Raw genomic sequence first — 72,089 nt, 5'->3', positions numbered from 1 at the left:
GCTTGTATGACAACAATAGTTCCTCTTTGGATTTGGTTTGCAAGATACTTTATATGATTTCGTGTGTTGAAGCATATTCCTCTTTTTTCTTATTTTTATTTTCCTAAAATTTTCGTTGCGTCTTGCAACCTTTTCAAGAGTCAAGACTCTTGAAAAGGTTGCAAGACACAACGAAAATTTTAGGAAAATGAAAATAAGAAAAAAGTGGAATATGCTTACACGAAATCATATAAAGTATCTTGCAAGACACAACGAAAATTTTAGGAAAATGAAAATAAGCAAAAAGTGGAAATTTTTCCGGTGAGTGTGAAAATGATCACACACACAGTGATTGATACAGATGTATACATGTGCCTGTGTGTGTGTGTGTGTATGGTTTGACATGATACAATGGGCCCAAGGACAGCACTGCTCCAGTGCCTGCTTTGGCATGGTTTCTACAGCTGGGTGTTCTTGCTAACATCAACCACTTTAGAGTGAGTCCTAGGTGTTTGTTTTTCATGCCTCCAGCACAACAACAATAGTTGTTTTACAACTATTGTGTGAATCCAAGACAAGGAGATATAAAAAAACACACCTTCACACATTCTGACACACACATTTCTATATATGATAAGCTTGTTTCAGTTAATGACTTCCAAATTCACTCAAAGATTTGGTTGTCACAGACCTTTAATAAAAGATATTTATCCAAGTAGAACTGAACCCCAAACCATAAGGTTGGGAAGCAAACTTCTTAACCAGATGCCATATCTATCTATCTGTCTGTCTGTCTGTGTATGTATACACACACAGTGATTGATACAGATGTATACATGTGTCTGTATGTGTGTGTATATATGGTTTGACATGATCCAATGGGTCCAAGGACAGCACTGTGCTCCAGTGCCTGCTTTGGCATGGTTTCTACAGCTGGGTGTTCTTCCTAACACCAACCACTTTAGAGTGAGTCCTGGGTGTTTGTTTTTCATGCCTCCAGCATTATTGAGGTTGCCAAGCAGCTCACAAGACTATGAACCTTAAGGGAAGAAGGATCGGCTTTATGCTAGGGCATGAGAGGTTAAAGTATGAAAGAAGGAAGGAGCAGAGCAGGTTCTTGTAGAGGAATTGCATAGCTGCTCGTATTTATCAGGTGAGGGAGAGAAATGGTCTGCAGGTACTGCAATGAGATAGATTATGGTGATGAAGTACCTGGATGGCTCCTCAAGACACAAGGTGAGTAGATGGGGAGGGTGGGGACTTGCAAGATTGTATGGGGTGTAGGAGTTGAGGTGATGGCAAAGCAAACTAATTATAAAAATTGGGTGAGGCTGAAGGGTGGATAACTGATAAGTCATAGGTTGAGGAAGATAGAGGGATGCAGAAGGGAGCAGAGTGGCAGAATAGTAATGATGCTATAGTTGACAGGGGAAGGACAAGAAAGATGACATGGTTGGGTAGGCTGCAGGAATGTTAAGGAAAGAGGCAAGCATTGGTTCAGTTGGGTGGTCGATGGAATGAATCACTGTAGTGTATGGGTGGAGAGAACAATATATCTAATGCTTCTAGAACTCAGTTTCCCTGAAATGGTTGGGTCTACTCAAGAACCTCATACTGCCAGATATTTTAGTTCTTTGTCATCTCAACGAGGCACAGGATCCTGAGATTAGCCTTCACCACTTCATCTCATGTCTTCCTGGGTCTCCCTCCCCCATGAGATCCAACCACATTAAATGATCAGCACTTTTTTTATACAGTTATCCTCATCCATGCACATCACATGTAGTAGTAGTAGTAGTAGTAGTAGTAGTAGTAGTAGTAGTAGTAGCAGCAGCAGTAGTAGCAGCAGCAGTAGTAGTATGGGAGCATGCTCTGCAACAGCACATTGCTGCATCCACCATTTGTTGGTGATTCCCTACTATTTCTGGTGGATGATGCCTCTGCATCACTCGGGTGACAACCCTCTAACTCATGGGTTTGTTTGGTTAGTTGTTGCTAGTCAGAGTGCAAATCCTACCTTGACCTTTTTTAGTTCCCTCTATGACATGCAGAGGAAATGGGTCTATTCTTTGACATGCTGGACCTCACACAGCACAACTAGAGACCAATGATAAAATAAATACTAGGCTTAGTGTGATTGACTAAACACCATTAGATGGTGCTCCAGCAAGGGTGCAGTCCAATAGAAAAAGGTTTGTGTGTGTGTGTATATCATCATCATCATTGTCGTTGTTTAGCATCCGTTGTCTATGCTGGCATGGGCTGGACGGTTTGGCCAGGGCTGGCAAGCTGGAAGACTGCACCAGATCCCAGTCTGATTTGGCATGGTTTCTACAGCTTGATGCCCTTCCTAATGCCAACCACTTGTAATGGGTGCTTTTACATGCCACTGGCTCAGGTGCCATTTGCATAACACTGGTATCTGCCACAACTCTGCTTTTACTTGGCTTGATTGGTCTTCTCAAGCATGACATAAAGCCAAAGGTCTTGGTCATTGCTCCATGAGGCCCAACACTCGAATGGAGCTTTTCACATGTCACTGGCATCGGCCACTATGTCTCCATCAAAAAGTGCTTTTTACATTCCACCAACATGGATGCTAGTTATGTGACATCAGCAGCAGCCATGACTCCAATTTCATGGGTTTTGATGGGTTTTCTCAAGCACAGCATATCACCAAAGGTCTCAGTCACTAGTCATTGCCTCTGCAAGGCCCAAAGTTCAAAGTTCATGCTTCACTTTAATCTTTATTATAGGCATGTAGCCTGAACAAAGAATGGACATAACAAGGACGGACAACACAAAACATGGGGCACATGTAATGAAGAATAAATATAAAATGAAATATTTATAATGAATAGAATGGAATGGTTTACGAGCCCCGCTAAGCTCGCAGTTTCATTTTACTGTTCTTTTATACAGTTTATAATCTTTTTTTTTTTAAATTTCACGTCTTTTATAAACTCCATCAATTCTTCCTGTTCAACAACATTCGGCAGACTCTCATAACGGACGTTTATTCCTGATCCCATTATACTTCTAGGAAACAAATCTTCCATTCTTTCCATTCGGTCTCTGTCCAATAACACAGCTTTCTGATCACTATAAAACATGTTTGGATCCAATTTAACTCGTATTAATCCCTTCATTTTTGCCAACCTCTTTTCTTATTCCATCTCCTTCATGTAAAACACCAACAATCTTAAATTCTTTCCTTTTGGTCTCCCTTCTCGTTCTACATATTCAAGTTGTATTGTCAGTCTGTCCTTCCACTGCTTAAGTCTGACCTCCATTTCCTCTACATCTACACTAGTCACTGATTGTTCCGATTCTCGGGTTCAATGTTCTGTTGTTTTCATTTCCTCCATTATTTTCTTTTTACCTTTCTTTGTTTTCGGACTTTTTAGTGGTGATTCAAGACATGTTCTCTTTCTATCTGCAGTTAATTCTTTTTTTCCTTCCTCTTTTTCATCCTTTTTTCCTTCTTCCTCTCTCTCTGCGTCATTGCAAACCTCTATCTCTTCAACCAGTGATTCTTTTAGGGGACACTCTGTTTGCATATGTCCCCTACATTTACATTTGTAACATATTGGTGGTCTCCCTTTTCCTTCCTCTCTTTCATCCTTTTTTCCTTTTTCTTCTTCTATCTCTTCAACCAGTAATTCTCTTAGGGACACTTTGCTTGCATATGGCCCCTACTTTTACATTTGTCACATATTGGAGGTCTCTCTTCCACCACCAATCTCAGTCGGGTTTTGTTGGGGAGCATCAATTCTTCCGATATGTTATGCAGGACTGGCAGGGTTATATGGACTAATACTTCCATGCCAAAACCCCACCAGTTGATCTCTCATGATTTCTCGACTTTTAAGATCTCCACCTCATCCTTGCAGTTGTGAATAATGGCTGCAACCTGTCACTCTAGGTCAATTTCCGGAAGTACTCTACCGATTCTTACTCTAGCAGCTCTTCTTCCACAGTATGTAGGCAAAAGTGCCCATCTAGCCACTCTCAAGAGTACAGTGGTGTGCCTTTTTGCCTCCTCCTCACTCGTAAAGCACACCTTCACCGTACCATATTTTCTACCTCTTGCACAGAACGTGGTTAATTGCTTAATCTCACTTAAGCACTCCTCCATCTCTTCAATTTCTGCTACTTCAGTTTTCTTCATCTCGACATTAAGTGTTCTGTATACAATGATTTTCTTTTCTGCTCGTTCAACTGCTTCTTTTGGTGGTGTTACTTTTAGACAGTCTCCTTCCTTCTTGAATAAATCTTTGAATTTTTCTAAATTCTTTCTGTCAATTTGTATTCCTTTCATTTGCATCGCGTCTGCAGACAGGCTTGCAGGCTCAATACCCACATATGGGTAGGAAAACAATCTTGAATAGTTTAACAATAAATATTAACAATAATATTTTAACACAAATTCTTCAACAATTTTCAAAAAATCAAAACAATGCTTCACTACCTTGCCTCATGTCTTCCTGGGTCTACTTCTACCACAGATTCCCTCTACAGTTAGAAACCAGCACTTCTTTACACAGCTGTTCTCGTCCATATGCATCACATGTCCATACCAGTGCAATCATCCTTGCACACCACCTATAATGCTCCTTATGCCCAACTTTTCTCTCAAGATGCTTACACTCTATGTAACATACTGGTTTCATTTCCTTCAAGCCTATGCATATCCTCGGCTGTCACAGGCCATGGTTCACTGCAGCGTAGTATAGCTGTTCACACACTGGCTTCATGCAATCTGCTTTTCACTCTGGGGGAGAGGCCCTTTGTTGCCAGCAGACTTAGGAGCTCTCTGAACTTTGTCCAGCCAATACTTATTCTCACAGCTATGCTCTTGGAGCATCCACCTCTGCTAGTAACTTGGTCACCTAGATAATAGAAGCTATCTACTACTTCCAACTTACCCACCTGGCAGTTAATGGTGTCTATTTTCTGGACATTTTTGGTGTTTATTGTACCTGTGCATCTCCCACACACGAAAGCTATTTTCCCTGTTAACCTACCTATGATATTGCTGCACCTCTTATGAGTCCAAAGCTTACACCCAGTACATCTTATGGAGTTTATACCTACGTCTTTTCTACAGATCAAGTAGGGCCATCTGCCTGAAGAGATTTGTGATTTGTCTGCCTTCCTACTTACTAAAGACTTTGGTTTTTACTAGGTTAACTCTAAGGACCTTTGATTCTAGACCTTGCTTACATACCTGGAACTTTTCTAGTTTTAGTAGTGATTCAACTATAAGAACATGGTCATCAGCTTGGAGGAGCTCCTCTGTTATTGCCTGGAGGACTATGATGAACAAGAGGGGGCTGAAGACTGATCCTTCGTGAAACCCAACTTGTTCCCTGAATTCTGTACTCATTGCCAACCCTCACCTTACTGGTAGTGTCTCTGTACATGACTTGTACAGCTATCACCAACCATTCGTCTATCCCTAGTTTCTGCATTGACCACCAGATAAGGGATCAGGGAACCTTGTCAAAGGCTTTCTACAAGTCAATAAAAGCCAAGTACAAAGGTTTATCTTTAGCTACGTATTTCTCCTGCAGCAGCCTTACCAGAAATATATGTATGTATATATATATATATATATATCAACATCAAAATAAATATCAAATGGAAATTGTAGTTGTGATACCTGTGTCGGTGGCACATAAAAAAACCATCTGAACGTGGCCGATGCCAGTGCCACCTTGGCTGGCTTCTGTGCCGGTGGCACGTAAAAAGCACCATCTTAACATGGCCGATGCCAGCGCCGCCTTGACTGGCTTCTGTGCCTGTGGCATGTAAAAAGCACCAACTGATCGTGGCCACTGCCAGCCTCCCCTGGCACGTAAAAAATACCCACTACACTCACGGAGTGGTTGGCGTTAGGAAGGGCATCCGGCTGTAGAAACACTGCCAGATCAGATTGGAGCCTGGTGCTAGCACGGAAATCGGACGTTAAACGATGATGATGATATATATATGCCAAGGACCTATAATCCTTTAAAGGGATTCTAGATTCCTAGTTCTCCAGTTTATACCAGTATTCAGTGAAAACTAAATATATTAGTTTTGCATAGGTGTTTAAAATATTTATAAATGAGAAAAGGAAGAAAATGGAGAAACTGACATCCAGACATCAGTTTATTCAAAGATATTAAAATTCCTGTCCTACAGCTGTTTCCATATCCAATTGGATATGGAAACAACTGTGGGACAGGAATTTTCATATGAAATTAAAGTTATCTGTATAAAAATACAGTTTACATTGACAGATATATCTGTCAATGTAAATTGTATATTTTTACAGATAACCTTAATTTTTGTTCTATTCTCAATCAAAAAAGTCTGATGAATGGGAACGTGAAACTCTGAGTAGCACTTTATTGTGATATTTTTGCATCTTTAACAATAAAGCACACACGCATGCACACATATTTATTCATTTATTGACTGGACATACTCAGTGTATGTGTTTTTCTTGTTCATGTTTTTTTTTGGAGAAAAGCAAACTTTAGATAAAGTAGTTCTAGATACACAATGTATAAATAAAAGATGGGAGGGTCAGAGCTAAACAAAACCCAAAACAGTGGTAAGTGTATACACTATATTTTTACTACCTGAAAGTGCAATAGAAATGTTTCACTCAGAATATTGAACATTTCCCTTAATACTGAAGGTAATCAGCTCTTGTGGTCATCTTCACTATGGAACACATTAGAAATAAATAGCAAAGATATTGTTGCCTAGGTCTGCAATTTCCAAGCACCACAAGATACATATTTTACAATACATCTGCCACCCTAGTTTTGATTTCAAATTTTGGCACAAGGCCAGCAGTTTCAGGGGAGTGGGTAAGTCCATTACAGTGACCCTGGTGTTCAACTGGTACTAATTTCATCAACCCTGAAAGGATGAAAGGCAAAGTTGACCTCAGTGGAATTTAAACTCAGAATGTAAAGATTTGTTTTCTAAAATATAAATTAGTGATTGTATAAAATATATATTTAACAAAGGCAGGAGTGTTTTATGCACTATAGTTGTGACTCTATGAAATTGTTGTAGTAACAACAAAACCCAGAAGAAATATTGCATGAAACTCTCACCAACAATCTGCTAGAGACACTATAATATTGAATCAAACAATATATTAATTATATATTTTACGCAACTACATAGTTTATATTAAAAAAAAAAGAAAGTACATAAAGAATAGATTATATAATTGATTCTTTCTTTGGAAAAATTCCCTCATATTTTGTATATATTTGTGTTTATAACTATAATATTGAAGATTGCTGACAAAGTCAAGTCATTGTCATCATCATCGTTTAACGTTCACTTTCCATGCTAGCATGGGTTGGACGATTTTGACTGAGGGCTGGCAAACCAGATGGCTGCACCAGGCTCCAATCTTGATTTGGCAGAGGTTCTACAGCTGGATGCCCTTCCTAATGCCAACCATTCCGAGAGTGTAGTGGGTGCATTTTACATGCCACCGGCACAGGGGCCAGTCAGGCGGTACTGGCAACGATCTCGCTCGAATCTTTTTACACATGCCACCAGCACAGGTACCAGTGTTGGAGGACCACATCTCACTAATATATTTTGTTTTGGCATGATTTCTATGGCTTTTCACAATGCTAAGTGTTGGTCCAGTGAATAGGAGAGATGGCAATTAGAGATAAGAAAGTACCATGCTCGGTTGGTGCTCTTGGCACCCTACTAGCACGGACACAAGTGCCAGTAAGGCGATGCTGGTAACGATCACACTCGAAGTCAAATTCATAAATGATTATTCAATGATAAATAGTGCTACAGAGCAAGATTAGCTGCACATCACCACCATCATCATTTTAAACCATTCCAAACATAACCACTTTTCCCAATCCTGCATGAGTTGGATGGAATTTGTTGAGGATTTTCTAAATGAAATTGAAACACTGGTGTTTAAGCAAGATGTGGTTTTAAAACAAAGTCTCTTAGAGATGGCATTTGTAGCTGTACTGCAAATTATCAACTAACATAATTCTTGTGAATTTCTCTGGAATGAAAAGTCTTTTACTTGCTCACAAAAATCCTGACTCAAATACCTCACACTAAAAGCTAGTATGGGAAAACAGACATTAAATGAACAAACAGAAACCAGAAGCTGATTAAAAATATTTTATTGTGTAGCTGGGGTTGCTTCAGTTTACTTACAGAAACCCCTTGGGAGAATATAAACAAACATCACATCTTCCCATTTGTCATCACCATAAACTCTCAGACTTCATGTCAGAAAGCAACATATACAAAGTGAGATAATATAGTAAAAACATTAAGTCTGAGTGAAACCAATTTTTTTACTTTGAAAACCCTTTTCTCTATCCAAGAGTTTTTTCTGCCTCATTCAGAATATATTTACAAATAAGTGCTGCTATTGCTTAGTTTCTTCAATTATTTCTTTGTTGTAGTATGTAGACACCAAGATAGATTTTAGCTGAACCTGTCATATAACATCGCAAAATGGAGACATCAATCATTGTCAGCATCCTCTTCATCACCTTTAGCTAAAGAATCAGTTGCATTCATAGCAGTTACTAGATCTTGACTATTTCCTTTCAGACGATCCCCTGAAAATACAAACATTGAAAAAATTCAATAAAATCTCAAAAGAAAATATACAAAATAAACAGTGAAGATACTTGATTATTAATTTCATCTTATATAGATGCAGCTTGTACCAATGTGACTAGTTGATAGCAGATCTTACTTTAGTGTCTAAGAGTTCAAAATCTAGTTGGGTATCAAAAGTATACAAAGCAAACACTTACGTATTAAGAGAGCAATAGCCCTTTGAGTGCGACGCTCCAGTTTTGCCAATCTTTTGGATATATCTCTTTTTAGATCCCAATCAGGTTTGCGAGGAGCAAGATTAAATAGATCCTGTGATTAAAAAGGTAAGATTGGTCTGTGAGAGAATATGTAATAATTGATGTTAACTGAAGAGATATAATATCTAGGTGTCAAAGATAATAATATAAAACAAGTCATTAAATTAATAAAATTACACTGGTGAAATGAGATTACAAATGAGATTAAGAAACAGGTAAAGATCATGTATTTCAGACCTATTTAATGCTAGCACAAAGAATAATCAGTAAATATGTTACTCATTTAGCAAATAAGGAGGTATAAACTTACCACATCTTCAACAGATGCCTTCAAATTTGCAGCAGCTAATTGCTCTTTAATATTATCTTCAACTGGAGGGGAAAAAAACAGGAAGGATAAAACATGTTCGTTATTTCAAGATTATATATTAAACGATTTTCATTTTCATTTCTATGTTGAAAATAAGCTGTTCCCTCAAATTTAGAGAAGCATTTGATATATTTTCCAAGAAATAACCTGAAAATTGACGATGGGTTATTAATTTTAAAGAAAGGAAATTTGCTATTATATAACCATTTGTATCACATCTCTGAGCCAAATACTTTTGCTTTTGGTTCCCATCAGTAACTCAACATAGTCATGTAATTCTTATTCATCATTTCTCTTCCTCTGTCGCATCCACTGTAAACATTATAACAATATCAATTCACTTCACTGCTAACCCCAATCAGCTCTGATCCTACAGAATTTGGATAAAAAACTGTTCCAGCTGTGAGCTTTTATTTTCTTGAGATGTAGTGATGAATTATCTTTTCAATTCTAGCAAGTCAAACAACTTTATAGAAATTCTTTCTGTGCCAACAAAGTCTTCTGTTGCCACTCTCATCCACTTGGTACTTTCTTATCTCTAATTGCCATCTCTCCTATTCACTGGACCAACAGTTAGCATTGTGAAAAGCCATAGAAATCATACCAAAACAAAACATATTAGTGAGATGTGGTCCTCCAACACATCTCAAAGGGAAATAATTCCAAGTGGGAATCAACTCAGATTGTAACAATATATCCAAGCTATGGCAGAATGGCAAGCAGAAGTAAAACAATGAGTGAATGCATGTATGTATGTGCTTGTCTTTTGCTGATGTATGTCAGTAAAAGATGTAAACATTAGGAGGGAACTAAAGGAACTAATGCTCTTTAAGTGAAATCCTTTGCAATATTTGCTCTGCACTGATATTACATACACTCCCATACTCTTGCTCTCAAAAATGCAATAAACCAAGTAATTGGCTCATTAGAAATATGTAACCATCAAATCATTAACTTGTTATTTATCAATTGTTAGATAAATCAAATAAAGTATACATTCCCTGACAGTTAAATAAAATAAAAAATGTTTCCTCACAGTCATAACAAAGAACTAAAAGAAATTTCAATGTTAAAAATAAATGATTTCTAACCTTTTCCTGGTTTGGCCTTAGGCAACTGGTTTTCCAGTAATGCTTCATCAATTGGTTGATAACTTCGAAATAAAGGTCTGAAATGAAATTAGTTTGAAGTTGAATCATATTTAAAAAGTTTGTTACTACTTGTATTTCATTTTGAAATTAAGGTTTTTTTTTTAATGAAAACCCATAATGTAAAGGGGTGCTGTCAGTAAGGTGAGAGTTAGCCATGAGTACAATGGCCAATTTAGTGTACAGGTAGGAGTTTACAAGGGCTTGGTACTCAGTCCCCTACTTTTCATTATACTTCCCCAGATCATAACAGAAATTTAAGACTAGTTGCTCTTGGGAACTGATGATCTTGTTCCTATAGAGGAATGTGGAATAGAATTAGAAAAAAAATCCAGGTATGAAAGCAAAACCTAGAATCAAAAGGCCTTAAAGTTCACTTAGCAAAGTACAAAGTTCTAGTAAGCAAGAAAACAGTTAGGACTCTCTTCCTATCAGGTAAATGTCCCCACTTGATATGTAGGAATTTCATAGTGTCCCAGTGCAATCACAGGTAGATTAACAGAAAAAAGTATTCTTTGTGTGGAAGATGTGCAGGAGCAATGAACACAAAGGATACAAGAGAAAATAGATTTTATCAAATGCCCAGAAAGTTCCTTAGAGACAGTAGATAGTTTCTGTTACTTAGATGGCCTAGTAGCAGTGGAGGATGTTCTAAAGGTATAGTTGCTACAATAGGAATAGGATGGAGAAAGTTCAGAGAGCTATTACCTCAGTAGGCAACAAAAGTTTTCTCTTGAAATTCAGACTATGATGCATGTGCTCAAACAGCAATGTTGCATGGTAGTGAGACATGGACCTTGAATGCAAAGGCATGTGAAGACTAAGAGGATATGAAGCTAGAATGCTCCATTGGATGTGCAATGTCAGTGTGCATGCTTAATGGAGTACAAAGGAGTTGAAAGAAAAACTGGGTATGAGAGAAATCAGATGTAATGTCTAAGAAAGACTGCACTGGTTTGGGCATGTTATGTGTTTGGATGATGATATCTATAAAAAGTGTTGAATGTGCACAGTAGATGGAATCTGCAGAAGAGGAAGATACAAAAGATGGGATGAGCTGGTAAAGGCTGATCTCAGGACTTTGAGATTCGTGGAACAGATGACAAGGAAGCAAGATGTTTGGTGATATGCAATGATCGAGAAGACCCACCCAGCTATGCTAGCAAGAGTGATTGAGGTTCTCCAAGTATAATATATATGCACAAAACTGTGTCTTTTGTATCTTCCCCACTTCCTACTAATAAGACAACTGGGTCACTCCCCATCTCCCGGCCATTTCCTATTGACAGCTATTCTTTATTCATTTTCAGTCCCCTCACTGCCACACATAATTGTAATCTAAACCATCTAAAATGTATCCCCGGGAAATTTCATTAAAAGGCATGTCTTGCAATGAAAGTTATGAAGAAACAAAGTCGGAGGTGGGGGAATTATCGCAAAATACTAAAAAATCTAACATGTATCTTTGGTAAATTTAATTAAAAAAATATACATTTTAAAGAAACTTATAGGGGTAACAAAAGTGAAGCTAAGTAGTTATGCCATTTCACCACAGGAATACAAACTGATTAACAACTGCGAGAGACCTGAGACGATTGAAGACGTCTCTTCTCATCAAACTAAATATTTATATATTTTTTGTAACACAAAGACGGACCGACGATTAGAACGACGGAGGTCGTTCTAATCGTCTAATAACGAAAAAGTAAAGGAACTCGGAATACAAAAAGGACGTAATTAAGTACACCCAGGTGTTTTGTCCACAGTTCTACCGATTCCGTAAAATATAAAAAATTTTTTTTTGATATCATTGTAAATTGAGGGGGAATTCGTTTGAAAATAATAAAATATCGTAGTATATAAGCACGAATTTGTACGCTTCAATGAACACACGTTGTTACTATACTATAATTTGGAGAGAAGTTATTATAATAAAAATGGTAGATAATTTTACTTAGGAAGTTTTTCGTCTGTTTTGCTATCTTTCGTTTGCTGGTTCTCTGATGAATCTTCTGTTTGACAAAGTCTTTTCGCTTTCATCTCCTGCAAGCGAGCTTTTCTCTTCAAAGCTGCTTGTTGTAACTCTCCCACTTCAGACATGCTGAATATTGTGTATTTCTTCCCCTGTCTAGTCACACTGATTCATAAAACTGACAACATGTCATCATTTGCCATAAGTTATAGTTTATTATTAATTAAACACAACTAATTTATTTTTTCAAGATTGTCGCCATTAGTTCAGTCTTATTTACCTTTTATCAAGTAATCTCCCTTTTATAACCGCATTTCGTATCAAAGGGACATTAGTTTGGACTAAACGCCGGCAAATACAATAACTTGACACGCGCGCACACCGGCCTACTTACATGCATACGTTCTGCCATCCATACATACAGTATTACATCGTGTGACAAAGACGATTAAAAAGAAACTACTTTTCCGTACACACACACACGTACACTTACACATCCGTAATATATCAAAACAGGAAGTTAAAAAGATTTTTTGGTATTATTTATTCATCATTACATACGTTTCATAAGAATGGCAAAATTATACATGTTGGATAAACATGTAAAAAATTTCCTACTAGAAATTTTTCGGATAGAAAAATAAAATAATGCGAAATTTATACTTGGATGAAGCGTTTATAGTTAGTAATGAAGAATTGTATAGATAGTTGGGAGAGAGAATAAAGAGCAAATCTTGTAGTTCAAGAAGGCGAGGGAGAGTTGGGAATTGGAATAATAATTGTATGTACATTTATGCACATATAACAATGGGCTTCAACTACAGAAGACTTGCGAAGGCTTGAAAGAAATGAAGCTAGCATGCTCCACTGGATGGGTGATGTCAATGTGCATACACGACAGAGTGTAAATGATTCAAGGGGAAAACTGGGTATAAGAGGCACCAGATGCTGTGTGCAAGAGAGGGGAGTGTGCTGGTTTGGTCATGTGATGCGTATGGTTGAGGACAGCTGTGTAAAGAAGTGTCAAACTCTAATTGTGGAAAGTACCTGCGGAAGGGGTAGACCCAGGAAAACGTGGGATGAAGTGGTGAGAAAGGATCTTTGGATGCTGGGCCTCACTGAGGAAATGACAAGGACTGGGGGATGCAGTGATTTGCTGTATTTGATAAGACTGGTCAAGCTAACTAAAATCGCTGTCTTTCACGCATACAGGCTTGCCCTTTCAGGTGCTGGTGCCACATAAAAAGCAACCGTGCTAGTGCTGTGTAAACACACCTGTGCTGATGCTGCATAAACACACCTGTGCTGGTGGCACATAAAAAGCATCTAGCACACTCTGTTAAGTAGTTGGCATTACACACACATGCACATATATGGACACACATACATACCCATACACACATACTTATATATACATACATGTACATATTCTTTTATTGTTTTACATGTTTTAGTCATTTGACTGTGGCCATGCCGGAACACCACCTTTAGTCAAGCAAATCAACTCCAGGACTTATTCTTAGTAAGCTTAGTACTTATTCTATCAGTCTCTTTCACTGAACTGCTATGTTACAGGGACATAAACACACCAGCATCGGTTATCAAGCGATGTTGAGGGACAAACACACACACACATATACGACAAGCTTCTTTCAGGTTCCATCAACCAAATCCACTCACAAGGCTTTGGTTGGCCTGAGGCTATAGTAGAAGACACTTACCAAGATGCCATATAGTGGGACTGAACCCGGATCCATGTAGTTGGTAAGCAAGCTACTTACCACACTACCACTCCTGTGCCTACATATATAAAAATTTATATATATAAATTTTAAACACCGATATACCACTCATCTCAATTCTTTTAGATACGAGAAATACAGTAAATCCACAACACTTGTAAGTCATATACATCATCTCAAAAATAGGAATATTCCCTACACTCTGTCATGGTCCATAATAAATTCAGGGCTTCCATACCAAGGTCAATGCTTACCCTGTAAGTTATGCTTTAAAGAGGCATTCCACATATTAAAAACACAACTCCTCAACATGACTAAACAAATATAATGAGGTCCTAAGCATATGCAACCACCACTTTTTTCATACTTTCAAATTTTACCATAAATCTAAATGCAACCAAAATAACCATGCAGTATATATCCACAACATCCTGTAGGTAATTCCCAACAACCTTACCTATCTACATTTTAAATTTTAATCTTTAACTAACTCCCCCATCTTTAAGGATCACAATAATTTAATAATACATATTTGAACGTACAAGCGAGTACATGTGGTTGTGTATAAAAATGTGTGTACAGATATTTTATGTATGTATTTGTATGTGTGTATATGTATTTACTCATATATGTGCGTGCATGCATATGTATTTGTGCGTGCATTTATAAAAAGAAATATATATGAATGAGTGTGTATATGTGTATACATGTATGCATAAGTACCTGTATGTGCGCATGCATGTGACTGTAAATGTGTGTGCAACTGCGTGCATGTTCATGTATATATATATACATGTATGCATGCGCATATGCGGGTACAAATACATCTATGGGTGCACGTGAGCATGCATGTGTATATATGCACATGTGTATGTATAGGCATATGTATATGTCTATTTATATGTGTGTGTATATGCATACATATTTGCAAATATACATTCTTTCCTCCTTTTCCTAGCTATCACTAACCTATCACCTATAGTAATTTGACATCCTTGTATTCTTCCCTCCACCTCAAATTTTACTACCAAAACTACTACTCACTTTGGTATCACCCCATCCTTACCTTTTCTCCATCCATCCCTTAATGCAGCTCTGTCATATCACCTCTACTCACATATCTCACTTTCTTTTACTCCTTACCTTCTCATCTCTTCCTCTCCTGTCCTTCCATTACATTATCTTGACCACTAACACTCCCTCTCTCCATTTCTTCACTTTTTTTTCCACTCTTTACTTTTGTCTCTCTCCCTTTTTCTTTTATTCTTTTTCTCGCTTTCTTCCTCTCATTTCCTCTTCTTGTTTTAGATTCGACCTTTCTTCTCTTTCTAATCATACACATCTCTCCTCCCTCCATCTATCCATAAATACTACCAATGCATTCTCAAATTTTTCATTCACACCACAAAACCTTCTTGAATGAGCAACACTGATTCCATGGCTCGATGCTTTGAAATGACTAAATATGAACTACTATTGGAACTTACACACCATGTACAGGAAACTTTTTTTTACCACTTCTATACACCATTTTTCTCGAATAATGGAACTGCAACTACAATATCTTTATATAACTTATTTCTGCTTTTATTCTCTTATTTCCTTCTATATTCCTTATCTTTTCCACAATAATTCAAACTCAAATATTTTCTCACACCATCTCTGATGAAGGGATATCCATAATATCCCAGAAACAGCTGTAAGACTATTTCATTATAAATGTCCTGAAAACTCCTCACAGCCTTGGATTTGTTATCTCATTCAGTCTAATATATATATATATATATATATATATATATATATATATATATATATAGATAGATAGATAGATAGCGATTGATAGATAGATAGATAGATAGATAGGTAGGTAGGTAGGTAGGTAGGTAGGTAGGTAGGCAGACAGATAGACAGACAGACAGATAGATAGACAGATAGATAGATAGATAGATAGATAGATAGATAGATAGATAGATAGATAGATAGATAGATAGATAGATAGATATTGTCAGTGGATCATATATCTGGAAAAGAAGCACACTCTGCCCACAGCCACTGGAATCTGATGAGTTGTCTATGAAGTTAAGTGTCTATGACCAGGCATATATTCAATTTAAAGCACTTGATAGATTTGCAAATTATATAGTACAAGACATCTTGATGATTGCAGAAGAAACCAATAACAACTTGAGCCAAGCCTAGTCACAGATATTTTTTCCTTGAACATTAACAATTTGGTTGGGAAGCAAACTTCTCACCACACCTATACAGGCATAGGCATGGCAGTGTAGTAAGAAGTTTGCTCCACAAACACATCCACAGACAGAATTTCCCACATATATTGTAGATTTTGGAATCAGGCCAACTCTGTGAATAAATTAAAAGCATTCCAGGCCGAATCTGGACCCGTAATCCTGAAATTTTGGATTCCCAAGTTTCCATTACTGTGATTGTTTTTAGCGGTTTTTTTATGTGGATTTTTGTGATGAAATTTTGTGATGAATTTTTTTGTATGATAACATTTTTTATAACTTGGAAATAAACTTTGGGAATAAAGAAAATTTGTTGTGAAATCCAACAATTATTTTTGTCAAATTTTTTACATAATCTTTTGCGATGAATATGATCATCATTGGGGTATGACTCTGGAGGAAGCAATTGCAATAAATTCAACAAAATCTAATATAATAAATGCGAATGTCAGTGTATCAGTATGTCACACTTTTTCAACTTTACTCCTAGAGGTGGTATCCCAACATATCACACCACTTTGAAATCAGGCCAACTCCATGAGTAAATTAAAAACATTGTGGGCTGCATCCAGACCCACAATTCTGAAATTTTGGATTCTTAATTTTCATTACTGTGGTTGGTTTTGGTGATTTTTTTACATAATTTTTTGCAACGAATATGATCCTAATTGGGATATGACTCTGGAGGAGGCAACTTCAACAAATTCACCAAAACATGTCAGAGATCTGTTTGCAGATCTTCCCATTTGAGGTCAGTAGCTTAAAAGCTATGTCCTAGCTTAAAAGCCACAATATAGGGCAGCTTTTAAGCTAATATATATATATATATATATATATGTGTGTGTGTGTTTATATACATTTGCATACACACACAATAATGATGATGATAATAATAATAATAAAGGGTGAATAAACTCTGAGGCCATCCAAATAACATTTCTGTTTTAGTAATGCTGATGGAGCCAGTACTGCTCAAAACAGCAGAAATAATAATAATAATGAATATCCTGAGAACAACAATGGCAGAGAACATCTTCATTGGGATAAATCTACAAAGAGGTAAGAGGGTTTCTGTTAGCATTGGCTGGCAATGTCCTAGAGATCGTGTCTTAATAAAAATATTGGCAGTTATGATACCTCACCAACACAGCCCTCTTTATGAGTATAATGCCAAATAAAAATCATCACAACTGCGTTCATGTCACCCAAACCCTGAGTGAAAGAGGAAAACTATGTAAAGTAGTGAGAAAGATGAATGAACTGTTAACAAAAATCTACATTAAAAACATAACAGATCTAAACAGTCTTAGATTCTGTGTAGCCTCTGTCATGCAAACTCTTAGGATTAAAAGTGAGAGAAAAACAAAAGCCAAAACACCATGGTGGAAATGAAGGCTTGAGAACCAAATTGAACAGCTCGAGTGAGATCTTGGATGGATGCATTCATAGAAAAGAAGAGTGTGAGGGAAAGACAGGAACAAACTGCAAAGAAAGTACAACATAAGACACAAAGGACTGTGAATAGTTAAAGAGGAACTAAGAGAAAGAATCAAAGCAGTGTCAGGTAAAAATAACAGATACCGACAGAAAGCAAATCAGGACCAGCAGAATAGACACTTTAAGAACAACAAAGGAAAATTCTATAAACAGCCAAACAATGAAGAAGAGCATCAGGAAAATGATATGCCAAATGCTGAAGCAGCAAAGAAATTCCAGACAGAAACCTGGAGCAAAAAAGTCCAACATAATGTAAAAGCAGGCTTGTTACAGGAATTTAAAAGTGAAATAGAGGCTGGAGTGACACAAGAAAACATGACAATCACAGATAAGAAAGTAAAAGAGATGATTAAGAAAATACCAAATGAAAGCCTCAGATCAAATGGTGTCCAGGGTTTCTAGCTCAAGAATCTCCCAATTATATACAGTTATATATGACCATTTTTTGCTGACTGCAGAAAAAATGGAACACTGACATGGATGATAAAAAGAAGGATAGTGCTGATACAGAAAGACAAAGAAAAGAGAACGGGAGCTCAGCAATTATAGACCTATTACTTGCTTACAATTACTCTGGAAACTATTAACTGGCCTCATAGCAGATAACATTTATAATTTCCTGGAAAAGAACCTATTACCAGAGGAACAAAAAGGATATAGGAAGAAATCAAGGACTACTGATCTGCTATATATAGACAGAAGAATATTGAATGAAGAACAAGTAAGAAAAACGAATTTTGCTGCTGGATGGCTAGATTACAGGAAGGCTTATGACAGTGTCCCACACAGCTGGCTCTTGGAGTGTCCGAGGATGCTTGGAGTCAATGAGAGGATAAACAACTTTTTGAAGAAAGCATTGAGGGTTTGGGAAGTACAACTGAAATGTACAAATGACTTGCTAGGCAATGTGAAAATACACAAGTGTATTTTCCAAGGAGAATTACTCTTTCCATTACTCTTTGTCAGTGCATTAAACTCTCTGACAAGTATACTAAAAAAATCCAGGCCTACCCATGAGTTTACCAAATCCAAGATGTGAATAAATCACCTACTATATGGATGGCTTTAAGTTGTATACAAAAAATGAGGCAGACCAGATTCCATGATCCAAACTGTGAGAGTATTCAGTAAAGATATTGAAATGTAGTTTGGGGTAAATTAGTGTACAGTACTAATTATGAAGAGAGGCTGGAATGTAAACTCTGATGGCATAAAATTACCACAAAACAGCAACATTAGACCACTGTAGTATAATGAGGGGTACAAATATTTTGGATTTTAGTAATGGTATAATTTTTTATTATGTCTTGTTCCAGTTATTTTTTACCAACACTGAGCCAACAAGGGTCTATATATACCTCCAGCACAAAAGAGTCTATGCACTTTCAACTACAATGTTTGAAGAGTTTTCTATATTAAGTGCAGTAGTTGGAGCAAAACTGATCATAACATTTTGAGCAATTATATGGCTTAACCAGTAATATACCACTTGACAATATAAAACTGTGTACACACACACACTTTGGAGATATTACACTCTCTCTACTGTCTAGTCTATTTCTGGTGATGGTCACATCACTGGCCAGTAAATGACAGCTGCTATTCTTCTTCACTTATTGTTGGTGGTGTACATCCCAGTTCAGTGTTTAGGACCTATGAGGTTATTGATGTAGATATTTCTATTTCTGTGTGTTTGCATCTTTTATGCATGTCTGGAATGAGTGCAAGAGTACTTTTAGGATGTTGTTTTCAGGTCTTCTATACATATATGTCTAGGTTTTGGGAAGTGGTTTTTCATGTATTTGCAGGAACTATGAGAGCTGAAGTTTGCTCTGGTAGTAGACTGTGCAACATATATGTCTAGATGGCCTTTTGTTTACCCCAAACTGCATGCCAGTATCCTAGCTAAATATTCTTACTGCTTGTATCAGAGAATCTAGGTCATTTTTTCATTTACGATGTATAGTTTGAGGGTATCCATTTATAACAGGGGATTTATTTTCACCCTAATTTCAGCAAGCTCATACAAAGGCTTGTATTTCCTTAGTATGCTTATCTGAGGGATTAATGTAACAATATTTTCTACTATAGGTACAAGGCTTGAAATTTTGGGGAACAGAGATAGTCGATTATATTGATCCCAGTGTTCAACTGGTACTTATTTTGTCGACCCTAAAAAGATGAAAGGCAAAGTAGACCTTGGTGGAATTTGAACTCAGAACGTAAAGTTGGATGGAATGCTGCTAAGCATTTTGCCTGGCATGCTAATGATTCTGCCAGCTCACTGTCTTATTGAAATAATGAAAAGTAATGGAGAGAGTGGGTCTGTCTGAAATATTCCCATGTGTATTTTCACATTTTCTAATGATTCACTTCATTTATTATTAAGGTGGCAAGCTGACAAAATTGTTAGTCTGCTGGAGATGAAAAACTTAATGGCATTTCTTCCAGTTCTTTATAGGATCAATAAAATAATTACCAGTTGAGCACTTGGATTGCAGTAATTGACTTACTCCTTCACCAAAATTGCTGACCTTGTGTCAAAATTTGTAAGCATTATTATTATTACTATGATTTTCTCCTGTTTTGATGTTTTTCAAGATTTTCTAAACCATGTTCCAGCTCCTTCCCACAGCTTACATTCACATTTTCCTCAACATGTGGTTCCAATTATGACCACCAGCTGCCTATTTCCAAAGATACCTGGTATTAGACACAATATTGAGGCTCTATAAATACACTCTTGATACCTTTCAGCTTTCACATCCTCTATCTTCACAATGTTATGATCAGCAGGTACTGTTACATCAATTAAAATCCATTCTTTCATCACTTTCCACAGGAGAGTGATATGTGATCAATAATGTAACTTTTCTCTGTGTGTGTTGTCATTCCATGAAAAATTCATTTGATTAGTCTCTGTGACTGGCATTCATACCACTTGTCAGTACACTTAAGCCTGCACCTATTACTCATCTCCCAGTGTACTCACTGTGCAATTTTCTCTACTTTATCATGTCAGTTTTTAATATACACTAACTACATACCTTGCTGCTTTTATGTATGTTTGCACACCATCTACAGAGGGGTGTTTCTATGTCTTATCAATGCTGTACTCAACTGCATTAGTTTACAAAGATTGCTCTTGAGTAAGAAGGATCAAACCTTCTGTATCCATTAAAATTATCACTATTATCAAGGCAACAAGCTAGCAGAATCATTAGCATGATGGACAAAATGCTAAGAGGCATTTCTTTCAGCTCTTTACATTATGAGATTAAATCCTGTTGAGGTTGACTGTGCCTTTTATCCATTTTAGAGTCAATGAAGTATCAGGTGAGCACTTGAGTTGATGTAACTGACCTATCCTTTCTCTCAAAATTACTGGCCTTGTGCCATAATTAGAAAAAAAATTCTGTTAACCCATATATACTCCTGGTTGCGTTTTCACAATGCAAACCTGCTCCTACTTTGTTTGGACATGAACTTGTTGGGAAGCATCTGACTGAGCAGATGAAATGTTCAGTAGATAGTTGACACTCGTAGCTAACAGTTGCATACTGCCCTTCTCTTCCAGATTGTGAAAGCTTACCATAACGTTTAATCTAAATACAGTGAAATTTTAAGACTTCATTTTTTTTATGGGCATATATGGGTTGATTCTAAAGTATTTTTTGTGTTTTCTTTATACCTGTTGGAAGGTATGTAAGGGCCATGTCATTTAGCATGTCAGTTATTTTAGAGGGTCCTCGTAATTAGCCAGTCTGATATGAGTAATTAATAAGAGTATAATTTTTCAGAGTAATTAAATTCCATCTAGAGATGAATCATTTGAAATATTTAATAATGAATGTCCTATTTCCAAAGTTGATGATAATGGACCGAAACACGATAAGCTTATTTTTATTGCTCAACGGAAAGCTCTTGAACAGATTCCCATACATTAAATGTTTTTATTCAAGCTTGGACTTGAACTTCTGAACTGGATACCTTTTGGTATTGACCAATAACCATTTCATTATTAACAATGTTTAAGGTAATGAGCTGACAGAATAATGTGTCAGTAGTTACATTATCCAATGTCTTTCCTTTTTAAGGCAGCAGGGTGTGGTTGAAAGCAGATTTAGCTGTTATTTCCAGCAGATTGAAGAGCCACATAAGTAGTTTATTTTTGAAAGATTATAGGGCCTAGCAGGACTAGCTTCATTCATGTTAGCTCTAAAAATATTGTCTGTTATTTCTTTCTGGTTAGACAAATAAATACATGTAAGCACTCTATGTATGTTTGTGCCCTATTTTCCTGTCATTGTTATATCTTCTATATGTTCAGTGAATATTGTGAGTGTGTTATATGCAGCTCCTAGTATTTTTGTTGCATTTGTGTGGAAGTTTGCATTTATCTGATTGTAAATTTGGTAGACTCTTCCAGGTCGTCCTTGAAAGGTAGCCTAGTTGTGTTTAGGGGAGTCATTAGGATATCCATACAGGCTCATCAAATGATGATGTAGTGAGTCAGCTCTACACTCATTACATTTCTGTATGGTTGTTCAAAGGTTTGAAAAGAAAACCATTGCTTGGTATCTTTGTCACCAATTCTATTGTCACTGAGAACCCTGTGGTACTGTGACTAGCCTGTGGGTAGACCTGAGCTGGACCAGCTGTTTCCTTACCTTATACTAAGTCATAAAAATGAGCAACACACTGTCATATACCTTGACCTTGACATCAACTTGGATGTCTCGAAACTTTCCCTTCGAAGATAGGTTGCTTTCCTCCTTGATTTTTCTTTGATATACTCATTGAGCAAGGAGGCACTACCTTTGTGCTACACCCTGTCCACTGTCTTTTTTGTTTTTGAGCAAGTTCAAATCAAGTTGCTTTCTTTTCTCTACAATGCTAGCAAATATTTTCTCATTTAAATAAATTTTTTTTATTGTTGCTTCATGTGTGTATATGCATATATAAGCATCTAACTTTTCAGTGACTTTGATTGATAGTTTAAGGACATAGTTGTGTACATTAGTCACTTTTAAGGCAGCTGTCTTGCAATGTAAAGCATATTGTTTAAATAGTTTTAAAATGCACAGGAAAAAACTCCACTTTTTTTCATATATGTTACCTTTAGAAGAAAATGTTATTTTCCATGGCAAAGAACAACAATAATGATGTCTCTGGCTGCCCAATCTCAGCCAAGAAAGACTACATATTGAAGTATGACAGTATTAAAAGCCATACCAGCTTTAATAGAAATGAGATAGTATAAATATACACCAGGAAAAGTCTCAGAGAATGAAAAAAAGTAACTAGACTCTGGGATAAGATAAATGATACAGACATGGAGATGAAGGTAATGAAGCAGATACTGTTATCGAGGAAAGGATGAAGAATCGATACTACAAAGAAATGGAGAAATTAGGCAAATATAAAGATCTGGATGTGGAGATAACCATAATGTAAAAATTGAAAACAGAAACAATCTTTATAATAATAGGTGCTTTGGGAAGAATACTCCACCTAACCAAAACTCCAGCACTTACAAATATGTACAACTGAAAACATTTGCTAGGAACAGCACACAGTCAATATAAAATATATAAACAAAACAAAATACTGCACATATCCAAAGCACACAGATCTGCACATAGTGGTGCAGTACAGAAGACAATAAAAATAATAATTGTTTTTGAATTTAGGTATAAGGTCAGCAATTTTAAGGGAGGGTTAGTCGAGTACAACACCACCAGTACTATATATGTGCTTATTTTATCGATACCGAAGGGACAATAGGCAAAGTGGACCTTGGAATTTTGAATTCTGAATGTAAAGAATCAAAAACTAATAATAAAAGGCATTATTGTCTAATACTTAAACAATTCTTCCAATCCACAACTCTTAATGTAATAACGATGTTTCTCACAGACTCGAAAACAGAAATTTAGGGAGAGGAGATTGGTTCAATCGACTCAATACAAGACTAGCATCGAATAGCAATAATAAAAATAAATAGGTGATCTAATAATAAAAATAAATAAATAAAAACAGAGAATAAAAATAAATAATAAAAATAATAACAATAAAAAATAATAATAATATTTTATAATAATTTTGTTTATTAGCTGTCGGGATAACTGATGAAGGAATATTATAAGGGCTAACAACAACAGTGGAGGGTTACGTTCATGTAAAAAAAAGGCATGGAAAACAAAGCATATAAAGAGAAGTGTGAAGCCCCATAACCAGCTAGGGCTTTTAAAGGAACTCTGTAGGTCCATAACTGCTCTCACTACCAAAGTTGTGTTATCTACTATTCAGGCGAATACTGGTATTCATCCCATTCACCAGGGTCGTTCTCGCCGCTCTCACCCATCTTTCGGTAAATTTACTGGAAGCCAGCACCTCCCTCTCCACCTTCCTCTCCCACTGGAACTTGAAGAAGTTGATGAGGGATTGGCCGAAGAGGAAAACAGCATGTCATGTTAACCTAAGACAACGCTATAGAACACAGTCGTCACACCATTTGTTACATCAGAAAGGCAGCGGTAGAAATGTGGGCGCTAGTTCACATGTCGCGCAGTCGATTTTGCCTTTAACCCTCCAGCGTTGATAGAACAAACACGAATTATATATTGGGGTTTATTCGATCGACCATACTTATACGTTTGTGGTCTTATGGCATAGAAAGAAGTAATCAATATCATTAACAGTAGCACCGAAAAGTAAGAGGTAAGTTTCGATTCCCCGATGAAACCGATTTTATTTTATTTACACTGCTAATACCTTTTGAAGAAAGCGCGAACATCACAACAACCCACCGTCCTTTCCCCCCACAATATAGAGCATTGTGTCGAGTGGAAAAACCAACAATATATATATATTTATATATATATATACATACACCATTCTTGTGAAATCCGTGAAAAAGACTAATTTAAATGATTCAGCCGATTGTACTTAACAAAATTGTGCTTCAACCTATTCAGATGAATTTAATAAACTAACTCCTTTTGTCCATACCAGACTGTGGGGTGGTGGATAGAAGTGTGGAAATCCAAGACAAAGACATTTTTTTCACCTACGATTGAACTCAACATTTTGATGTATATATGAAGAAATATGGTTCGTGAAAACGATCGGATAATATAGCAATGGAAATATCGAGTATACAGAAAGATTCATAAATAATATGAATGATTATTAGTGTAATTAATACTATAATTATAATTACACAGACTTAGACATTGATAACAGGAAGAATATATACGTATACTGCCGAGTGAACGACTAGGAATTGTACTGTTTTATACACCAGTGGATAGTAGCAGAAAAATGAAGAAATTCTATATGCTAAAGAAAATGATTTAGTTGTTGTGTTGGTCTAACAGCAACTAATATACAAGTGACAGCAGAAATGAGTCATATGTATGTAGATACGTATGGGCGGCTGGAAAAACTAGTGCCATCTTCAACAGTCCGCTGTAGAGAAGAGAAGATGGCGCTCCAGCGGAAGAAAGACGGTGGGCCTAATGTGAAGTTTTTTGAGTCTGTTGAAACTATTGCTATGTTTGATTCTGTTCGAACATGGTTACACAAGAACTGTAAGAAGGTAAGCATTTCATTTCACCTCTGGACTGTGATCCTTTGATGTATTTAAATGATGTTTCTATTTGCCTTTCCGCTACCCGGCGTGACGTCGTTTTCTCCCTCTCTTTGTTTGATAACATATTTTCCCATTTAATTACATTGCTGTTTACTTTTAGATATTATGTACATTATTTCATTATTGTCGTCAGTAATCACATAAAACATACAGATTGAAATGGAGAAATGTTCCTACATCAAAATGTAAATGAAAGTTGACAATCATAGTTGCATATTTTAAAATCGATTTTCGATTTATTGAATATATGTATAACATTTACTGTTATTGCTTGTTTTTAAAATTTAAAATAATGATATATTAATCAGTGTTAGTGTGTATATTTATATATATCCTCAATTTCCTAATAAAAACAGATTAAGATGTTTTAAAGTTTGATTGTCAAATATTTCTGTTGTAATGTGCATATTGAAACTTCGTTCTAATGTGTGCATTACGATTTATTGGCCACTAACATACTGCACAGATAATGGCGATGAAACTGTTGATTTTATAATTCAGTTTTATTAACATATTCGCTTTTGATCTATGATTGTGTATAAAAGTTGATGAGTGAAGAGCTAAGACGAAATTGAAGTTACGACTGAAATGTTGGCAAGAAAGTGAAATGTGAGAAGTTGCAACTGATTTGCATTTAGAAGCAGAGCCAGCACAGATAACCTCACTTTAGTATCTGTAGGCTAGCGACACTCCTCCTCCTCCCCCCTTTCTTTTCTCTCATCATCGTGACACATACTTTATTTTTAACGTTATTATTATTATTATTTTTACATAATTACAATTACTCTGTTTAATAAGTTACCACGTACTAGCATTGATCTAATTTGCTGGTTAAATACCGGAAAATCGGGTAAAATTAATCAGAACCTGTCCCCTTGCTTCAGACGATGTGGATCTTCTTGTCGCGCTTTTGTCAAGTTAACTCCCAGAAATATATTTCTTTTCAGTCATAGTTCTTTTAGTAATATATTATTATGCAGTTAAGAAATTTGGTTGGCATTCATTTACCTATAGCTTTGTAAGTCTTATATCTTGAATGAAACAAAAAACGGAAAAAAAAACCCCTCTCCCTTCCTCCCTTAATAGAGCAAATTGAAGCTGATAAAAACTGTTCATTATGTATATATACTCATCTTTGTTCCCCTATTTACTGTAGCCACATACTCTATCTCTGCTCTCCCTATATATTTCATTATTTCCCTATATTAGTTAATTTCGTTACCGTTAAATATAGTTATCCTGCGGAGCAGCAGCTACCGTGAACCAACGACAAAGCTTCACTTCCGCCGATCGACTTGGCAGACATGTTTCCCGCATACACCAACTTTTTCTCATGTGTACCTTTAATATTACTGCTGTCGCATCGCTGAATACTTGCTCTTAGGATTTGCTTTGCTCAATTGCGGGCAATAATTTGTTAATTCGTGTAGAAATTGATAGTATAAAACTATTTTTATAATTTTAAGCGGAATAAAAAAAAAAAAAAAGACCTTGCGAGTGAGAGGTGTGAATCATCATCGCAAAGCGCTGTACAGCTAGAATAAGGGCTACAAATTCACTTGTTTTCATTAAATTTTTCCATTATTTATCTTCCATCCCTATCATCACTATCATATATCCGTGTGACCTATTTTGCGGTATACTCTTTCCATTAGATACATTTCCTCAAATGCTTTCTGTTGAAATTTCAAATTGCGTGTATTCACGTTTCAATTCATGCGCTATTCTCCACCCCGTAGAAGCATAAATGTGTGTGTGTGTGTGTGTATATATATATATATATATATATATATATATATATATATTAATTAGAGAGAGTTATGGTAAATTTACTATAAATTTGTATAAAATTAATTGTTGATTTATACAAATGTATAATATCGGCATTGTTTTTAAAATACCTTGACAATCAGTTAATGTTGGCAATAAAATTTTAAAATCTTTTCAAAATATAATAATAATAATAAAAACTTTTAAGGGCTTTACGAATACGTAGTTTGTATATTACTCGTCACGTTATTGAACAGTGGATCTTTGGTGTCCTTGGAATTGCCTCTCTGATTTCCTTTAATTGGCGTTAGGTTTTGGGTAGCAAAATCTAAAATGATTAATTTTTGACAATACGGAAAGGCTAAGGAAAGTGGTATGTGTCGGCCAGATGGAGTTCGTGAGTTTAGATGAATTGGTATGTGTAGGAAGAAGAGGAATGTGTTTTTTTTCGGTGAGAGAGAAAATAAAATTGAAATTAGATTCTAATATCTATATAAAAAAAATTAAAAACATTGGTTGATAACGGGCGGGGGAAGCAGTTAAGATCTGAATTTGTGTGGTGTTGTTTAGCACCCGTTAAACCCTAATTGGGCTAACAAATTAAAGCGTTCCTACAATTACCATCATATCATTTTCAGACAATGTATCAGGACTTATGATCTTTGTTGATTGTTAATTGTTTCTCATATAGGCACCTGATTATTTTAGAAGCGGGAATATTGGATGTTGTGAAGTATCATCGAGATATGTAATAATTAGGATTTCAAATTACATTTATAATAATTGCACAAAATCCCTACATATTTGTTAGGGCAGTGGCATTAGGAATTGAAATTGGTTGCAGACTTGCAGCACTATATAATCTTTAAATTAAGATATAAAATAATTTGTTCTTATCTCCCATCTGTGTTTATTTGATGAGTATTAAAGATGTTTTTTTTAACTCTAACTCAGCCCTGAGTCAACAGATCTCAGGTCTTTTATTCAAACATTGTAGTATGTCTAAGATTATATAATGTTATCCCCCCCTTTTTTTTTGGGAGGAAGGACGTAATTTGGCAGCTATTTCTAGCATGTCAACAAACTGCATACAAGCTCAGATCATATGGACATACTTTATTTTAAACTGAGTAATTTTTAGTGTGACCAACTAATGTATGAACCACAATCATGGTTTCTCTTATTTTAAAATTTTGTATGGTTTCTTATTGCACAGGTTTTTATTTAAACAGTAATTGTGTGATATTTTATATGGTTAAAAACAAAAGTACATATATATAAAAATTTGTCTAATTGTTAATGCATCTTCTTAACTATCTGTTTTTGTTGACGATGGTCCTCTCAATGTTGTCATTTGGGAATGAGTTTATATGTATGTATGCAAACCAATTTAGGATCCTTATGCTGTTGTACAAGTGGGGACAAGAACATGGTCTTGATAGCTTTTGGCTGTGATGACCAGTTTTGTTTCTGTTGCTGTGTTTATATAGTTTTGCACCTTTGGCTAAAGTAGAGCATCTGTCAATGTGGTCATGTGTCAGTTCTCATGGGGTCTGAAGGAGGTATCTTGCATTGTTTCAGTATATGCCTTAACTGACTTCTATTATGTTTTTTGACCTCCCTGTTATTGGGCTTCTGCTTGCAACTCAATGAAAGACTTCTCAGAGAGTTAGGTGTTGGGTATGTGTTCAGTGTCCCACCTATCTCATATGTATTTTGGTTGCCATGTATGCACTCTTAGCACTCTTTAAATGCAGGAGGGGCCTGTTTGTTGTTCAATCTGTCCTGTCACTAGCTCCTTAATATGTGCTTCAGTCTTTAATGGTGAAAAAGTTGAAGTTGTGTTTTGTGTCTACTGAATAGAATCCAGGTTTTATAGCAATGCATGAGAGCAGACATCACCACTCTTTTGTATATGTCCAATTTGTTGTTGATAAAGAGATCTTTATTGTTAAAGATGTGCTTTCATCGCAAACTGTAAGTTTGAATTGGTTATTTGCAATTCATTCTTTATTTGTATATTGAGATGTAACTTCCTTAGTATTGGTAATGTTCAGTGGATTTTAGCTGATATCCCTAACAATAATGGTTGGTGTGGTAACAGGCTAGTAAGAGATGTTCCATAAACTTGTATCTTATTGGTGTTAATTGAAAGGCTACAGCTGATTGTCACTCTGTTAAATTCATTAGCAAGTACACCTCAGCTTGTGACTGAGTTCCATTCCAGCTGACTGGTCATATGTTGGATGTATATTTTTCAACACTATTTTCATTCAGATGGGTTATAAAAATATAAAACACAAAAGTTTAATCCATAATTATTGTACATAGTGTGAAAAATACATAATATGTAATCTATTTTTTGTGGTCGTTGGTTGAGAAGAAGGTGTACCTGTTGTTCTTTGACGAATGACAATGTCAGGGTACAGTAATTTGTGCACTCTGGTCATTTTTGTTTTTAGTTTCCTGTTATTTGATATTAAATAACTTACTGTTCTTGTGGCATATAAAAGTGTTGTCTTCTTGGTTGTGCTTAAAAGCTTCAAGTATAGTATGAAAAAGTGGGTGCTTTGACGATTCCTTGCATCACTCCATTGTTTAGAAATGACAGATGCTCTTCTTATACTGTAGGTTGGAACTCATGTACCATTGTGTAATAGTGCATTTTGCCTAACTAGCCTTTGCAAATGCACTCATCTTCGGCGTAACAGCCCACATAGTGCTGAATGTGTTTTTTTCAGATTGATGAAAATAGCTTAGATGTTGGCATGACACTTTTATATCAATGTTATTACTACCATACCCCCCCCCTCCCCAGTACATGAAAGATTGATGACTTCAGTGTCAAAATAGCTCAAACTCAGGCACATGACCCAAAATTATTCACAGAAATGATCTGTAAAATGGCAGCAATAAGGAGTTGCTACTGTTGTGACTATACATCAAACGTCAACTCACTATCACAGATAGTGTCATCAGACAGCTTGATTTATGGTTGGTTACCTGGTGGAAACCTGTGGTCAAATCGATTTTGTCACCTGTCAAGAAGACACCAAAAATGTTGTTGTCTTGTACTGTGATGGGGAAGGGCCGAACGTCACAGATCACATCATGATTTGTACAAAGACAAGACAGGTCACTGATAGCAACAAGAAAGCTTTTGACATGTGAAATATGTGGTAACACACATTTCAACAACTTGTGACTGACTGAATCAAGTATGCCATTTCCAATGAAATGGGATATAAATCCAAAATCGAGATTTGTTTGATTAAAACAACAAAGTGATTTGCCTGTTCTTCTCTCAAAACAATGCAGTATTTAATTTCTGGATCAATACTTGAGAATTACTCCTTTATCTAAGGACTAAATACCTACAATGAAAATCTTAAGTTTGAAGGCTAGCATGAAAATGGAGAAAGCCAGAACCAAATCCAATGTGTTGCAAATGTTACTGATAAGTATGGCCACTTAAACTCTTATATAGTTGTTGCAAAATGTATACAGTCTAAGGTCAAATGTAAACAACTCCTGTCAAGGATAAGAATTGGCAATTGAATTTAGAGCACCACAGAGATAGAGAAATGATGGACAGAATATTTCTGAAAATTTCTTGCAAAAAGACCTATGCTAACAACAATCATTGACCAGATAGAACAGGAACCTATTTATAAAAATGTGGCAATTAAAGTCATTAGTATCTATCACCTATTCAGAAACAACCATGCAGTAAGTGAAGACAACTTCTTAACCAAACTGATCAAAAGTAGTAATCTTGAATTCACTAAAGCTTTAACATCTCTAATTAATATATTATAAATAGAAGAAACTGAACCTAAGAATTTCAAGAATATCCATATCACTGTACTTCTCCAAAAGGGAGACAAATCTAATTATGGAAATATGAAATAGCACTCCTATCTGCAGCTGGTAAGACACTCAGTGGCATCATACTCTCTATCTTGGTATTCACTGATGATAGCAATTACGGCATCTATCCTTTGATATGGAAGAGGTACCAATGATATGGGCTTCACTTGGAAACAGTTACAAGAGAAATATCGTAATCATCATCATTGTTTAACGTCCGTTTTCCATGCTAGCATGGGTTCGTAATATATCAATGATTTAAATAATAGCATAGTCTTTAGATCAGTGGTTCTTAACTGGGGTCCATATAAGATTTACTTGTTAAAAATTATGTGCAATAAATCAGTTATACTTCTACAATATACAAAATATTAAAATTTTTTTAAAAAATACAGTTCCTAATAATATTTAATTATAAAAATATAACAGGATTTTTTAAAACTTTGAATAGCTATGAAGGTCCAGTAGAGTAAAATAGGAATGAAAGGGGTCCACAAGTAAAAGATGGTTGAAAACCACTGCTTTGGATGAACTGTCTGTAATTATGTCTAAGTTTGGGCTGTTTAATCCATACTTTTTAACTCTGAAGGTGTGACATTGTTTAAAAATATCACTTTCAATCATTTTCATGTATTTTTATTTTTAAAGATTTGTTTTATTTAGTTTACTAAATGTGTTGAGTGGAAATACAGATATTAGATTTGTTTCCTCTATTATGTAAAGAGAAATATATGGACACTAGTTAGAAACAAGTAATTAAACATTCAAGTTAGTTGATTAATGATTTCAAGTTTACTTTAGTTAAACCTTTCGAATCGAATCTACCAGTGGACACTTGAGATTCTTTGTTACACGACCTCCTGTTTAAATAAGCCTTCCATTATAATCTTATATCAGAACCTTTTGTTGAATCGTTTTTATTAAATCCCTCCACATAATTCATCATCATCATCGTTTAACATCTGCTTTCCATGCTAGCATGGGTTGGACGGTTCAACTGGGGTCTGGCAAGCCCGAAGGCTGCACCAGGCCAGTCAGATCTGGCAGCGTTTCTAATTGTTGTTTTAAAATTTAATCAAAGCATCTAGGTTTTGTACAGTGTAATTTGTCACTCTTTATTCCATCTAAAATAGTTATGCTGCAATAAAAGCAACTTGTGTCACCAAACTTGTTGACATACACTGAAACACTGACACCAATCTTACATTTTAAAAATTTAAGATACAACTAATAGCAATATACAAATTCCTAAATTCATTTCCACCTGCTTTGGACAAATGCTGAACCACATACCAAAATAGGAGCAGTATTGACCCTGCATGTTTTTGTACTGAGTTGTTAACCACCTCTGGTGAACCTCAAGGAAATGAGATTATTATGCACTAGTTAACCCTTTCATTACTGTATTTATTTTGAGATGCTCTGTATTTCTTTCAATTACTTTCAATATAACAAAGAATTTAGTAAAATAACTTAGTTATCATTCAGCTAGTGTTAGGAACATAAACCTGTTCTGGTTTTAACATATCCTTTTGTCTATCTTGGGTAATTTCCACCCTTATCTCATAGTTCCCAAAATGTATAGAATAGTTATGAACAAAAATTTTCCAAATAAAAGTTAATTTTTGATAAAGATGTTTATACGGCTCTACTGTCTGTTAAATATAGCTTGACAACCACAAACAAATACTTTTGATAAAGAGAGTTTGAAGCATGTTCTTTGAACTGCCTGGCTTCATGAGGTCGTTTCATACTGAAATGATTGATATAACATCAATTATCTTGGGTATTCAGCAAGATATGTTAGAGTAAAATTAATAATATTGTGGAGAACCAAGCAGCTCTTACTCAGGAGGAAATAATAGATATATTCTTTGAGCTTTTTGTTATTCATTAATATTCAAATTAGTGTTTTTATCTTGTTTGTCGTCATATCATTTCAGCCATTGTACCTTCTGGCACTCGAGTGCCTATTGTATTCAGTAATGTTCTTGGAATTTGGAACTGAATTCTTTATGAAGTCTATGATAGATTGTTTATTAGTTATTCTGCTTCTTGTAATACTTCTAGTTTGTTACAATTCAACAAGTGTGTGTGGGAGTATACACAAACACACATATGTATATGTATGAATAAGTAACCCAGGGATTGAACTTGCACCTAAACTATTACATTATTAAAGTCCAGTGTATGTATTGATTCATTCAGTTATTTTACCAGTGATATGCCTGATTTATTATCTTGACTTTATTACACAAAGGTTAGTCATTTTCCTTTGCTCTCCTCAAATAATTTAGTTATTCCTGGTTTTTCTGACTCCTCTTGGAATATGGCTTTATAATGCTCCTCTTGACTTATTTTTATGGTATGGTCAGCCTTGCTTTTATATGTACTGCCACAAATCATACACTCAATTGTTGGTCATAATTTCTTCTGAAGTAGGCTTTATTCAGGAAAGATATCTTTAAAGAGTAGACTGGCTTTTGAATAGTGTCTTGAAGTTGTATGGGCCACAAATCTGAATTTTTTTTCTATTTCTAATGTAAGGTAGACAAATCATGGCAGTTTTGTTGACTAGCTTTCTTAAACTTTTATCTCTGCTCTTGGAGGTTGCTGCTCTGCTAGTAGGATAGTTGTTACTCTAATCTGGATCATCTCTTGTCGTTATATGCCTGGATTATTACTTATGAATTTTACTTGTTGTAGGCCATGGATGATCCCTTTTGTCATGCTGTATGTCTTAAATTCTGAGAATACAACTTAATACAAGCACCCTAAATAGGCTGGAATATAACAACCAAGATTAGGATACTTGTCTGAATATATTGTTTAATAATAATAATTTCTCACCTCACAAATCGTACAAGATTAATTCTGTTATCATTAGCATTTCCTATCTATTTCTATATTCCTCATCCCCTTTTCTCATGTTTTCCAGTCATGGGCTATCAACCCATCTTATCACCTTTCCACTCTATCCTTACCTTTCTCAATAATCTTTGACATTAATCCCTTCCCTTACCCCTGTTCCCTGATATATTCTCTCTCTCATTAGTGTCTACTTTGTTTCTCTCTCCCCTACCATTCTCTCATTTCTATTAATCTGTTACTTCTCATCTTTTCTCTCCCTCATCTCTCTGTCTAGAATCATCACACACTCTCTCTTTGATTCTCCCTCAGTTACAGGGGTCACCTTAGGCCTTTTAGACTTGCAAGTTGCAAAATGATTTTACTAGTGCTAGTACAGTGAAAAGCTCTCAGTACATATAACGGTGTTAGGAAGGGTATCCAACTGTAGAAACCATGCCAAAGCAGTTATTGGAGCACAATGCAGTCCTTTAACTCCTCAAATACTGTCGAACCATCCAACTCATGCCACTATCAAAGATAGACATTGATGATGATTGTGATGAATGTTCCCAGCCTCAGTCCAGGATTTATACAATCTACTTGGGTATTTGATGTGAAGGATATCATTAGGCTTGACTGTCACGAAGTAAGAAACTAGTAGATGTGGGCTGTGGAGATTTAATGGCTAAAACTATGACTTTCTCTGATCAGTATTGTCAAACAAATGAGTGTAGAAACTTGGCATTAGGAAGGATATTCAGCTGTAGAAATCTTCCAAATTGGAATATATGAGTTGTCTTGACAGTGTAACAGCCATCTATAAAATTCTGTAAAAGCTTGGAGATGTTGACTTTTTTTTTTTTTAAAGTATAAATAGAATAATTTATACAATGATTGTGTATTTGATAGCTTTAGTTTTAGATTGAGTTTTTCCGTTTTGAGTTCAATTTTTAAGCAAGAAAGATTATCTTAAATTTTTCAGTTTGTTATGTATTCAAATAAATTGATATAATTTTTGAAAGAATTGGCTATTTTACCTACCTAGCATTCAGTATTTCTAGATTCAACCATGAAGTAACTTTTTACATAAATATTGTTCTGTAGATTATTTTTAAATGAGTTGATGATATAAATGAAAATGTGTTCCTTTCTTGTTCCATTTCTGTATAAATTTCCTTCTTTTTGTGTTAATGTGTTTGTGTACATCAAATTAAATATTGGCACTGAAGTTTACCTGTATTATTTCAAAATTAATAAGTTCATCTGAATTAATGTCTAGAAATCATAGCATTCATTTTGCAACATAGAATTTTTCATAGAAGCTTTTGTTCCACTTCCTGCCAGTTTGTTGTAGCTACATTGTTTAAGCCATGTGTTTTATTAAGTATCTAGCCAGATGACTGATAAACTGAAATCCATAGACTCTAACTCCACATTTGACATTCATGAAGCTAAAACATTGTTTGACAATTTAATAGAAGTGTTGCAAGCTGACACTGCTTGTTTTAGTGAATAACTACTTAAATATAGTAAAAGAAAATTTAATCTGTTATTTGAACAACTTCAAGAAAATTTAACTCAATGTTAATTATGTATTCAGAAAATATATTCAAGATGGGATTTATAGCAAATTCTATTCAAAGTCATTCTCTTGCAGTGATTTAAAACTTCGTTATTTTATCCATTAGAATGACTTCAACATAAAATGGAGCAAGGAATGCTCAAAAACATCTGAAAATATGCTAAAACTGTATTTGAAGCATTTTAAAAACTTTTTTTTCCCATGTCATGAGATTAGTAACATTTGAATATGTTTATTTAAGGATTAGTCTCTCAAATTGATTATTCAATGATGTTAGTAAATTTTAAAAATAAGAGTATGACCTGTGCAATGTCCTCCATACTCGCACAATGCGTGGAACAGATTGCTGGATGGACCACAACCTTATCTGCTCCAAGCTTAGAATCAACATTCAACCCCCTAGTCGAAAGTTGACAGCATCAAAACAACTGAACGCCACAAAATTGTATAATCCTGAGAATCGTGGCCTCTTTCAAGATTGGATTGCCATCAAATTGAATACTCTCCCACTATCCAATCCTACCTTGGTAAACCAAGAGGAGCTAGATGATATATGAGACAAACATATCTCCCTGATCTCCTTGGTCGCAACCGAACAACTAGGACACACTAGATGTTGCAATTCTTGCTGGTTTGATGAAACTGCTAATGAGATCCTCCCTCTTCTCAGAAGTAAAAAACAGGCTCATGATGCCTACCTCTTGAGTAGGTCCAACGCACACCTCCAGAATTGGAAAGGTCTTCGCTTGGAATGCCAGAGCAGACTTAGACAGATTCAGAACACTTGGTGGAAGAACAAAGCTGCAGAAATTCAACGTTTTGCGGATGAAAATAAGATCCACAAGTTCTACATTGCAACCAAATCCATGTATGGTCCGCCCTCCAATCATATCAATCAAATACGATCTTCAGACAGCAATGCTCTCTACAAAGAAAAACCCCAGATCCATGACAGATGGTCTGAATACTTAAGCTCCTTGTTGAACAAGATAAATCCTACAGACACCACACTGATTGATGAGCTCCCTCATTTCCCTCCTCTCCCTGAGCTGGATACGGAACCCTCCCTCATGGAACTCCATACAACTCTCTCCTACTTAAACAGGAAATCACCTGGATCAGTTGGTGTGTCGGGGGAGATCTATAAATATGGTGGTCCTGCTCTTGTCCAGCGTCTTCATCAGATTATCCTCTACTGTTAGAAAAGTGTCTCGATCCCTTAACACTGGAAACATGCAGACATAATCACCATCTTCAAGAAGAAGGGAGATCGATCAGACTGCAACAACAGCAGAGGTATTTCACTCCTGAATGTTGCAGAAAAGGTCTTGGTACGCATCCTGCTCTCTCGACTTCTCAATCTGGTTTTAGAGCTAACCGTAGCACTGTTGACATGATCTTCGTCTCCCGCCTCCTGTTAAAGTGCTGAGAACAACAGCGTGATGCCTTGTTTGCCTTTATTGACCTAACTAAGGCTTTTGATACTATTAGCTGCCCGCTACTATGGAATGTCCTGCAGAGGTATTGATGCCCTCCTAAGCTTCTTGCCATGCTACGCCAGTTCCATGACGGCAAGCAAGTACGTGTGACATTGGGTGGTGATCAGTCTGACTACTTCAGTGTTCAAGTCGGTGTTAAACAAGGCTGTCTCCTGGCCCCTGTCCTCTTCAATGTGTTCCTTGTGGCTGTGACCTTAATATCTTGCTACAACCTCAACTCTGAAGATGGCATCCCAATTTGATATCACCACAATGGCAGTCTCTTTCAACTTGAGGAGACTAAAATCAATTACAAAGACTCAGTCCACCACTCTCTTTGAATTACAGTATGCCAATGACTGTGAAGCTCCCGCCCACGAACCAGCCACCCTTCAGCAGAATCTAGACGTTGTGTGTAACGCCTATCGTTGGGCTGGACTCCAGGTCAACACCAAGAATACAGAGATCCTTCAACGCTCCAAAAATTGTTCACCCTCTGTGACTTTTTTGATCCAAGACCAGCTAAATAACACCGAGAAATTCACCTATTTGGGTAGCATCATCTCAAGCAATGGGGGTCATTGACCATGAAATTCAGAATCACATCCACCTTGCCTCCTCCACTTTTGGACGTCTTCCTTAATTGTGATCTGAATCTTTCCATGAAAATCAAGGTTTATCGTGCTGTTGTGGTTTCCATGCTTCTGTATACCTCAGAAACTCGGACACTTTATCATTATCATGTCAAATTCCTCGAATCCTTTCATATCCTCTGTCTCCATTGCATTCTTCATCTGTCCTGAGATGAGTGAATTTGATCAGCATTGAATGCATGATCCTCGAATGTCAACAGCACTGGGTGGGGCATGCTATCAGGATGTTGGAAAACTGTATACCCAAGATTGTCCTTTTTGGAGAGTTAGCAGAGGGTAACCGACCACATGGAGGTCCAAAGAAGCGATATAAAGATCATCTGAAGAAATCCCTGATGCTCTGCAACATCCCCCTGGTGAATTTGAAACACTGGCCACAGACCGTACTACCTGGAGGGGTATGGTCAAAACTGGCAAGCAGCATTTTGAGTATGAGTGAATTAGACTTCGCAAGGAAAAGCGGAGACAGCTCAAGGAGCGTCAGCAAAATCCTAGATGAGCTCATCTTCGTCGGAGCCCTCTTTGCTGCTCTCGGTATAATCGGACATGTGCCTCCAGAGTCGGCCTTTTCAGCTATGAGAGGGCCTGCCAACGCCATCAAGACAACCCCTAAGGATCAAAGATGATGTCATCTGTCAAAATGGACTGCCTTAAGCAAGTAAAGTAACAGTGATTCATTATGCCAATGTTTCTGCTTTGTCTGTTATAAATTCTATTTAATTTGCTAAGTTGAATCACTATTTTTACAGAAGGAAGTTTAGATCAAAATGTCTAATTTCTGTGTATAGTACTTTTTATCATCTTCATTGTTTAACGTCCGTTTTCCATGCTGGCATGCATTGGGTGGTTTGACTGGGGACTGGCAAGCCAGGAGGCTGCATCAAACTCCATCAAACAAAATGCCTTGTAGTATTTACTTAATATTATGTTTTGACTTGAAATCCCACTATAGTCAAGTTTACCTTTCTATTTTTCCAAAAAAATAGAGTATGAAACTTTGTTTGATTTAATTGACTCTACCACTCCAGAAAACACAGTCTGGTGCTAATGCTAGGAATTATATTATAGTCTTTTTTTTTTTTTATCCACATGATTGATGAAATTTTTTTTTATTTCAGTCTATTCAAGCAGATCCTCCAACAAATAAGAATCTCTCCAATTTGGTCATACAGCTGCTGCAGTTCCAAGAAGATGCATTTGGTAAACAAGAAGTTAATCCAGCTCTCACTAAACTTCCTGTAAATATTTTTTACTTATTTATTCTAATTATTAAGCAAGAGAAGTTCTTTTTGAAATAGAAAAAGTCTTAGTGTTGTTGACTTAGTGTATTTTTACTTTTGTATTTCTATAAGATTTGATCTTGGAAATGTTATGTGAAGCATATATATTGGCCTATAATAGTCAGCACGACGCATTATCTGATATACATAAAAGTCGATGGTTTGTACTCTCATCTTGTATTCCAATAGTTTTGGGTTAAGACTTCTTCATAAAAATAATCTCACAACATCAAATCTCCAAAGATTTCCTGAAGAAAGGTTCCTACGCCTGAAATATTGAAAGACAAGATTAAGAGTACAAACTATCAATTTGTATTATTTCTTACCACTTCTATTTTTTGGCTTTTTAAAAACATTAAAAAAGATTTATAATATCAACAAAAGAACTCTCTGTAAAACTTTAAATATAACATCTGTACTTTTGAGATTATATTTGCTGGTTGCAGCAATGTTATTAGGAAATTGTTAATGGATTAAATTGAATTACCTGAACACAGGGAGTAAATATTATTACTCTCTACTTAACAGTACTGGGTATTTCTTTCACTTAATTCATTCATGTCAGTGTGAAGCCATCACTCTCTTCCAACTCTGTCTGTCTGTCTGCCTATCTGTGTGTGTGTGTGAGTATTGTGACCTCTATTAATTTTACCTTTAGGTTCCAATTGCTAATAAGCCACCCTTTTTAATTTATATATATATATATATATATATATATATATATATACACCTTGTGAGTGAGTTTTGATGATGGAAACTGTTTAGAAGTCTGTTTATATATATATATATATATATATATATATATGCATGCACACACACATATACAAGTGCAAAAGATGGAGAAAATAGTACTTCAATGCCAAAGGTAGAGTAAAAAAACTATTTTATTGTTGCTGAAAAACTTCACAAACTCAGAGTTTTACATTACTGTTCAACAAACAGTTGCAATAATTCAGATTAATACAATAATTTATAATTGTGACTATTTATAGGTATTCTCAGTTACCAATTCATTGAATAAACATTTGAAACAGATTAGACATTTTTCAAAATAACTGTATGCAGTTGAATAAAAGGGCAATTGACTGTAATCGAAAAATAATAGGTGAATGGAAAAAATTAAAATTAAAAATATTTTGTTGGGGCAGGTATTAAGATATACAGAATAAGATTGACTGAAATAAATTTTTATTAAACCTAAAATTAAAATTATAAATGAAATCCAAATAAGAGTGAATGGGTACTACTGAATAAATAAATATGTACAAATAATAAAGGAAGAAAAAAGAAGAAAAATAAAACTTATGTGAGAGAATGAAAGAAAGAAGACAGAAAAGGAATGTAATATTAAAGTGATAAATTTGAAGAAAGATGGGGAAGGGGAGGAGGAACAAAGTGTAAGTGTCGTTACCTGACTTTAAACATTGCATCATATATGATTTGTTGCAAAAGTGTTGGGGAGGGGACGGTTGCTGGATGCACTTCTTAATGACAACGTACAGAGTGTACGGTGTGCATTGTGACTCTAGAACTAGATAGGTTGTCATGTCCTTGAAAAGATTCAAAAGACCTGGACATTATGTTGTCTCTGTACAATTGCCAACCACCACTTTACAGAATGTACCAAGTACTGTAGACTACAGCACATATGATAGTGTGTGACTGACCAATCCCTTCACTAGGCTTGCCTATTTAACTCAACCTATTTTGTTCCTGTTCCTTCTCCTTCATGCTAACCTATGAGATTAGTTTCCCCCCTTCCCCTCTTGTACCACTTTACACTCTTCTTTCTTTTATTCTCTCTGTATCCATTCTTTTTACAATAAATCTGTTCCTTTCATCACAGAGTACTCTCTTGCTTTGCAAAGCATAAGTGTTGGTGCTGCAAGAAGCATCCAGAACTCTTTAAGTGATTGTTAATTCAATCATAGAAAGACAGCACAGGAATTGAGAGGGCTTTTTAGTCTTTCTGATAGCAAGGCAACCTCTGTAGTGCTGGTGCCATGAAAAAATCACCCAGTATACTCTGTAAAATGGTTGGTATTTGGAAGGGTTTCCAGCCATAGAAATCCATTAAATCTATTCCAGTGTAGAAGGCAGGCATAAAATGATGATGATGGTGATATATATATATGTGTGAGCGTGTGTGTCTGTGTGTATATATATATATATATATATTTTTTTTTTTTCTTTTTTTCCAGATGAAATGTTTCCTTGACTTTAAACCAGGTGGGTCTCTGTGTCATATCTTTGCTGCTGTTTACAAATATAAAAGTGACCAAGGATGGTAAATATCATATTTCTACTTTTTGCATTTTTTCACTATCTTAGCATTTATGCTGTGTGTGTGTGTTCTGTAAGGTGAAATGTTAATAGATTTTTGTTGTGTAAAATATCACACAGTGGCAAGGAGATGGTAAAAGTATGTGTGTGTAATAGAAAGCAAGAGAGATTCAAATGAATGCTACTAGCTTGTGCACACACACTCACATATGACTATTAGCTGTGTGTGGTGAGCATGTGTATATGTGCGCACACTATTAGCATTTATACATAAGTGTGTATGTATCAGTGTTTGTTTGACTTTCTCTCGCTCTTGCTTTTTACCTAATGATGTAATGCCTGTCTTAGAGCAAGTCATTGTTGTGAAGATTAAACATCTATCTATTCATTTATCTAGATAGTAATGACTGTGTGTTTTACTTACTTCATAAAATGTGTGTAATGTATGTTCTGGATATTTCCAACTATCTGTGTACTAATAATTGTGTTCCTGATTTTCTTCGTAAAAGATGTTTAGCAGTATATTCTGGATGTGAGTGTTACCAACCACACAATATCCAGTGCTTCTTAAATTTTTTTTATTACTGAAACAGAATTTTTTGTGTTACAGTGGACAATGGTCATTGAGCATGACAATGAGAATTGAATTGAGAGAGGCAGAGAAGATGCAGGGAAAGATTTGGGAAAAGGCAAAGAGAAGAAATAAGAATTAGGAATAAAAAGAAGAGAACTAGGAATATGGAAAGGAATGAAATTAATGCAAGATATGGTGTTAGGTGCCATGATGACTGACAATGCTGAAGCTAGTAGGGAAAGAGTAAGAATTGTTAATCAAGAAAGAAGGCAAAATATGAACAATGTTAAGTATATTTTGCAGAAGCCAGAATGAGAAAACTCATCTGAAGAGAATTGACCAGATATCCTAGAAATTAATCAAAGAATTAAAATGGAGATGACAGGATATTATTACGGAGTGGGGAGATGTTTATGACTGATACTGTGTCACAAAATGGTTTGTGAAATTCCACAGGTGCCAGTAGTAGTAGTAATAACAATAATGATAATGATTTCAAATTTTAGTACTGGGCCAGCAGTTTTTGAGGAGGAGCAGGAGTCATTTCATCAACCCAGTACTTGACTGGTACTTGTTTTTTTGACCTCCTCAAAAGGATGAAAGGCAAAGCTGACCTTGGCGGAATATGAGCTCAGAGCATGAGGATTGATGGAATGTTGCTAAGTATTTTGTCCATCATGCCAATGCTTCTGCTACTTCACTGCCTTAATAAAATAATTAACAATAATAATAATAATGACTAGCAGTGTAGGAAGCTATCAAATAGCGAATAGATAATGAATGAGTGACAGTTGGAGAAGTAAAATGAAATTGAGTTGAAATATGAGGTGTTTATTACAGTTAAGACTGGCAAACAGAAAGAGTAATTGAGAGTGAGAGAATTAAAATGAGAGTGGGAAGGAGTAAAAGACTTTATGTTAATTTATATAGGACAACAAGAAAGAAAAGTCTTGAAATACTGTTATATAATAATAGAAAACGAGGACATCTTTATAATGCTCTCAGTTTTACTTATAATATTGTGTTAATAACATTTCTGGAATAATAATAATATTTATTATACTAAATTTCAAAGTTGGTTCCTAGATTTTAATGAAAACAGTACATTGTGTTTTTAAAATGCTCTAAGTTATGTAGTTTTAGACACAGGCCTTTTTACTTAAAGTAATTTCCAGTATGTTTATGGGCCTCAGAACCTTCAAAACAGGAGAATTTTGTTCCTTATTATATCAGTATGAAAGAGAAGTGTGTGTGTGCAAGAGGAGCAGATACATATACAGTTAAAAACACACACTTTTAATAGTGAATGTGCAAGCACAGATTTAGTTTATAATATTCTGTGAATGAAAATTTCAGTGTGATTGAAATAATAAAAAAAATAAGTTGCATACAGTGGATAGATAAATCCACACTACCCAGCTTATCGAGATCTCTATCAGTTAATGTTTTCAAAAAATACAATACAAGATATCTTATGACTGGTTTGGGATTGACTGTCAAGGAGCAGTTTTCTTGGGATAGGCTGCCAAGGAGTAGTTGTTTTGCAGAATTATCTTGTTACTAAAGTGTATTGCTATTTTGAATTATTGCTTAAGAAGTTAACCAGCTACTCATCATTATTTTTCACCAAGTACCCTGCTATGTCATTGATATTTCACTATACTCTTCCACCTCTTAATTTACTTACAACTTTAATATCTCCCAGAATATCTGCATGTCTTCCATGAGTTTGATATTATATGTTACTAGATGTTTCAGTGTTGTATGCTGGGTACTTCAGTATTGTATATTACTGTGTACTATTAGATACTTCTACCATGATAATGATTAGCAGAAATTATAGGCTTCCATTTGAAGCAGAAAAGAGAAACTGGACCAGTGAGGAAGCATAAACCATGTTTTGCTTGGAGGCTAGTCACCATATGAATTACTTGGATCATGTCAATGGGCTTGTTTTTATTTGTTATCTGAAACTGGTGCTTATAAAATCTCATATCATTGATATTAAAATATTAGTAGTTAATTCATAATTTTCTACATTGTATTTGAAATTATAGTTCTGTCTGAATATTTCTCTTTGCCATAACCCAGTAAAACACAAGTTTGCTATGCAATGTAATGTTTTATTATATTTTATCTTTTTAGGAGACGCTTCGACTTTCAGTCACCATCTCGCGTTGACAGAAATGTTGAAATGTTTATGCAAATTGAGAAATCACTTGTACAGAATAAGTGCCTGATTTTACCCATCATATATATCCGACCTGAGGTTGATAAATGCCTTATACCTAAATTGAAAGACATTATCAAAAGGCACCAAGGAGCTATAAGTGATAACCCTGAAGATGCCACCCACATTGTACATCCATTATCTGGCCATACAGGTTTGGATGGTGAGTTAGAATATGTCTTTTTCTAGTTTTTTTGTCTTAAATTCTTCCATATCAGCATTAATTCCTTGTCAATAGATTTCTATTATTTTGGGGCCAAGTAAACAAAAATCAAAACAAAAGTTTAAAATGGTTGCTGTTTTGTATACCATCATCATCTTTCAACACCACCCTATCTGATTTATCTATATGTTCAAAGCCAGTGGAGTTGCCACTCCATTTAGCCCAGCTTTTGCATGTAGAGAGGAAGTGATTGTCATCAGAGTTAAAAGTTCTCTTGTGTGACCTGTGTGAGAGTATGCAATCCATTTAATCACTACATAAAAGATGTTAAATATAGTCATTTCTACTCTGTTCATAAAAATATTAGTTTTCTATTACTATTCCTGACTTGTTTTATCCTACAAATAATTCTTGTCTAGCATTCATTTTCAACTTCAATTTTTCTTTCAAAACATTCTATATTTAATTGTAGATGAGTGGTTCCGGCCTGTAATGAAGAGAGATCGCCATTGTATAGTTCACTGGTGGTTTTACCCTGATAGGTAAGTTATAAAAACTACTAGTATTTGTTTCAAAATCCACCAATAACATTAGATGTACACACTTCCAAGATCTGGCATAAGTATCCTGCTTAATCATGCTGTTTGTATATGATACTTTATAACTTTTGCATGGCTCATATAATATCATGATTATATATTGGTAAACTTGATATGATATATCAAGTTTACCAATATATAATCATTGAGCCATGCAAAAGTTATAAAGTATCATATGTCTGCTTTTCTTTGCTGGTATGAAAGCATGGACCTTTTGAAGCAGTATTTGATGGTTGGATGCTCTTCATGTTACTAACTCTTTTAGTTGTTTTTACAACACCCAAAGACGTGGTTGTACCTATTCTAAAAGCTTGGAATGTAACTGTGTTGATAAGCTGGATCCCTTATACTTAAAAGTTTCATGCAGTTGATGATAATCAGCTATACTGATTTGTAAATCTGAAATAATGAAATGGAATAATGGTTAGGGTATTTAAAGGTAGTGGATGCCTTTGATTAATTGCATTGTAAATGGTGTTATTGATGACGTGTGTTGTTTTTGACAGATATCAGCAAGTGGTACGTTAAAATTAATCACACTGTTGGTCATGTTGTTGGTGACATGGCTGAACATTCCACCACTGTAACATCATTATTCAATCATATTGGTCCACTTGTTTTACATTTGTATTTTTTCATGTTGAGAAGGGGTAAACAAATATATCATTGAGTCATTGTTTTACTCCAGGATACCCTTCTTGTTTTTTTAAGCACGATATCTTTTATATCTCACATCTTCAAGGATGTGACAAAGTTTAACACCGAATCTTCAAATAACAACTACAATCCATGCAGTAAGCTTTCAATTAGTTTCTGTCTGCACAACTTCACTCATTAGGCTTGAATCAATTTCGAGTTACGGTAAAAAGCACTTGTGTAAGATGCCTTGCAGTAGGATTGAACCTACTTGTAATTGTGAAGTTAACGTCTTTACCATTTGGCTATATCATCAAGTGTGTATAAAATGCACATATCTCCTGCTATTCATCACACTCTGTTATTTGAAACATTCCTCTAATTTTTCTTCTATAGCTATGATACCTGGGTGACTGAAGTCAACATTGAACAAGACCCCGAAGCTCCCTATTGTCCAAGCGGTCCCTGGGAAGTAAGTATCTGTGGCCTGAGATTACATGTAAAGTTGTATGTGCTTATATTTTTGTTTCTTATTTTTAATTTCTCCCTTTCTCTGTCTTTTTCACACACACACACACTCTCTCTCTCTCTCTCTCTCTCTATGTGGTACATGTGCATTGAATAGAAGTATTTCTCTTTCTCAATTTAGCCCCTTTTTTTCTTCATGTCTTGGTCTTCTGTGATTTGCAATTTTATCTTGTTTACTTTTGTAAATATGATTTTAGTATACTGTTGTTCCCCACCTCTATCTTTTTCTTTTGTGTTGCCTCTTAGTTACTTCTTCCTCTCTCATCCACTCCCATTTCCTTTACCTTCCCTGCAAACTGACATTCATCATTGATCATGCCTCCACCCCTGTTCACTACTGAACATTCCTACAGCTATCTGCTACTGTTCTCACCTTGTAGCTGCCATCTATCCTATACTACTACTATTTCTTTCATTACATACTTTTACCACTTCTTGTTACTCTTCTGGCACTATCTCTACTGTTTCTCTCATCTTTTCTTTTATGCTTCCCTTTTTACCTCAGTCTGTTGTGGAATCACCCTCTCTTCTACTCATTAATAGTCATGTTGTCATGAGCAAACATAGACAACATTGAGCAGTGAGGATCTTGGTATAAAACAATTCCACAAGTTCAGGTGTCACGATAAAGTGCAACTAGTTCATTTTGTGAAGTGGTGGTTGAATGAATGGAAATGTTAGGGGTTCTTGTGACCCTGTGTAATCAGGAAGACCCTTAGTCTTTTCTTATTGAGGACATGACAACTTTTCTAGTGTTTGTGCTTCAAAAAAATGCATCCAGTACACCCTGTAAACTGCTTGGTGTTAGAAGGGCATAAAAACCATACAAAAATGAAAATGGAGAAGCAAAGGCAGTGATTCAAACTGTGATGAATGTTCAACCCATGTCAGCATGGAATGTGGACTAAAATGATGATGATGAGGAATATGAGATTCACAATTATTGACAATTATTCAGCTGTTTTAATTATGATATTTAGTTTGATTTTTATGTTGAACAATAAATTTTGCTTATTGCAAAATATGTTTTGAAATCTCTCATAAATATATGGATGCCAGTATTGCTGTGTAGTGAAGAAATTTGTTTTGCAGTCGTAGTTCTAGATTCAATCCCACTGCAAGACACATTGGGTCTCTTCTATCACGACTTTAGCTAGTTTGATTTATGTCATCACATGAAATTTGGTGGTAAACTTAAATCCATCAGGCTATTTAAAATGACAACTTGACTTTTAGGTGGCAATAGTATACTACACTCTTTTCCTAACATTTAGACTAAGTCTCTTGTCTGAGGGCAACTCAATATCTTGAAATGATTTCTGCTGCAATGATCATGATTATCTCCACAACCTCATAGGTTGATCATGCATACTATCATTCCTAACCTGACTAATCCACTAATAAAAGCAGCATTAGTTCAGTTTCTACATTGAACTATTGGTTTGAGATACATTGAATACTTTATATACCATCAGAGCTGTTTTTGATAATGTAGTCTGTATCTATTGACATTCTGTTAATGATTTCAGTGTTTCCATTTCTATGTTTGACCTAATACTGATTTTAGGAAATTATTTATATCTATTTGTCTTTTAGATTAATGCACGCTGGCTTCTTGATCTTGAAGAATTCAATGAGTGGATGAATGAAGAAGATTATCTGAATGAAGATGAGGTAAGAAGATTGATGTCTTTCACATGCTGCATCTTTTTTCATATTTTGAAAAAGAAAATGAATGTTTTATATTGATACCTATAATGTATCAAATTATGGAGCTTGCTTTCCTTTTCAAATAATATCTTATTTTTCTTGCTTTACTTTGCTATGACATGACTACTTTCAAGTATTTTATATTTTTTTTTGTTTAGAAAAATATTAAGGAAGTACATATTGTATTGTAAATAAATGTCTTTTTTTTTCTAGATGGAGGGCAGCAATACTAGGAAGTCAAGACGTCGCAACATTGTAAAACTCACTGTGGATGATGTAAGTTAATATGTGGAACACACAAGATATATTTCTACCTCTTCATAAAGCTATATGGAGCCCATGATAAATTTCTACTTATATAGATATTTGGAGCAATGTCCACAACATTAAAACATTAAGCTAATACCTTATTTGTTAAACTTTTGTTCCTTTTCTGTTTTTTCATTATTGTATGTACACATCACTATATTTCTGTCTCTTCATAAAGATATGTGGAATATACTAGATACATTTAACTTGATATTTAGAATACAAAAGAATACAAATATGATATATTTCTTTCTTTTTATGAAAATATTTGAAAACCATTAGTGTTGAATTGTTCATTGTGTAAGAACTATTATCAACTACCCTGTTTTACTCTTGTCAGCATGGAAAATAAACATCAAAATGATGACAGCTTTATTCTTTGGGTATTAACTGATCAAAATATTCATCTTCTATGTCAAGAATAGGGATTATGTTTTGTTTAACCCTTTCGTTACTATATTTCTAATTGAAATTCAATCTTTCTGTGTTTCAGTTACATTCTAAAATAATCTTGAATTTAGACTAGTTTCATGAAAAACCTCTCACTTTATTATTCATTGACATATTAATGTAATTTTTGGAATGCAATTTAACAAAAGGTTCTTAACCAAATCTATTGCATAATTTTTGTATCGAAAGTGAATCTGATTACAAATAGCTACAACAAAATATAAAATTATTAAAATTTTGTTTAAACATCATCATAAGAAATGAGTTATTAGCTAATATTCAATAATAACATTTTAAATATAGAAGAATTTTGCACATTACTTCATTATCTATCTAGATTAACCAGATTTTTTGGATGTAAAATTCGTAAATATACAACCATGCCCGTATCTGTGTTGGTAGTATCTAAGAAGCATAACTAAATTTTTTTTAAATGTTAAGCATGAAGAAAAGAGCAGACTCTTGTTCAAAGGTATTTCAACCATGATGATCCTGTCTATTTTTTTTCACTGACATAGTATAACCCAGACTACATTATCTAATATATTCTCTTTTAAGACAGAAGTGGTCTGAGAAAGACTTTGCTGCAAATTTAAGCAGCTGTGTAGAGAAGTTCCTTCTTTGGCTTGTATTTCTACATATTAGAAAGGCTACATTCAGTTTGGCTTTCTTTTCCTATCTTTCTCTGATTTATAAATTTTATTTACATTGGCTTTTTTTTTTGTTTTTTCCATCAGATTAATCCTAGCATGGACTCTGAGCGTAGGGACAAAAGGGGTGACAAAAAGGGCAAGAGGAAACGTTCTCCTTCCCCGGTCATTGAAAAGAGACGTAAAAAGAGGTAATTTACTTGGTCGAGTTTAATATTTGAAATTGTTGGATAGTTAGTATTGACATCAGTATTTCAGAGTTTTAAAAATTTTAATGTTATTTTTACAGCAATCGTGGACAAGCAGTGACCTCTGGTAAAAAGAAACCTTCTCGCGAAGATGAAACTGATGATTTAACAAAGGATATGGATGATCCAACCCCTGAGCCCAATATCCAAGAAGTTTCCATATCAAAGCAGAGTGAGTTGACATTACTTAGGTTCTCTTGCTTGACTCTTTGTGTGTGTGTGTGTGTGTGTGTGAGAGAGAGAGAGAGAGAGAGAGAGAGAGAGAGAGAGAGAGAGAGAGAGAGAGAGAGAGAGAGAGAGAGATTGTGTGTGTGCAGTATGTCAGATATTTAAAAAAAATATATTTAACAACAATATATTTTGGATTGTTTTTCTAGCATATTTCAAATAGTTTGAGAGAAATATATTCTGTTATTTTATGCAGAACTTTTGAATGATTTACAATTAATTAAAAATATATTGATGTTCTATTTTCACACTAGCTACCACATCTAGAAACTCCAAAGATAGTGAGCTGCAACCAATTAAAGGTGGTACTTACATTGATCTTGATGAAGAGCAGGGAGATAAAGTGAATGTGAGTTTAGCTTTGTTATTATTTGATTTTACTGGTCTTAATATTAAATGTCTTGACCTAGAGCTGGCAGAGTTGTTAGCACACCAGGCAAAATGCTTAGCGGCATTTAGTCTGTCTTTATGTTCTGAGTTCAAATTCCACCAAGGCCAACTTTGCCTTTCATCCTTTCAGGGTTGATAAAATAAGTACCAGTTGATTACTGGGTCGATGTAATCGACTTATCCCCTCCCCTGAACTTGTTGGCCTTGTGTCAAAATTTGAAACCAATTTGAAACTCTGACCTTTATGGGTTTTACAGTATGAACGAGAAGATAGTAAAGGCTCATGTACCACATCACCAGCACCTGATGAAGCTGCAAAGAAAGAAAAGAAAGAAGAATCTGAAGATAATGTTACAGAGCAGACACATCAGATCATCATTCCTAGCTATGCTGCTTGGTTTGATTATAACAGTATTCATGCCATAGAAAGACGTGCTCTTCCAGAGTTCTTTAACGGCAAAAACAAATCTAAGAGTCCAGAAATGTAAGTTTATTGTATTTGATCTCTCCTACTTTGAGACAGTAAAAGACAGTAATTGTTAGAAGTACAGTATCTACAAATTACATATGTTTACATGTGTTTCTTTACTAAAGTAGAATTCTTTGAGAAATGTTATTTCTAACACTAATGATTTGGCTATGAATTGGGCAGAACAGTTTTACTTTTCACTAAAGATAGGTTAAACTAACTAAAGCGCTCAGTGGAGTGGACATAACAGTTCTAGAGGAGACAATATTGTGTTGCTATAATCACTCAGATACTGTGTTTTTGTATTTATATTTACATATGTTGCAGCCACTGTATTTCTGTGTATATATATATATATATATATATATATATATATATACATATACAGATACTGTGTATGTATATGCTTATATAAAGACTGTATATTTATCTATATACATGTATATTGTCACTGTATTTCTGTATTCACATGTTATTGCCACTATATATATATTCCCATATATATATGGAGATTATAATTTTATATTCATATACATAGACAATGTATTTCAGTATGTCTTGTGTTGTCATTCATTTAAAAATAGTTCTGGAAAATATGATTTCCCCCTAACTGTGTTTGTTTTACTGTCTTTGTTCCACAGTTTTATGGCCTATCGTAATTTTATGATCGATACTTATCGACTGAACCCTCAGGAATATCTTACCAGTACTGCATGTCGACGTAACTTGGCCGGAGATGTGTGTGCAATTATGAGGTAAATATGGCAATTTTTCTGTTATTCAAGTGTTGATATCATCATCTGTGAAGTGATGAATTTTTCAACAATTATCTGATAAAATTTGTACTATGTTTCTTACAGAGTTCATGCTTTCCTTGAGCAATGGGGCCTTATCAATTATCAAGTTGATGCTGATAATAGACCGACACCCATGGGACCTCCTCCAACTTCTCATTTCCATATACTTGCTGATACTCCATCAGGACTGCAGCCAGTCAATCCTGCCAAAACAGTTCAGGTAAGCTTTATTACTTAATTAAGAATAGCAAATTACTGAGGTAATATTGGATTTGAGTAGGATACTTCATTTCTCCATCTACATTACTGTAGACAGAGCTACAAGGAATAGTTGTTTTTGTTTTAAAAAAAAAGCACTATTCATTATTCTACAATATTTATTGGTAATAATTAACTTTAATAACATCATTATTATTTAAGCATGTTGGCTTGAAGAGAAAAGTTTATCATGAAAAAGTAGAATTTTTGAAGCATGTGTAAGAAATGTAATGTTGGAGCATGGTGAGATGTGAGTTTTGAATTTGAAAGATGTGCAGAGAATTGAGCTGAGTTAGATGTGTATGTTGATCTGCATGAAAGAGAGAGGTGAACATTAAAGGAATTAACAGAGGCATTAGAATAAACCTGCACCGGTTTGGAGAAGTGATGTGTGAAAGGATTATAAAAAAAAAAAAAACCTAAGCTACTGGAGAAGAGTACTTGTAGTTGCTGAGGCCTCACAGAATAGGCAACAAAATGCTGAGATATATTCCAGCATAGAAAGAAAAAAAAGCTTCAGTTTTTATTACTTCTAATGGAAGAGGAGTGTTTCTTCAAATCTGCATTTAAGGGCAAGTATTTTAAGAGTTCAGTGTCTTTATTTAGTGTTAACTACTCAGTCATGAAGTATTTTGTTTGACTGCTGATTAGATTGTTATGACTATATACTCCATTGATATGAAAATATACTAAATTGTAAAGATCATATATGCTAGCATAAGATGTTGAATTGAAAAAATATAAAAAACATAGTAGTGGTTGTGGGATCCTAAATGTAGACTAAAGGAAACTTTTGAAGAGGTGGTGGAATGATAAAGCTGGGTCTCACAGACAAAACTGTTAATTGGTGATAGTGTTGTGAATCTATGGAAGCATTGAGAAACAGAAATGATGAAAAAATATGTTGATAAAGATATTAAATAAGATACAATGCTCTAGCTTTTCTTATTCTGTTTATCAGAAAATAGATGTCAATCTTTCCTTCATGATATAATGATAAATTTATTTTGTTGCTACAATTTATTCACAAAAATACAATTCCACATTTTAAAGATGGAACAACTCAACTTATTAAAAATGTGTATATTTCCACTGTGCCCTATTTTTCACCTTATTCTTTCATATGAACTGTACACACAATCATGTTAAGGTTAGGTGAATTTTATATACTGTCACATGGTGATCAAGTCAACACTCAGTGATATTAAGGTCTTGTGAATTTGGTATGCAATCATGTGAACACAATATACAGTGATATTAAGGTCATGTTAGTATACAGTCGTGTTAAAAGCAATGTTAAGTCTGTGAACAGTTGTGTTAAGGTCATGTATACAAGCTATTTTTTTTCTAATCCTTGTAATATGTGGATTCTATTTTGTAGCCGTCTGCTGCTCAGCAAATTGTGAACTTCAATGATAAAAATAAAGAAAAAGATGCTGATGACAAGAAGGATATATCCAGCTTTGGATTGAGAACTGACCTGTATGCAAAGAAAGCATTGAAGGTAACGAAAATTTTCTCAGATTTTAAAATGTTGGCAGTTAAGGTTTTGAACTCGAAATTCTAAAGATTAAAAATTGTTATAAGTGTGCATTACATTACTGCAATATTTTACAGTTGAGTGCACATGATAGTGCTGTACTGTTTCACTGTTGCACCCTCATTGTTATTACAGTGCTACAGTTGAGTATGCATCCTTGTTACGGTGGTGCAGTTAATTGCATAATGTTATTGTTTGTCTCTAAGATCAGCTAGAAGAGGGAATAATTAAATGACTGCAGTACTTTGCTGATATTTTAATGAACACTAATTTCCATTCTATCTTTATGATGTCACAACTCAGATTTTAATTGAGTCTGTTCATTATCTCAACATTTTACCATAACCCTTTAGCATTTAAACTGGCCATATCTGGCCAAAAGTATTCTATCTGTTTTATGTTCAAACTGGCCAGATCTGGTCTCTCACACCTACCCTACAATATTGTTTTAAAAATTAACAGCTACCTCATCAAAATCTTGTAGCTACAAGATAATGCATGATTAGTTCAAAACAATGTGGATGAAAAGGCATTAATTTTAGTAAACACTAAAGGATTAAGGAAAACAATTTTCTTTTCTTTTCTAGGATAAAGGTGCAGCTACCAGAACTCGAGAATGGACTGATCAAGAATTACTTCTTTTACTGGAAGCTATGGAAATGTATAAAGATGACTGGAACAAAGTAGCAGAACATGTAGGCAGTCGCACGCAGGATGAATGTATTCTGCAGTTTCTCAGATTGCCTATTGAAGACCCTTATTTAGAAGAAGACTTTGGTAACATGGGACCTTTGGCATATCAGCCAATTCCATTTTCACAGACTGGCAACCCAGTTATGTCAACTGTTGCATTCCTAGCCTCTGTTGTTGATACAAGAGTTGCTTCAGCGGCAGCAAAAGCAGCTCTAAGTGAGTTTTCTTTTCTTTTCTTTTTCATGTTTTGTTCTGACTAGTGTGACTCTGATGGTTAGCTGTTAATATCTTTTGTAGGAATATCTCTGGAATTTGATGGTTTTTTTTTTATGATTGTTGTTTTTTAAATTTATATTTTATTGAATTTGTCTGCTTGACATTTTGGCAAACAATGATCTAAGAAGCCAAAGTAGCTTCAGATAATTGAAATAAAATATTCATCAGAGTAAATTATTCATCACACACACACATATATATTGCGCAACACCCGCAATGCATCTCACCAATTAACCTTTTCTCCTTACATCTTTCTGTGTGAAGCTTTCTGTACTAACAGCTCCACGTACTCTATCTGAAGGTAAGGAAGTTTTACATGCTTGCTGGAGCTCTGTAACACATCTCCAACTTCAAACAATAAAACCAGTAATATCAACACTCACTCTAAACATTCTTATTGCCAACCTTTCTCTATCACCCCACCTATACATCTACTTTCTAGACATGCATGTACTAAACTTTATTATTATTCTGTGTACCCCAGATAAACAATTTACCCAGAGACTAAATAAAGCTAAGATGAACCCTAGTGTACCATAGTTCAATGAAGGCTGAAACTTTGAAATCAGTGTCATCCGTTTTCCATGCTGGCATTGGTTAGATGGTTTGATTAGAGCTGGCTAGCCAGAGGTGCACCAGGCTCCAGTCTGAATTTGGCATGGTTTCTTTGGCTGGATGCTCTTCCTAATGCCAACTACTTAACTGTGTGTGCTGGGTGCTTTTAATGTGGTGTTGCTTGAGTACCTCCATGTGGCACTGGCATGAGTGCTTTTTACATAGCACAGTAAAATAATACAGTGATATTACTTAAACGAAGGCCATAGGTATTAACTGATTTATACAGCTTTGCTTAAATTATAGAATATTTTCCTTTGTGCTAGAAGTAAATTTTGTTGTATCTTAAATTTAATCCAATCCTTTTCCTTATCAGTTAGAAAACCAAAAAAAAATCGATTTTCATTTTTTATCTAGATAAACATGATTTATTTAAGTTAATACCTGAAACTAATTTCTGCCTCCTCTTTTCTTGTTCACACTTTCCAAAGAAGCCAAGATTTATTGTATTGTTTTACACCACAATTCCTATTCCTGCTTTACTGGATGAATTTCTCTGTTCATAGTTTTTGTTTTTCCCTATTTCTTCGTATTTTCAACAACTTGCCTTTGGTTTCCTAGAAGAAAAATAGATTTTCTTTGTCCATTGAAATTAGGGAAATTTTGTTTTATAATTTTCAGCTGAATTCAACAAATTGAAAGATGAAGTACCACCAGCTCTCACTAATGCTCATATGAAAGTAGTTGAAGAAGCCATCAAAGAAGGCAAGAATGTTGATGCCAATTTTGGGTTAGACAGAAGTGGTATTGCAGGCACAACTAAAGAAGAGACAGGTGAGTTAAATGTTTAATGTTGTTATTGTTGTTTTCTCTTAAATCTGATAAACGCCTAGGTTTGTCCTATTTCTTTCTCTTAAACTATTAAATAATGTTACAACTTTGGTGTTTGAAGTTCAACTTTTGCTTTCTTATTGCCTGAACTACAACATTTGTTACTTTATATATAAAAAATGTTCACAGCAAGTGTGGCAGTTAATAGATCAAACAGTTTTCTTTAACCCTTTTATTACCATATTTCTGTTGAAACGCACTGTCTTTATTTCAATTAATTTTGAAAATTATGAAACATTTTATTATAAAATGAAATTTTGATTGAAAGTTTTAATTTTGATCATATTATAACAAGAAGTTTGTATCATAAAATGAGGGGTAGTTTCAGGCAGGCTGCTCATTGTTCAAATCAAGGAATCTTTTTATATTTCCAGATTGTCAGTATTATTGGATTCGTTATTTGTGAATTATTTTTATTGTTATTGATATTCTGTAAATTCTTCTAGATGCTGCTGAAGCAGAGGCACAAGCTGATGCTCTGAAGCAAACAGAAGAATCTGCTGTGAAGGATGACCATAAAAAAGAGAGAGGAACGGTAATAGATTTATACATACTAGTCATATTAAACAGATTTTCCTGAAACTCAACATCACTCAACTCCTTGGAATAATTTGATGGTGTGTGAGAGTAGGATACTTTCCTCTCACACTATCAATTAGTAGTAACAGCAAAATGGTCATCATCATTGTCATTGTCATCATCATCATTATCCTTCTGCTTTCCATACAGGCGTACCTTTGTGGCCTGAGTGTTTTCTTATTCAAAATTACTACTCTTCTACACAGTTGGGAATAACATCTCAATTGTGCATTCCATTTTTGGTATAGTTTCTATGGCCAAGTTCTTTTATTAACCAACTTGCAGAGAATACTGGACATAGATTTTGTCACAGCAACAGCACTAGAGAAGTAGTCATGTCCTTGGTTTGAGTAAAGTGTCTTCACTATACATTTTCTCTGTTCATTCAAGGCAGTGTGACAAAAAGAGTGAATAGAAGAGAGAGAGTGATGATAGAAGAAGCATGTGGTTGAGAGAGTATCTCAGAATGATGAGAGAAACAAAGTAATTGGAGCAAGAGAGTGGTTGAGGAGGGAGTAATGGAAAAAGAGACTGTGATGGCAACTATGCGAGAGAGGGTAAGCAAGAGAGTGATAGTAATAGAGATGGGCAATAGTATGACTGATGGCCGAGAGATAATAATCATAATCAGTATGTTAGTCTGCTTACATTGGTGTGGGCATGGTTGTGTGGTTCATTTTGCAACCATGTAGTTTCAGATCCAGTCACACTATGCGGCATCTTGAAAAAGCATCTTCTATAGCTTTGAGCTAGTCAAGTGTCTTGTGAGTGAAAATGGTTGATGTGAAGCCCATCGTGTGTGTGTGTTTATGTTGTCTTCTTTTGTGGGACACAATATAAACAGCATACCAAATAGAAGTTTTCTTAAATTAAGAATTATTTATTATATAAAATAATTAAAAACAAAACTCTTTGAAAACCCCAGAATGACATGACTCTTTTGGAAGAAGATTTTGTATTGTGTTAGTGCTTTCACTATTATCTCACTTCATAGTGGCATAAAGGATTCTCAACTTGAATAACAGCTATGTGTTAGTGATAGTAGGAGGATTTGGCTGTAAAATATTGCCTCAAATAAGTATCTCTCCAACCCATGCCATCATGGAAAAATGGATGTAAAAAAAATGCTTGGTTGCATATAAAAAGTATCAAATTTATCTCTTCATTTGTCTCCTTTCATGGGGAATATAATCAAAATATCCTCTGGCATATCATCTTTCAGGAGCAGACTAGTATTGACCATAGAAATGCATTTGTATTTTAAGCTAGTTGTGGATGTAAGTATGGTTATATGTAAGAAAGTAAAAATGATTCTCATTTCATATTTCTCTGTATTCACACCCAGTTAAATATATAAAAAAAGAAAGAATTAATGTTCTTAGAAAAATATGGATACATTGAATCATATTGCCATAGCATGGATATTTTCTGAAGTATATTTAGCAGTTAAAAACCACAGAGCATGTGGGAAATTGGTATTGAAATTTTAAGGAAAAGTCATTACAACAAGCTGTTATGATTAATAGGGTTAAATGACAAAATAATGGTGAAGTAACAAGGTCAAAAGCCTTGTGGTATTTAGTCATGTTTTGAATTTAAGTTCTATGGAGAAGTTGACTTAGCTTTTTCAAAAGTTTGGAGTCGATGAAATGATGAGCAAACAAGTACTGGTATTGATTTAATCACCTTCTCACAAAAGTTGTGGCTTTGTACCTATGTTAAAAGTTATCATTTGGATTTGTAAAATAGCAACAATATATTTTGGGAAAGAAAACTTAATAATACAATCAGAATGATCATAATGATTTATTAGGCACAACAATTTTTGTTGTATAACATGTTCTGATTAAGGATCTATAAGGCTGTTGAAATTGTTCCATTGCAATTAGGTTTTTTTGGGGGAGAAATTGAACTTGGCACTACAAGCAATGTCACTACGTACAGCAGTGAATTAAAACCATCTTGGGATAAATTCTTAAAGAGAGCTGGTAATTGTGTTATCCACAGGCACAATGCTATGACTGCTGTCATAGATGAACTGTCAGATTCTTGTGTGGTTCCCAGTACCTTATCAATTTGGTCATTAATGTTGAAATATTTTAGGAGTATGATATTCAAAAAGAATCAAAGGTCCTTCCCAAGTCATAGGTTCATAAGGCTGGTTTATCGGATTCTGTGGTGTATAGATTCCCCTCCTGGATGGGACACTAGCCAGCTGAGTGGACTGGAGCAGCTTGAAATCAAAATCACAATCTTACTATCATTAGTGCAACATCCTAAACACTAAGTCATGTGCCTCCACAGTATGATATTACTGATCCATAAGTTGCGAGTGTTTATTTTATTGGCCCCTGGTGAAATGAAAGATAAAGAGAGTTTATAAGAACGTAGAAACATGTGACATTACACTACATATTCTAAATCTGACCCCTTACCATTTGTGCTAACTTATCTTGAAATTATAAGGATTAACTTATCATTTAGCAGAGTGTAATTTTGTATGGAAATGAAACTATAATTTGTTGCCTATTAACTCAATTTATACCAGTTCTAGGTGTCTCTGTTGTATACATCAGTGGCTATACCTGCACTTAGTCTCAGCATTTCAGATCAAAAATCACACACAAATACTCATCCATCCTCTATATTCACTACCATACAGCAACACTCCATCTTACATAAATACACACAGCTCATATAATCCATATATTCACTGATAATGTCCCACAACAAATTACATGACAGTCCTCAAAATAGAACAAATTACGATTTAGAATTTTTAAATATATTTATTTGTAAAGATAATCTCAAATAATAAAAATGTTGTTATAAAAATAGCTTCTATCCTAGATTTGTTTGTCATCTTTTATTAGACTGAAGAATCTATGGAAACTGATGCTAATGAAAAAAAATCTGACAAAAAAGATGATGAAGTAAGTGATTTTTGTATTTACAGTGTGTGAAATAACAATTTAGCTGCAGTTTGTTATGTTTTGGACATTTATTCTGGTAGGACTTAACAAATTTGTAATTGGATTTAGTTTGGTTTCTTTGGTCACTTTTTAATATTTATTGGCTAGTTTGCAGTTGTTTTATTGTAGTCTACTTTATTGCTTCTGCTCATGAATAAAACTAAAAACTTCAAACCCACTAAATACTAGGCCTCATCAATTTGCATGATCTTGTTATTGTCACAAATATAACATTACTAAAAGTGCATCTTAATAATAAATCTTCCTCTTTATGGTTCTGGAAATATTCCTACTCTGAGATTAACCCTCTGCGAAACACAAGTGTGACCCAAATTGGAGTAGTTATCTGCTGCTACTCAAACATTCTAGATCACATTACCTCAAAAATAAAATAAAATAAAATATCCCTTCATTAACAGCCTTTAACATTCTTTTTCTCCATTTAATTTTTACTATAACAACCCCTCTCAACTTTCAAGCTCTGTAACACCTGCTTTGTTCACCTGGTCTGTTCATCTTGTCTGTGTTTTACTCTGCAAATTCTCCTCTAAACATTTTGTCCAATCATTATTTCCACAACTATTCCTCTCTCAATTTCTGCCTTACTCACATTTTTCCTGCATCAACTGCTTTGATTTCACCAGTCTAAAAGAATTTCAAAACAACTTTCTCTTCTTGCTAACTAATAAGGATAACACTTATTTGCTAAACTAGGTACAAGGCCACACAATTGGGGGAGGGTATTGCTTATATTGACCCAAATGCTTGACTGGTACTAATATAAATTGTTGATAATGATGACATTAAAACCACTTTGTGTTTAGTTATGTTTTAAATTTTAATCTCCAAACCTTGTTCTGTTATCCAGGAATCTGGTCAACAAAGAGGTGGTCCTACATCTGGAAGTGGTACAACATTGGCTGCAGATTCTGCTGAGAAGATCGACAGTAGTGTTGCAAAACAGCAACAGTCATGCCCAAATGCTGGTGACGGGGATGATAAAAATACCAACAATGGGCTTACTGGTGATGTTCACAGCAAGAATGATGTTGCTGCTAAAGTAGCTACGACCTTTGACCCTAAAGAAAAGGGCAATGTTATAACAGCTGCCGCTGCAGCACTTGCAGCTGCTGCAGTAAAAGCAAAGGTAACCTCTGTATATTTACTAGAATTATTATCATCATTATTTTTAGTAAATCTAAAGAAGTTTATCATTGCATCTCTAGCTGACCACTGTGTTCCCGAAATGTGTGTATAATTATTGTTTGCTGAAGTGTGAAGATGTTTGTGTGCATCTCATCAAATTTGCTTTGTGGTGATATTTGTTGTTCCTTGTGTTATTTTCATGTTGTTCTTGTTTGTTGCGTGGGTTGTGTTATATATATGGGTGGTGATTGTGTAGAATGCGTGGTTACATTCATTGTTTCAAAGTATGCTAAAAATTTATCAACTACTCTACTGTTTTGTTTTAATCTGCAGCATCTGGCTGGAGTAGAGGAGCGTAAAATCAAAAGCCTGGTTGCTTTGTTAGTTGAAACTCAAATGAAGAAATTAGAGATCAAGTTAAGACATTTTGAGGAACTTGAAGCAATCATGGATCGAGAAAGAGAAGCAGTGAGTTGACCATTAGTTTATGATGAAATCATGTTCTAATTATTGTAATTATGTTGTTGTTATTTGACATCTTTAGTTTCTCTGTACTCTGAAATGTTATGGTCATTATCTGTTGTCTTTCTTAGTTGGAATATCAACGTCAACAGTTACTCCAAGAACGTCAACAGTTTCATATGGACCAAATAAGAGCTGCTGAATATCGTGCCCGACAAATTGCTGCACAGCAACATATGAATGAACAACGGCAGCAAAATCAAGGAGCTACAGCAGCAGGGGACCAAGGTAAGGATTTCATAGTTACTCATTTCATGTCTATCATATCATTATCATCATCATTTAATGTCTGTCATCCATGCTGGCATGGGTTGGACAGTTTGATAGGATTCAATGAGCTGGAGGATTGTGTCAAGCTCTGTTGTTTGTTTTAGTGTGATTTCTATGGTTGGATGGCCCTTCCTAAAGCCAAACACTTTACACTATGTCTTGGGTGCTTTTTTTTCATGACACCAGCGCTAGTGAGGTGGGCAAGTAACTTGCAAAACGAAGTAAAAGCCTCTAGAGTTTTTGTAGGGAGAGAGGGACTTTATACCAGGTAGTGAGAGGCTTAAGGTATGATAGAGGCACAAGCACAGGTGTCTTACTATACAGGAGATACATGGCTTCCACATATTACATAAGGGTGAATTGTACATTCTCATTAATTATATCATTTTGGTAAGTGCTGGTACTGTAGAGCAAGAGGAAAGCTTAGAATAAACCAAATCTGTAATACAATTTAAATTCTTGACTAATACTGTTTAACTCTATTATCATCATCATCACAAATGCTCTTGGAAAAATGATGTCATAACTCATCACTCAGCTCTCTTTAAAATCTCACCTGAGGTGTTTTTCATTGTTTCAGGTAACCAAGGGTCTGGATCTTCTTCAAACCAGAACACATCGTCAGCTTCCCAAAACCCTGCATTAGCTGCTGCAGTTGGTCCTAATTATCCACTGCATGGTTCCCCAATGCCACCACAAGGTCCTCAAGTCCATCAGCATGTACCTCATGGATCACCTGCTCCACCTAATCCAACCAGTCAAACACCAACTCCACAACCTACACAGCCAACACCACCTCAGTCAACACCAGCCGCTTTACCTTCGTCTTCTGCCAGTGTCACCCCATCTGCTGGTCAGCAAGCCACTTTGGTACCTAATACTAGCTTCAGCCATACAACCAATTTCAATCCTGCGTCGGCCAACAATAACAGCAACAACAACAGCAGCAGTAATAGTAACAGTAGTACCAGTAGTAACTCACAGTCTCATACATTTCCTCCACAAACATCAGGGAATTCTCAAGGACAGTCACAGCCTGGTCAGTTCTCTCAGAGTGCCAGTGCGGCTGGCCCAGGGGCTGGACCAACACCTATGATTCCTCAGCAAAGTGGTCAACCAGCTGGAGGGGCACCACCTGTCTCTACACCTCACCAGTATCCTCAGGGACCAATGCCTCCAGGTCAGTCTCCATATATTTCTCATAGTGGTCCACAAGGCCAGGGTCCATTTCCTCAACAAGGACCTCCTAATGCTTCTCAGAGCCATCCATTAATGCCACAACAAGGATCAGCAAATACAGGCAACCAACCACCCCATCCATATCCTCCACAACAGGCTAGTCATACTCAACCGTATACCCATACCGGTCATAGCCATCCTCACTATTCTCCACAGCCTGCAGGTAATACAGGTGGTTATCCACCATCAACACAAGCTTCACAGCCACACTATCCTCAACAGGGTCCTCCACAACAAGGAGGTCAGTATCCTCCATACCATCACCAGGGACCTGCACAACAGAGTCAACACTTCCACCAAGGCCATCCTCCACAACAATATCCACAAGGCTCTTATTCGCAACAAAATTACCCTGGAGCGCCACCTGGACAAAACACACATCCTTACACTCATGGATCTGGAAGCCCATACTCCACTCAAGGTCATGGTATGCCTCCACAAGGAACACCAATACCACCAACTGGACGACAAATGGCTACATCAGGTACCCCAGGTGAGATAATACTTGTAGAATATATTTTAATTAATTATCGGTTATTGATTAAATTGCATGAACTTCCAAGTAATGTTCTCTCTATTATAGTCCTTTACAGATCGTATATTACTGTTACAGACCTAATAGTTCACCTGTCACTGTTATAGTGCTTTATAAATTATGTATCACTGTTAAAGTCACCTAGTAGACCATATATCTCTGTTATAGTTCTCTAATATACCATATTTCACTGTTATAGCCCTCAATTTGGTTTGTTTTATAGAGTTGTTGTAAAATAGTATCTGGTGTCCTTCAGTGCTGGCTTTTGTTATTTCTGTCTTGAACCCCCTCCCATGTTAAATCAGTACCTTACCTTATTTTGCTGATCATCTGCCGTCTCAATTACAATAAATAAAATACATGCCTGTTCTGTATATTTAGTTTTTGAGATGTTTGTTCAGTGGTTCATCATTGCCATCATTATGTATGTGTATAAAACATTAGACTCTGTGTTTCTTGAAATAGAGTTCATATTTTACTGTTGTCAAATGCTTCATCTTATTTATGCACATTGTTCAGATATATGTTATACAACTACTATTCTGCAGATAGAATTACAGTTACTACATTTGTTCAAGACAACTTTAAGTTTACCCAGAATCCATGTGTCTTTAAAACATTTCATGTGGTGTAATTTTAATTAGGATGTAAATGATTTGGGGGCAATTTTATTAGTCGTGATGCATGAACTTATTCTGAAATTTTCAGTGTTACACTTATTTTGTTTGCATATAATTTTTGTCTGAAAAATTAGCATATAATATTTTAAAATTTTAGAAGAATGTATTTTCAGCGTAAAGATTTAACTCTACTTTGTCATGGTTTAATTGATTAGGAACAATTATGTGACACAATGTCAGCAGAGTTGATGTTTGTAACAGCATTGCTTAACTCTTTGCCTGTTCAAAGCATTTTCATAAAATGTCTAGTATATCACATGAAACATAGAACAAGCAAAGGGTTAATTACTAATATGTTTCTAATAATAATAGTACCCTTTCCATATACACACTAAACATAAGTTATCATTCTCTCAACATTTTTTTCTTTTATTGATTTTGTTGTTTTTTTTTAATTTCCAGGCGCTGCTACTGCAACAGATGTTGCTGATAGTATGGTGGTCCAATCTCCTGCTACACCTTCACCTAAACCATAGATCTTTAAGCCACACAGTGTTTTCTTTTCGCTCACCTTTTCTCTTTCCAATCACCTTAGCTTCATCATACCACTGTTTTATTTCTAGATATACACTTATAGTTACTGTCAGCCATACTATTAAAAGTTATGGAACAGCTCTGTTTTGTTAGGAAACTGATCTATTTTACTGTCACAGCCATTCTTCCTACAAGTAGTAGTAATGATATTACTGCTATTCATCATCATCATTATTATCATCTTCACTACCATTATTATTATTATCATCATCATAATATCATCTGTTTCATCATCGTGTCACTCTACTTCTTTCTCTAACAGCTCTGTTTTTCCCAATACATCAGTGATATCACCTGGATCACACTGTTTACCCACAGCTGGACTTGTTCACCTCAATGTCTTGCTGCTGTTTTCAACAGTCATTATAATTTCTCTTATAAATTCATTATCTAGTGAAAGAACAAATCAGTCATCTCAATCACATCATTGTTCATTTTTTTGTTCCTTTCTTACATCAACCTGTATCTATCTTCCAACACAATTAACTTACTCTCTTAATTAACCATCTTCCTCTTTTGTTTTCATCTATTGGTTTTTTTTTTTTAATTTCAGCTAAATGTTTACAGAAACATTTCAGAAATGTTAAGTGAATATTTTCTAGTTATCACATTTTGGCCAATATTTCAGTCACCTGTAGTTCATAGAACTTCCAGCAATAAAAGATGTCATCTTTTTATTATATATTAAACAAAAAAAAAAAAAACGTAATATAACTTTATGGTTGTTTATTATTAATATTATTATGTTTGACATATGAAAGGTATACTTGATCTCAACTCAGTAACCCATATTGGAATGTATTTGGTTTGAAATTTTTGTCACCTGAATAGAATAACAGGCCCACTTCTTTTGGTGAGATTTCTGACATTCTTCTTCCTGCCACATAGTGGAGGAAGTCTGGTCTTAAATTTTGTTTTGCAGAATTGTCTGTTTTTGTTTGAAAAAATAACATATATGTTTGTGAAGAAATTATATTCAGTGCTTAGGAATGTAATGCCGAGTAATTGAAAGATTGTAAATACACAAAGGAAAGAAGCAGAGCCATGTGTTCATCAAGTGATAGTCTTACTCAGAATATGGTTGTGGTAACTATGACAATAACAGATGACGTCAAAGGAGAGTAATAAAAACACTGGTGTCTGTTCATTTGCTTTTCTGAAGTAAGAAGACACAATAGTAGCAATAAGACCAAAATGAAAACTTTATTTACTGCTTTAATAACCAGTAGTGAGTGTATTAACTTGTCAGTTAGTTACAAGCAAGTATATGTAAAAAAAAAAAAAAAGTATGAATGTGATATTACATCCTTGGGATTGATGAAACTTCCAGTTGCTGAGGTATAAAGATACCAAGAAACTAAAAACAAAACATTGTTTACAAATTGGAAATCAAAAGGAAAGAAAATTACTCAATATCCTAATCCAGCACAAATAGAAAACTGCCCGCAGATAGTGTGGTTTACTCTAGGATATATACTCTTTTACTTGTTTCAGTCATTTGACTGTGGCCATGCTGGAGCACCGCCTTTAGTCGAGCAAATCGACCCCAGGACTTATTCTTTGTAAGCCTAGTACTCATTCTAATGGTCTGTTTTGCCGAACCGCTAAATTACGGAGATGTAAACACACCAGCATCGGTTGTCAAGCGATGTTGAAGGAGACAAACATATACACACACGTACATATATATATACACGACGGGCTTCTTTCAGTTTCCGTCTACCAAATCCACTCAAAGCTTTGGTCGGCCCGAGGCTATAGTAGAAGACATTTGCCCAAGGTGCCACGCAGTGGGACTTAACCCGGAACCATGTGGTTGGTAAGCAAACTACTTACCACACAGCCACTCCTATATTTATGTATGTATGTCTATTGTAGGATAGAAGTACATGGGACAGTAGTTGTTTGTAAGAATGAGGTGGAAGCCAGGTGTGTAGCTATTACCACTTGCTAGTTCCAAGTGTTTATCACGATCCCATTATACCTAGGAAGATGGACAATGAAAATACAGTTCACCAGTGTGTCACCACATAGGGATCAAGCTGGAGTGGTGGCGATGACTGAGGAGCATGACGTGATTGCTAACAGTAAAGTCTGTGTTAAATGTGTGGCAAAATAGATCACCTCAAGACTTTCTGCTCTATGGGAGAGAAAAGAGCTGAGTGCTTCAGATAATCACTGTTACTAATATCCACACTTCTGCAAGTAAATCAACAGAGCCAGTGGCATGAATACAAAAATATCCAACAATGGCTTCCTCTGCACATACATGCAGAGAAACTAGTCTTCCTACCACCACGACCACCAACAACAATAACAACAATTACAACAATACCAACACCAGTAACAAAACCATGCAAAGCAAACGTTAGTGCTCCTTCCATATTTTCAAAGCCTTTAGATCTAGAGGTGGTAAATGATACAAATGTGTTGAGCTGGCATATTGTAGAAAGACTCAAAAAGGAAGAGAAGTTGTTTGCTCCCTCCCACCAAAAGGTCAGTTGTACCAAGTTAAACAACTCCCAAAAAGCTGCAGCCAAACAATCAAACCAGTCAACAAATGAACAATTACAACACAACAATAGCTTCAGGAAAAGAAACTACATTAACCCATTAGCATTTAAACCAGCCATATCTGGCCCAAATATTCTACTTATTTTATGTTCAGACTGGCCATATCCTGCCTCTCACACCTATTCTACCATCTCATTCTAAAAATAAAAACAATTACATCATAAAAACCTTGAAGCTACAAGATACTGCATAGTCGATTCAAAACAATTTGAATAAATAAGCATTAACATTTAGCAGAGTAATCTGAATGCTAAATAAAGGGTTAAGCACAACAGCTGGAGACAAACCAACAATATCATCACTAAGAACAGCAGCTACATCAGTCACAGTAACTGCAGGAGACACTCTAAGAACAGCAGAAACAACAGCAACAAGAGATGAAAAAAAGCCAACAGTAACAACGATACTCCAGTGTACATCTCAATGATGCAGTTCTCAAAAAAAAAAAAATCAATGAAGTTAATGGAACATGTATACTCAAAGGCAAAATGTTTACCTTAGGTGAGGGCCTTGATGTGGTAACCATATCAAAAACCCTACAAGGGAGACTTCTAGTGAGAACCACACCAGAAGTTTATTACATGTTCAAACTTTTCTATATGACTTGGGAAATTTTAACCATTTAGCATTCAGGATTATTCTATCAAATGTAATGCTTAGTTATTCACATTGTTTTGAAGTGTGATTTTCTTAGACCTGGATGGTAAGTCAGCGGTTCTCGACAAGAGCAGCATATGAATGAAGGTGGGACATGGATGTTTGTACCTCAAATGAAGTAGGTAGGCAAGATTTCTTCAAACATCTAGAAACATTCCCAAGATCATCTTGCTCATTAGCATGCAAAGATTGTGTGGGTGAAGCTGATAGAAGAGCTGCAAAAGCCCCCACAAATCTCAGGCCCTTCTAACTGTCTGTTGTATTTGGGAAACCAAGGTGATACTTAACAATGTTGACTGGTTTCATTTGCTGTGTGTCACTCAGATCATATTCGGGTTGGCTGAAAAGTTCATAAGCTGACCAAGATACTCTGATGTGATTAAATGAGGTTTATTTTTCCACATAGATTTCCCTTGTGGCCCACACACTTCCATTGGTGTTGCAGTGCTTGGATCTCATTGGTGAAGAAGCTTTCATCCTGTTGGTCAAAAAGTCATCATCGCTGTGATATTGGTTCCCAGTTAAGTGTTTTTTCATGTTGGCGAAGAGATGACAGATGGGGTTAAGTCAGGAGAATAGGGGATCTGGTCATTGAAAAATCTACTCCAAATTGTTTGACCTGTACAAGCAATGACTAAATCTATCTGATTATATTAGCAATATATATATATATATATATATAATGGTGAAAAATATACTAATAAATTGGTGCATTGTACTAAAGTTCCTAGTGGTATTTATTGTTGCACAGACATTGCTTTGTCACTGAAGTCAGTCAATGAATGGTTTTAGGAATCTTTCAGCCAATGACCCCTAATAAATCAGCTGGGTACTAAGATAGTCTTGCTTTATTTTTACATGGCTACAGAGTAACTTTTCAAAGATAGTTTTTGTTACCAAAGTAACACTAATTCAAATATTCATTTTCCTTTGGTATTAAATGGGATGACTATTAGATGAAATCATTGTATCTGCATTGTTTCCATCTGTGGATATTAAATACAATATTTCTTTGTTTGCATGAACCAACAATAGAGTGACCACATGCTAAAGTAGCAGCCATATCTCACTCAAATCACAGTTGTGTTAAAATAAGATGAGATGCTTGTGGTTGGAACATTTGATCAGAACAGGTGCTGGCCTAGGCCTTAACAACAACATATCAACATATCAATCATTTTTGTTTTTTTCCTCTAAATGAAATGGGTCTTCCATTAATCTCTTCACATTGCATTTTGTTTTTGTTGACTTGAAATTTAGTTAAAGTCAGTTAAAGTAGTTCACAAATGAATAAATCAGGATTATTAAAGTTGTTTTAACCCCAGGTCTACCCTGATCAAACTGACTTGTAAACAAAAGCATTCCAGTTGTAATTTTCTTAAAATGTTAGAGGAAAATTTGGCTTCTATGTCGAGCAGGTTGAAAAACGCCTAGAGTTTTTCCTTTGTAGTTTTTTATCGAACTCGTAACTTAGTCCATTTCATCATATTTGTTAACTTCATGTGTCTTTTGCCCTAAATGGGCCACATCGTTTTTAGGGTTTAGTGCCAGTTGCGGCAGCTGTAGGGCCCATAACTACTTGAGAGAGATGTGGGTAGAGTGAGGTAGGTGTGGGCAGAGAGTAAGAGTGAGGGGGTGTTAAATATGTAAGTGAGGTGTAGGTAAAAACCCTTTCCCCCAAGTGTTGCGAAGAGACTTGGATGCTGCATGTATTATTTGAATGACTGAATTGTTTGAAATCAGCATATATGTAGCCCTGCTTTTGGAGATGCTGTTAAAATGGTTCATTGAGAGCAGAGATGATTATTATCAATGGATTCAAATAAAAATTTTGAAGCTACTTTGTAGACAGAAACATGTTAAAATCTTATGAAGTTAATTTTGTAATGTCAGAGGCTATAATGAAGCAAACCTTGACAATCATGTCTATTATGAGAAATGTAAATGATCTATTATCATTTAACCCCTACTTGATGCTGTCAATCGATGATCAAAGGAATTCCAGTCATCACCACATCATTTTGGTCCATATAGGATTACATTATCTAACGTTATTAGAAGGAAATGTGACTGCTATTTCTTACATACCTGTTGACCACATAGAGGGTTCCCTTTCGGCTGCCATAAATTAGATCAAGGATGTATATAACAATATAGTCTATATGGCAGTTTGATCATTGAATGGTATATATACAGCATAGTCAACGAGTAGTGTATATAACATGGCCATTGAAGAGTGTATCTAACACCATGGTGTATATATCATACCAGGGCCATTGAATGAGGAATACAACTTGGCCATTGAATGGGGTGTATACAACAACAGGCCTATTGAATGGTGTATCTAACATTATGACCATTGAGTGGTGTGTGCACACAACATGATTATTGAGGGTTGTATATAACATGGTCACTGAATGGTATGTATATAGTAACATGGCCATTAAGACGTGTATACAACAATAGGGTCATTGAATGGTGTGTATAAAATATAGCTATTGAATGGTGTTTGTACAACATTGCTATTGAGTGGTGTGTATACAACAGCATGGTCACTGTCTTCAGTGTTCAAATATTTTAAATGACTATAAAGCTGATCTATGATCATAAATCAATGTTGTAACTTTATAAAATAAAACTGATTTTTTGATGGATTCTTAAAATATCCCATTTAGAAGATTATTGTATTGTTGGAATGAATTTTTGTTCTATTATCTCTGAAATAAGGCCACTGATCATTGCTTATGAAGGAGGTGGCTAGGATGATGTTCCAATATGTGTGAAGTTATATAGAATGTATTGTGGAATGCAAAGACAGAGGTGTTGTACATGGTAGCAGTCATATATGTGATGGGTTTTAGTAGGTAAAAATGCAATGGAAAGAATTAGTTAAATGAACTTTAATGGAAATAGGTTGATGTCTGGGTTTTAGTAGTAAAAAATTGTGTGCACCACAATAATTAAGTTAAGGAATACTCTGTAGACTTCATATTGTGTATATTTAGTGATAATGTCACTTTGATGGAGTATAATCAAAGATGTAATACTAGATGATATTAATGAAATTATTGTATACAGTGCTCAGCTGCACCACAACTTGTCAAAAGTGTGTATAAAGCATATGCAGTAATGTACAAATGTCTGGAAAGTTAATAGTGTATGAGTCAGATACATGCTAGTGTGTGTATGGAGGGGAGAAAATCAGGTGTAGTGTTAGCGAATCTCAGGAAGCATGGAAGTTTTGAAGGATGCAGTGCTCCGACAACTAACAACTGATATCTAAGGACAAAGCTGATTGGCCTTCAACTTACAAAAATCCCCATCAACTCCTCACTACGAGCTTATGAAACAGTTAAGCATTTTATTGTATTGAGTCCTTCCTACTCCGTGCTGCTTATCTAAACTTGGACTGTTAGATACAGGATTTTTGGATGTCAAATTGATGGAGCTAAAAAAAGTGTACATTTTTGGAAATGTTAGACTGGAAAATAGGATGCTATTAAGAGGCATGAAAATGTGTCTATTCTAGGGTATCAGACATGACCTAATTGTGTGATCAAGCAAAGGTATATAGAAAGAAAGAGGCTGAATAGTTTGCTTAGGATAAGAGTATACCTTAATCATCATTGTTTTGGAGTAACTGCCAGGAATATTGGCTTTGGTTCAATAAATAATTTATTTAGGAATGATAAAATTTCTTGTGAGTGATGCAGCTTAATTGAACCATATTTTTCATTGTTAGTAATTTTTCCTAATATATATATGTATTGTATAAATATCTGGAAATGTTAAAAATACATCCTCACATGTGATAGAAATAAAGTAGTCACCCTGCAGTAGTTAATCCACTATTTTGATACGATAGATAACATTGCATTTAATGATACAATCCAAATGGCTAGCATATGGTTTACTGTTACAAATGTACTGAACACTGCTATAATAATGAGTTCACCTTTACTTTTACTAGGGGTAATAAAATAAAGTAGCAACCACATACCGAAGTTGATATAAATCAATTACATTGAATCCTCAGTTTTTTGGCCCTGTCTCCGTTTTTGATAATTTAATTTTTACTTGTTTCAGTCACTGGACTGTGACCGTGCTGGGGGGTTGGCTGAACAAATCGACCCTAGCATTTATTAATTTGTCTCTTTTGCTGAATCGCTAAGTGACGGGTACATAAACACACCAACACACACGACGGGCTTCCTACAGTTTCTGTCTACCAAACCCACTCACCCACAAAGTTTTGGCTCAGGGCTATAGGACGAGATACTTGCCCAAGATGCCACGCAGTGGGATTCAAACTGGAACCATGTGATTGGGAAGCAAATATCTTACCGCATTGCCACGCCTGCGCCGTTTATATATAAATGTTTTTTTTTAGAATACTTAATATAGAATTTTGTTGTTTTATGTCGTAAGTTATGGAATATAATGAATTAAATTTTAAAAAAATATTTTCTGGAACTAATAATGTTGATTTTGGAAAATATCAACAAGAAAAATGAATTGCTTTGGTATTTAAAATTCCTTATTTTCTGTAAGAATCAGATGAAAGTTATAAATTATCTCCCTTAGCAGTTCTTAGTTATCACCCTTACAAACGATTCTAATTTTTCCAACTATGCGGGAAACATGCAGGTTGTGACACAACATACATGGTCAAATCTATGTGGTTGAGCAGCTAATTCTGCACCCAGTTGTAGTGATGCAGGAGCTATGTAAGGCAGCTTCTTCGTGAGTGAAAATGATATTGTGTACTAGTAACGTTCTTCTGAGAATGTGATTAGTTTTCTAATAAGTTGTTTCATGACTGCTGATATGTGAAGTCAGAGAGGTAAGCCTGTAAATTTTAGTGCTTACTCTACTCCCCACCTTATGAACAGGGGATGTTATGCCTCCGTTAACTTTTA

The 72,089-nt window shown here is 35.2% G+C and overlaps 2 protein-coding genes across 3 annotated transcripts; one reads left to right on the top strand and one right to left on the bottom strand.

Moving 5' to 3' along the window:
• Positions 1-8,142: 8,142 nt before the first annotated feature.
• LOC115213061 (coiled-coil domain-containing protein 12) lies at positions 8,143-12,659 on the bottom strand. Its single transcript, XM_029781970.2, has 5 exons — positions 12,340-12,659; positions 10,329-10,405; positions 9,178-9,239; positions 8,808-8,919; positions 8,143-8,606 (listed from the first exon to the last, which is right to left on the bottom strand). Exons 1-5 carry the CDS (start codon positions 12,483-12,485, stop codon positions 8,509-8,511), a joined length of 495 nt encoding a protein of 164 aa, XP_029637830.1. The 5' UTR covers positions 12,486-12,659; the 3' UTR covers positions 8,143-8,508.
• An 11,434-nt stretch (positions 12,660-24,093) lies between these two features.
• On the top strand, positions 24,094-64,643 carry LOC115213527 (SWI/SNF complex subunit SMARCC1). 2 transcript variants are annotated; one of them, XM_029782547.2, is made up of 24 exons: positions 24,096-25,448; positions 38,824-38,943; positions 41,187-41,272; positions 43,988-44,235; positions 44,708-44,777; positions 45,867-45,942; positions 47,595-47,672; positions 47,922-47,984; positions 49,205-49,308; positions 49,407-49,537; positions 49,848-49,942; positions 50,241-50,467; positions 51,094-51,207; positions 51,313-51,469; positions 52,889-53,011; positions 53,635-53,956; positions 55,253-55,405; positions 55,909-55,997; positions 58,915-58,974; positions 59,882-60,160; positions 60,493-60,627; positions 60,753-60,909; positions 61,532-62,683; positions 63,808-64,643. In XM_029782547.2, the coding sequence occupies exons 1-24, from the start codon at positions 25,254-25,256 to the stop codon at positions 63,879-63,881; spliced, it is 4,308 nt and encodes a 1,435-aa protein (XP_029638407.1). In that variant the 5' UTR covers positions 24,096-25,253; the 3' UTR covers positions 63,882-64,643. The 2 variants fall into 2 exon arrangements, with proteins under 2 accessions (XP_029638408.1, XP_029638407.1); XM_029782548.2 differs by lacking the exon at positions 58,915-58,974 and having other exon boundaries at positions 24,094-25,448.
• Positions 64,644-72,089: the final 7,446 nt, after the last annotated feature.

Source organism: Octopus sinensis, linkage group LG6 (assembly GCF_006345805.1).
Source record: "Octopus sinensis linkage group LG6, ASM634580v1, whole genome shotgun sequence".
In the NCBI taxonomy this organism is placed as follows: Eukaryota; Metazoa; Mollusca; class Cephalopoda; order Octopoda; family Octopodidae; genus Octopus; species Octopus sinensis.
The sequence above is the reverse complement of the archived record's forward strand: the minus strand, read 5'-3'. Positions and strand labels throughout refer to the sequence as shown.

Bases quoted from the DNA above. Each gene is read 5' to 3' on its own strand.
- LOC115213061 (XM_029781970.2), bottom strand. From the start codon at position 12,485: ATGTCTGAAGTGGGAGAGTTACAACAAGCAGCTTTGAAGAGAAAAGCT. The intron at 10,406-12,339 runs GTAAAATTATCT...ATTTCATTTCAG, and splicing joins ACAGACGAAAAACTTCCTAA to ACCTTTATTTCGAAGTTATC. The intron at 9,240-10,328 runs GTTAGAAATCAT...TTTCCCCTCCAG, and splicing joins TAAGGCCAAACCAGGAAAAG to TTGAAGATAATATTAAAGAG.
- LOC115213527 (XM_029782547.2), top strand. From the start codon at position 25,254: ATGAGTCATATGTATGTAGATACGTATGGGCGGCTGGAAAAACTAGTG. The intron at 45,943-47,594 runs GTAAGTATCTGT...TTTGTCTTTTAG, and splicing joins GTCCAAGCGGTCCCTGGGAA to ATTAATGCACGCTGGCTTCT. The intron at 60,910-61,531 runs GTAAGGATTTCA...TCATTGTTTCAG, and splicing joins TACAGCAGCAGGGGACCAAG to GTAACCAAGGGTCTGGATCT.